The sequence below is a fragment of the Triturus cristatus genome, chromosome 2_2 (assembly GCF_964204655.1).
Source record: "Triturus cristatus chromosome 2_2, aTriCri1.1, whole genome shotgun sequence".
Lineage (NCBI taxonomy): Eukaryota > Metazoa > Chordata > Amphibia > Caudata > Salamandridae > Triturus > Triturus cristatus.
The window spans coordinates 1,197,196,414-1,197,268,502 of record NC_140582.1 but is presented as its reverse complement, the minus strand read 5'-3'; the positions used below and the strand labels follow the sequence as shown (position 1 = coordinate 1,197,268,502).

The window sequence follows — 72,089 nt, the reverse complement described above, 5'->3', positions numbered from 1 at the left end:
AGAACCCATTTGCTTATTCTAGGTGACATGTTCTGTGCTTGTCTCGATGAAAATATGAAAGTAAGAGGCTTATGGTCCGTGTGTATGGTGAACTTGCTACCCCACAAAAAGAATTTAAAATGGTGTACTGCCCAAAAGCACGCCAACGCCTCCCTCTCAATGACAGAGTAATTGCGTTCCGCCTCACACAGCGTGCGTGATGCAAACGCTATCACCCTTTCTCCTCCTTCCCCTTTTTGGGACAGCATGGCACCCAATCCTTTGCTAGAAGCATCAGTGGTTAGAATGGTTCTCTTTTTGGGATCAAAAGATCCCAGTGCTGGAGAATCTAGTATGCGCTCTTTTATTATTTCCACCATGTCGCTGTGTTCCTGCTTCCACTCAAAAGCAGAATTCTTCTTTAGGAGTTCCCGCAGGCCTACACACAAATCCGCAAAATTTTTTACAAATTTAGCCATGTACTCCACCAACCCCAAGAATGATTTGAGCTCCTCTTTGCTCGTTGGATGTGGGGCATCACTTACGGCCTGGACTAAACTGTGCTTGGGTCTGAATCCCTCTTTGGTGATGGTGTGCCCTAAATAGTCCACAGACGTCACTTTAATTTTGCACTTGTCTAGTTGTACTGTAAGCCCTGCATCTGCTAGTCTGCGACATACTGTGTGGAGGGTGGTGTCATGTTCCACTTCCGTTCTCCCATACATCAAAATGTCGTCTTGAAAACAGAGAGTGTTTTCGACACCTTCTAATATCTGCTGCATTATTTTCTGAAAAACAGAGGCTGCCGAGGCGAGACCAAATGGCATTCTCACAAACATGAACGCCCCAAAAGGTGAGGTGAAAGCTGTCAGTGGTCTCGACTCGGGATGCAGCTCAACTTGGTGGTACGCTCTAGATAAATCAATTACTGAAAAATAACAAGCCTCGCCCATAGTGCTTATCATCTCATTGATGTTGGGTAGAGGAAACCTCTCTACCCAAATGTTCTCATTTAAAGAGCGTAAGTCTACACATAGGCGAATGCCCTTCCCATTGCCCCTGGCTGCTAAAACCAAGGGAGCTAGCCACTCAGTAGCCTCAATAGGTTGTATGACACCTATTTCACATAGCTTATCAAGCTCCATCTTGAGCGTCTCCCTCAAATGAAAAGGTACTGACCTGGTTTTGTGGACTACTGGTTTGGCTCCCGATCTAAGTTTAATTTTGTGTTGGAAATCCCGTAGTTTACCCAATTCCTCGTTAAACAATGTGGGGAACACGGATTGTAGATCTACCTCCTTGTTAACTCTGTCAATCAAGATCACCTGATTCTCTTTGCTGGGATCAAGTATAATACCTAATTCCCTTTGGTGTTGCCACCCCAGGAGGTTTGCTCCATGTTCTACAATGTACACATTTCCTTTCGTAGTTCTCCCATTAAAATCTATGTGGCTGTATAGCATGCCTACCAGAGGAATGGGATCTCTAGTGTACCCTTCGGGTGTGATATCTGGAGTTTGTAACACACCTCTTGAACCACCTAGCAATTCTTCATAATCTTGTACATTAATTAGCGTGAACGGGGAACAGGAATCTGCAAACACTTCTAGTGGTCTGTTATCGAACAACACAATACATTTGGGATAGTTCTGTCTCCCTCCCACTGCCGTGCTTTTCACTTGGAAAACATATTTTGCACGAGATTCGTCACCACTACTCACCACACTTACAGTGTTACTTATTCCCTCTTTGCACACCCTCGCCAGATGTCCCCTTCTGTTGCATTTTTTGCACAAGACACTTCTGGCTGTACATACCGGGTTATTAGCAAGGTGGTTACTGCTCCCACATCTATAACATTTTAAACTATGAACATCTTTGTTAACTCTAGGGGTTTGAGCCTCTTTAGTGCTCCATTTCTCAGCTACTTTTAGCACCTCTTTACTTTGCTCCTCGACCTGCACAGATGCGACAACCTCCTCCTTAACTTTCATTTCTTTCACACACTTAGCGGTATGTTCCACAGACTGGGCAATCGCTACCGCATCTTTTAAGGTTGGATTCTTTGCCAACAGTTTCTCTTGAATCCTGCTATTATTAGTGCACCTGACTAACTGGTCACGTATAAGTGAGTCATTTAACTCTCCAAATTCACACAATTGCGTAAGCCCCCTTAAAGCTGCAATGTAATTAGAAATAGATTCACATTTCCCTTGTACTCTACTGAAAAATTTATGTCTCTCCAACACCACATTGACCTTATCTCCAAAATGCGCCTCCAGCTTCATTAAAGTCACATCAAAAACGTCATTGTCATCCTCATCCTCCAAATCTGGTTCAGGAAGAGTCTCGTAAACTTTGCGCCCATGCACGCCCAAGTTATGTAAAAGAATGTGCTGCTTCCTTAATGCTGAAAACTTTTCCCCTCCCATGGCAATTAAATAGGACTCAAACAGTTTTGTCCAGTCTTTCCAGTGGATTTCCGGATCCCCACAGTCATTTAGGAAAGATGGTGGCTGGCTCATGCCTGGTGTGCCCATAATGGAGTGAAAAGGAGGAGAGGGAGGGTGGTTTGGGAAACGCTACGTCCTACTTGAGTCAGTCCCTTGCTGCTGGACCCCAATACAGTGGCGAAGGAACCCAATAACTATTGGCTCTCCGTTGTGGATCCCGCAAAATCCCCCCCCCCCAGGATGAATTTACCTCAGGGAAGACTGTCCGGATGTTTCCCACAGCCAAGACAACGAGGAGGAGATGGAAGGATCCCACAAACTTCTGTGAAAAGGACGGCAACTACAGCTGAAGCGCCAGACGAAACTGACACTTCTTCGTTGAAGAAAGGCCCTCAGAAGCTGGTGCGCCGGTGCCTCAGGGAGGAGTTCCCAGACGACGCGAAGACTTCCGTCAAGGATGGCTCATAAGTAGCTGGAGCGCCGAACGAAACTGACGCTTGCTCAGTCAGGAAAGGCCCGCAGTAGCTGATGCGCCGGTGCCTCAGGGCGGAGCTCCCAGATAGTGCGAAGAGCTTCCGTCTCAGCGCGGCTCACTGGCAGCTGGAGCGCCGGGTGAAACTGACGCTTATCAGAGTGTGAGCACAGAGACAGGAAGCCAAATACAAGGGCCAGTCACGCTGAGGAAAACACGCAATCTCGTCCTTCCGAATGCAGTAAGGAGGAACAAACCTAAGTGCCATTCACCCCAAGGACTCCAGAGGCGAGGCAACGTCGAAAGCAGACGCTTACACTAGAGGCCGGTCACGAAACACGAGTGGGTGAAATGTCCAAAGATGATGCTGGAAAAGATCCGCAGCCGTTGGTTGAGAGGATAAACAAAGGGGAGATGGTCAGCTGTCCCCTACACAGTTCGTCGCCAGTGTTATATTGAAGAATCGAAGTACCACACAGAGGTAAGTCCGAGTAGATTTTATTATGACCATCCGCTCTCACAGGACTGATAGAGTTCACCTGAACATTCCAAGGTGAACTCCCTGGGGATATACCAAGTAACAGGGCAGGTAGGGGGGGATTGGAACATACCAAGTATAGTGAGATTATAACAGGAAACCTACCAAACCCAGGCATTTTTGAAAACTAGACACCCGGCGGCTTCCAGGGAGGTATGGCTTGCGTGGATCCCCCAACGTTTCCTTACCCAGAATCCCCTGCAAACCTCAATTTTTGCTCAAAAAATCACTTTTTTCACACATTTTGGGGTGGGAAAGTAGTGGCATCACCGGGCTCACACAAATTTACCACCACCCAGCGTTCCCCCAGGTCTCCCGGTAAAAATGGTGCCTCACTTGTGTGGGAGGCCCAAGTACCCGCGGCAGGCAAGGACAACAAACGTAGTGAGGCAACATCAACATTGCCTATCCCAAATGTCGCCTCACTACGTTTGTTGTCCTTGCCTGCCGCGGGTACTTGGGCCTCCCACACAAGTGAGGCACCATTTTTACCGGGAGACCTGGGGGAACGCTGGGTGGTGGTAAATTTGTGTGAGCCCGGTGATGCCACTACTTTCCCACCCCAAAATGTGTGAAAAAAGTGATTTTTTGAGCAAAAATTGAGGTTTGCAGGGGATTCTGGGTAAGGAAACGTTGGGGGATCCACGCAAGCCATACCTCCCTGGAAGCCGCCGGGTGTCTAGTTTTCAAAAATGCCTGGGTTTGGTAGGTTTCCCTAGATGGCCGCCGCGCACCGGGCCAAAAACCAAAGTGACCCCCCTTGCAAAACCAGGTGGTTTGGCGATAGGCCATCTTGAGGTCGCCTCACTACGTTTGGGGCCCTTGCCTGCCGCGGGTACTTGGGCCTCCCACACAAGTGAGGCACCATTTTTACCGGGAGACCTGGGGGAACGCTGGGTGGTGGTAAATTTGTGTGAGCCCGGTGATGCCACTACTTTCCCACCCCAAAATGTGTGAAAAAAGTGATTTTTTGAGCAAAAATTGAGGTTTGCAGGGGATTCTGGGTAAGGAAACGTTGGGGGATCCACGCAAGCCATACCTCCCTGGAAGCCGCCGGGTGTCTAGTTTTCAAAAATGCCTGGGTTTGGTAGGTTTCCCTAGATGGCCGCCGCGCACCGGGCCAAAAACCAAAGTGACCCCCCTTGCAAAACCAGGTGGTTTGGCGATAGGCCATCTTGAGGTCGCCTCACTACGTTTGGGGCCCTTGCCTGCCGCGGGTACTTGGGCCTCCCACACAAGTGAGGCACCATTTTTACCGGGAGACCTGGGGGAACGCTGGGTGGTGGTAAATTTGTGTGAGCCCGGTGATGCCACTACTTTCCCACCCCAAAATGTGTGAAAAAAGTGATTTTTTGAGCACAAATTGAGGTTTGCAGGGGATTCTGGGTAAGGAAACGTTGGGGGATCCACGCAAGCCATACCTCCCTGGAAGCCGCCGGGTGTCTAGTTTTCAAAAATGCCTGGGTTTGGTAGGTTTCCCTAGATGGCCGCCGCGCACCGGGCCAAAAACCAAAGTGACCCCCCTTGCAAAACCAGGTGGTTTGGCGATAGGCCATCTTGAGGTCGACTCACTACGTTTGGGGCCCTTGCCTGCCGCGGGTACTTGGGCCTCCCACACAAGTGAGGCACCATTTTTACCGGGAGACCTGGGGGAACGCTGGGTGGTGGTAAATTTGTGTGAGCCCGGTGATGCCACTACTTTCCCACCCCAAAATGTGTGAAAAAAGTGATTTTTTGAGCAAAAATTGAGGTTTGCAGGGGATTCTGGGTAAGGAAACGTTGGGGGATCCACGCAAGCCATACCTCCCTGGAAGCCGCCGGGTGTCTAGTTTTCAAAAATGCCTGGGTTTGGTAGGTTTCCCTAGATGGCCGCCGCGCACCGGGCCAAAAACCAAAGTGACCCCCCTTGCAAAACCAGGTGGTTTAGCGATAGGCCATCTTGAGGTCGGCTCACTACGTTTGGGGCCCTTGCCTGCCGCGGGTACTTGGGCCTCCCACACAAGTGAGGCACCATTTTTACCGGGAGACCTGGGGGAACGCTGGGTGGTGGTAAATTTGTGTGAGCCCGGTGATGCCACTACTTTCCCACCCCAAAATGTGTGAAAAAAGTGATTTTTTGAGCAAAAATTGAGGTTTGCAGGGGATTCTGGGTAAGGAAACGTTGGGGGATCCACGCAAGCCATACCTCCCTGGAAGCCGCCGGGTGTCTAGTTTTCAAAAATGCCTGGGTTTGGTAGGTTTCCCTAGATGGCCGCCACGCACCGGGCCAAAAACCAAAGTGACCCCCCTTGCAAAACCAGGTGGTTTGGCGATAGGCCATCTTGAGGTCGCCTCACTACGTTTGGGGCCCTTGCCTGCCGCGGGTACTTGGGCCTCCCACACAAGTGAGGCACCATTTTTACCGGGAGACCTGGGGGAACGCTGGGTGGTGGTAAATTTGTATGAGCCCGGTGATGCCACTACTTTCCCACCCCAAAATGTGTGAAAAAAGTGATTTTTTGGGCAAAATTTGAGGTTTGCAGGGGATTCTGGGTAAGGAAACGTTGGGGGATCCACGCAAGCCATACCTCCCTGGAAGCCGCCGGGTGTCTAGTTTTCAAAAATGCCTGGGTTTGGTAGGTTTCCCTAGATGGCCGCCGCGCACCGGGCCAAAAACCAAAGTGACCCCCCTTGCAAAACCAGGTGGTTTGGCGATAGGCCATCTTGAGGTCGCCTCACTACGTTTGGGGCCCTTGCCTGCCGCGGGTACTTGGGCCTCCCACACAAGTGAGGCACCATTTTTACCGGGAGACCTGGGGGAACGCTGGGTGGTGGTAAATTTGTATGAGCCCGGTGATGCCACTACTTTCCCACCCCAAAATGTGTGAAAAAAGTGATTTTTTGGGCAAAATTTGAGGTTTGCAGGGGATTCTGGGTAAGGAAACGTTGGGGGATCCACGCAAGCCATACCTCCCTGGAAGCCGCCGGGTGTCTAGTTTTCAAAAATGCCTGGGTTTGGTAGGTTTCCCTAGATGGCCGCCGCGCACCGGGCCAAAAACCAAAGTGACCCCCCTTGCAAAACCAGGTGGTTTGGCGATAGGCCATCTTGAGGTCGCCTCACTACGTTTGGGGCCCTTGCCTGCCGCGGGTACTTGGGCCTCCCACACAAGTGAGGCACCATTTTTACCGGGAGACCTGGGGGAACGCTGGGTGGTGGTAAATTTGTGTGAGCCCGGTGATGCCACTACTTTCCCACCCCAAAATGTGTGAAAAAAGTGATTTTTTGGGCTAAAATTGAGGTTTGCAGGGGATTCTAGGTAAGGAAACGTTGGGGGATCCACGCAAGCCATACCTCCCTGGAAGCCGCCGGGTGTCTACTTTTCAGAAATGCGTGGGTTGGAAAGGTTTCCCTAGATGGCCGCCGAGCCCTGGGCAAAAAACCAAAGTAACCCCCCTTGCAAAACCAGATTACCTATTGTTACTACAGCGTGAGAATTTAGGAATAATACTGCAAAGAAAATGTGGCAGACAATTTGAGGTTTACAGGACAATGGGGATAAAAAATATTTTTCAAATCACTAGAGAGACATCACCATGAACTCCCAAAGGTTTTCGACAATATCTACAGTTGGTGGGTTATTCTTACATGGAAAGTGTACCTTGGCAGAGAAACAAAAAACAAAGATTCCTGCACAACCATCTATTCCTCAAACACACACACATACTGGTTGGATTTGGCACGAGGGCAAGTCATGGTTCAGTGTATTAAATTTTATTAACAAGAGATTTCACAAAAATGAAATGCACTGTCAATAATTAAATTCACAAAAAACCAAACCAATGACTTGCAGCTCGTGAGCTGTAAAGCCACGTCAAGGCACCAACCGCTTTACAGGCCATTCACACACCTTTCATACGTGATACAAACAAGACCATTCGCACCACCAGGTACAAAAGCAACACAGTACAAAAATCACCAAAAAGGGACAAGGTACACCCTGCTTCAGAAAGACAAATATTACTGCACAGTCATCTAACCCGCAAGCACACACACATACTGGTTGGATTTGGCACGAGGGTGAGTGATGGTTCAGTAGATAAAATTGTATTACCAAGTGATTTCACAAAACATGAAATGCACTGGTAATAATTGAAAGGGCAAGAAACTGAACCATTGACTCACAGCTCGTGAGCTGTAAAGCCACGACAAGGCACCAACCTCTTTACAGGCCATTCATACACCTTTCATACGTGTGAGACATACAAAACCATTCACACCGCCAGCCGCGGGCCCATCACATAACAAAACTCACACCGGCACACAGCGCCATTCAAGGGCCCATCACTTTCACACGCCCACAATCCAGACACAGCAACTACACAGGCTGAAGGATTGCGTGGAGTGGCACTCAGCTAGCAGTGTGTGTAGTGACCAGCATAAAGTCACTACTCACACACAGCCAGCCAAGCACCGGTCGACACACACCGCTAGCCAAACGCCAGTCCACGCACACCGCTAGCCAAGCGCCAGTCCAGGCACACCGCCATCCAATCGCCAGTCCAGGCACACCGGCAGCCAATCGCCAATCCACCTACACCTCCAGCCAAGCTCCAGTCCACGGACACCACCAGACAAGCACCATTCCACGCACACCGCCAGCCAAGCTCCAGTCCACACACACCACCAGACAAGCTCCAGTCCACGGACACCACCAGCCAAGCTCCAGTCCACGGACACCACCAGCCAAACACCAGTCCGCACACACCACCAGTCCACACACACTGCCAGCCAAGTACCAGTCCACGCACAGCGCCAGCCAAGCACCATTCCACGCACACCACCAGCCAAGCACCATTCCACGCACACCGCCAGCCAAGCACCATTCCACGCACACCACCAGCCACGCACCAGTCCACGCACACCGCCAGCCAAGCACCATTCCACGCACACCACCAGCCACGCACCAGTCCACGCACACCGCCAGTCCATGCACACCGCCAGTCCACGCACACCGTCAGCCAAGCACCATTCCACGCACACCACCAACCAAGTGCCAGTCCACACACACCAACAGCCAAGCGCAAGCCTACACACACCGCCATCACATTTTGGATTTTTTTAGAAAAAAATAAAAACACAAACAAATTGCAAATAGATACAAATCTTCTAACAGAAAATCAGCAACTAAATACATTGCACTAACACCAACATTGAAACAGAATCAAATTATCCAAAGAATACAGACCAGGCAGTTCACTTTACCACTCAAGAATCCTCCCAAAAATTCTTTCGCGTGTGGTACGCTCTAAAACAAGCAGAGAGACACAGTGCAGGATGAGAGGGACAATCGGGGCAGTACATACGACTCTCCTTCCGCAAACCTCTTCGCCAACAGACTCTACATCTCCTACTGGGAAAATCTTTTGCGGGTGTGGGAGGAATGTGATCTGGAAAGTGGCGTTCTTTCAATCTAGCAACATCCTCCACCAGTCCAACTCTAGGAACACTTGCCTGTTCCACTACAACAAGGCTGCCTATTACAGACTCCTGAAACTTAACAAAAGTCATCTTTGACTCAGGGCAAGAATCCTGGAACACAACAAAAGCATTAAACATTGCCAAGTGGAAAAGATGGATAGCCAACTTCTTGTACCAAATGTAAGCCTTACGAAGAGCAGTGTAAGGTTCCAACCTCTGATCTACTCTGTCAACACCACCCATGTACCTATTATAGTCTAAAACACATACAGGTTTGCGCGCTTCAGCGACCTGACCCCAAACAGTCACAGGTGCAGTGCTTTCATCATGGATGGAAGTCAGCATGTAGACATCTCTCCTGTCTGTAAACTTCACAGCAAGAAGCTCCTGGCAACGCAACGCACTGCACTGTCCCCGCACAAGCTTTTGACAAACAAGTTCTTTCGGAAAACCTTTACGGTTACAGCGGACTGTGCCACAAGCAAAAGTGTCCACTTTGGCCAATTCCCTGAACAACCGTACACCAGTGTAGAAGTTATCTACATATAAATGGTGGCCTTTGTTAAAAAATCCTCTTCCAAGTTCCCAAACAATTTTCTCAGTCACTCCAAAAGTGGACGGACAACCAGGGAGGTTAAACCTAGATTCCTTACCGGTGTACACCCTGAAATTAGAGACATATCCAGTCCTACTGTCACACAGCATATACAGCTTTATTCCATAGCGTGCCCTCTTACTAGGAATGTATTGCCTAAAAACCAAGCGGCCCTTGAACAACACCAAAGACTCATCCACTGCAATTTCTCTACCAGGGGCATAAATCTCAGAAAATCGATTAACAAAGTGATCAAGGACAGGCCTAATCTTAAAAAGACGGTCACAATCAGGGTGATCTCGTGGCAACGCTAAACCATTATCTACAAAGTGCATCATCCGAAGCAGAAGCAAATACCTGTCACGACTCATGACTGCCGGAAAAATAGACGTTGCCATCAAGGGACTGCTAGACCAATATGAAGCCAATGATGGCTTCCTTAGCAAGCCCATCAAAAAAGTTAAACCCAAGAACTTCTTCATCTCTTCAACATTTGTGGGAGTCCACCGGGTAGCTCTAGAGTGTGGCTTAAGACTGGCACTGTTGTCCCTCAAAAACTGTTCGGCATACAAATTAGTCTGCTCAACAATCTCTGCCAAAAACACATCGTCCATAAACAACTGAAAAAAATTTACAGGCAAAAAGTTCTCGGTATTCACTCTAGACCCTGGAACACCAGTAAACTCAGGAAATTCCGGCTGCACCATGCCAGGGGCAACCCAGAGGTCATCACTTTCAACGGGAAGACTTGCAGCCCCAGCCTGCAGCCCAGATGTCTCTTGCCGCACTACACCAACGGAAAGGCTTGCAGCCCCAGCCTGCAGCCCAGATGCCTCTTGCCGCACTACACCAACGGGAAGCCTTGCAGTCCCAGCCTGCAGCCCAGATGTCTCTTGCCGCACTACACCAACGGGAAGCCTTGCAGCCGCAGGCTGCAGCCCAGATGCCTCTTGCCGCACTATCGGCACATCAGTCTCCTCCTCTAACACAGGCACTTCATCCGCACTAAGAGTATCTTCATCATCCGATGACCCCATACGGAGAGAAAACTCACTGCCAGAATCGTCCCCTGCCCCCTCTCCCTCAGAAGCAGAGTCAGTCTCTGACCCAATATCAGAGGAAGACTCAAACAGCAAACCAACAACCTGCTGAGCAGTCATCCTGCGGCTAGCCATTATACCTACTAAGATGGAAGACTGCACAAACAAGTCAACAACAACCAACAATGTGCAAACCAAGTAAGTAAAGAAATGTGTACCTTATATCAATAAGATCAATGTACTCAAAAACTATACAATCCAAAATCAAAAGAGACAGCTACACTCACCAGAAACAAACTCTGCAGTGACACAGCAAAGACCAACGATATCAAACTAGAAAGAAGAAAAAAAAACAAATTACTCACAAGACAACAAAATACACATCGTGCACCAATGCAAATAGTTTTTGAAACTCAAAAACCAAACATACTGCTATTATTACACCATTTGCAAAAAAAAACAGGCAGAGAAATCAAACACATTTGCATTGTACAAAAAAACAGTCTCTTACCAAACTACACAAACAGCAAAACCACCAGAACCAAAACGTCACCGTGAACAGAAGAAAAGCCTTCACCTAGAACAAAAAAGTAAACAAAAAAAACATTACAATTGGAAATCACAAAAAATATAACAATAAACATTATAACATGCCATGTCACTACCCAAATGGTCAATCGGTTTGTGTGCCAGGTCAGGCAGAAAACAGCAGGAAAAAAAAGGCTATTCAGTCCCGGGGCAGGTGAGCCAAATACATATAACAAATTGCACCCTGGAAGCGAGGGGTCACTTCTATTTCTAATTGAACTAATTCCCTGGTGTCTAGTGGGCTTTTCTGCCTCCAATGGGAGCAGAAACGGCAAAAAAATAAAACCGATCTGCCCACAGAGGGGGCAGAAAAGTCTTCAAAACATTTAGGGGCCCAAGGAAGCGACCCTTGCCCAAGGGGTCGCTTCCTACAATAATATTTATATCCCTGGTGTCTAGTGGGCTTTTCTGCCCCCCCCCAAGGAGCAGAAACGGACAGAAAGACAACCAATCTGCCCCCAGGGGGGGCAGAAAAGTATTCTAAATAATTAGGCCGCAAAGGAAGCGACCCTTGCCCAAGGGGTCGCTTCCTACATAAAGAAAAAGACATCCCTGGTGTCTACTGGGCTTTTCTGCCCCCCCTGGGGGCAGAAACGGGCAGAAAGACAACCGATCTGCCCCCAGGGGGGGCAGAAAAGTCTCCTAATCACTTTACCACCCTAGGAAGCGACCCTTGCCCAAGGGGTCGCTTCCTACATAACGAAATAGACATCCCTGGTGTCTAGTGGGCTTTTCTGCCCCCCCTAGGGGCAGAAACGGGCAGAAAGAAGACCGATCTGCCCCCAGGGGGGGCAGAAAAGTCTTCAAATTATTTGGCCCCCCAAGGAAGCGACCCTTGCCTAAGGGGTCGCTTCCTACATAGCATAAACAATATCCCTGGTGTCTAGTGGGCTTTTCTGCCCCCCCCTGGGGGCAGAAACGCGCAGAAAGCGGACCGATCTGCCCCCAGGGGGGGCAGAAAAGACTTCCACAAATTTTGCCCCCAAGGAAGCGACCCTTGCCCAAGGGGTCGCTTCCTACATAGTAAAAACAACATCCCTGGTGTCTAGTGGGCTTTTCTGCCCCCCCTGGGGGCAGAAACGTGCAGAAAGCGGGCCGATCTGCCCCCAGGGGGGGCAGAAAAGACTTTGCCAAATTTTCGTCCCCAAGGAAGCGACCCTTGCCTAAGGGGTCGCTTCCCAAACTCAAAATACAAAATCCCTGGTGTCTAGTGGGGCATCCCTACTCCACGATCGCGACGCTGTGCGCGATCGTGGAGCAGGAATGCCCTGTATTGAGACATCGGGGGAGAGGAAATACTCTTTCCTCTCCCCCGATGCCTCAATACTAGAGATTTCACCGCCGCGGCCCCCACCAGACGCCAAACACCTACCTCTGCTCCCCTTGGACGCGCTGGAAGAAATGGATTCCAGCGCGTCCAACGCTTCCTGATGACGCCGGCGCGCGCTGTGCGCGCTGACGTCATCAGAAAGCGTGGGGGGGCTCGGGGGGGGTCGGGGGTGGCAGCGGAAGCTCTTCCGCTGCCACCCCCGTAAAGGGGGGCAAGATCGAGGCACAAGGGGGGGAGCGCCAGCGCTTCCCCCGGGGGCTGTCCTCATGACGGAACGGTTCCGTCATGAGCACAGCCCAACCGATGCTCATGACGGAACCGTTCCGTCATGAGCATCGAAGGGGTTAAATGTTGTCTTTTGTGTTTGTGATTGTTACAGCCCTGATGAAGTTCCTGTACGGAACGAAACGCGTTGGCTGTACGTTGTTCGTGTTTGAATAATCAGAATAAAAAGAATAACAAGAATAAAAGGAAAGAAATACTATACTATTTGGACTATTTGATTTAATGTGTTCAAACACAATGAGTGCACCTTCCATCTTTGGATTTATGCTTTGATTCGTTTCACATCTTTGAATGACGGATGTAGGAAGTGTTTTTGCACCTATTTGATAGATTATTAATAATACCTGTGTATTGGTTGAGCTGGACCTCGGTCGGTCATTCTGGTTGCTTTTGTTTCTTGGACTTACAGAGGTGCTGAAGGCCTGGCCACTTGGGAATCAAGTGACCAGTTGTCTTTTTTGGGGGAAAGAACACTGGCACTGGGGACCTAGTTAGTAGGAACCCAGTGTGCTTCAGACAAAGTTGCATCAAAACCAGGCACAACGTAGGGGGACTACTGCAACAAAACCTAGTTTCCTACAAGGGTTCCCTCTGTGTCCCCTCCATGGGGCCTAGGTGATCAGGGTATCCCTACCTTGCCCCTTATATTTAAAAAAAAAAACTTGTTCAGGACAGGGGGCTGAATCCCAGAGTCCTGTAATGGCTGGCAGCCAATCAGAGCGCTAGCTCCCACAGTAGTCTGACTCCCGCGGGAACAAGATGGATGATTGGAAAGAAAGCTCCCTTGGCCTATCATAATGCTCTATTTTAAATTGCTGCTTCTGCAAGAATCGATCGACTCTCTCGCCGATCCAACCATCCAGATACACTTTAATCTTTTAACTTCAACTTCTCAAAAACTACTGGAAAGATTTACACCAAATCACAAATAGCACAATCTGTGGACCAAGATCCAGCTTCCTGACAAATTTGGTGTCATTCCGTTGAGCAGTTTTTGCTGTAGCTGTGTCTAAAAAAGTCTATGGAAAATGCATGGGAACTTTGCATTTTTGGAACCCCCTTTTTTCTCAACCTCCTCTTGATGGACCATCCCGAAACTTTCCATGCACAAACTAGTAAAAAAGTAGCACCATTTTGGAACGCTTTATGGAGATTCATCAAACGGAGCCAATTATTGGTACACAAAAAATGTTTTGCTGTAGAACAGCTGATCTACATATACGCCCCACCAATCAATTTCTCACAACATAAAAGAAATCGCAATGCACAGAATGCTTATGTTGTCTGTGGAACATGACAAGAGACTAGAGCACTTGACGTCATCTGGTGGTACTTGTCATGAAGTGCACAGAGTTATTAGAACATTAAAAGTTCTCATTATTGATAAACCTGATTGGCTGGCCACAACATGGAAACATGCTTTGGCATCCCTTACAGGACTCTGGGACATGAAACACAATGAAATGCATTGTAGTGTATGGCAGGTTTTAAATGTCACAAAAAGGAGCATGTTAAAATGGTGCTAATAGATTTTACTTACAATAAAAATCATTTGTTGGTGGTAGCATACTTATTTTAGTAATTGTGCTGTATTTCTAGGTGATTTTGCTCTGTGAAAAATGTTGATCTTCTGCTGGGATTTCATGAATGATATTTTTGTCATAGAGGTTCTGGAAGGTGCTCTAGAAGCAAAAATTAGAGCATATTTCTATAAATTCACACTATCTTCCTCAGCCATATGAGAATAATACCTGACATTCACGGCAAATCATGTATTCTATGTCAAGACTGGAGGCAAGGATTACGCATTACTTTCTTCAATCTTAAATCACAGGAAGTTCAAAGGTAAAAGTAAAAACACTGCAAAAATACTACAACTCCCATGAACCACAGGGAGTAACCATGGCTACTAATAGCTCAATCAAGTAATAGTCTGAGAGTCTTTATAATATAGATCATTCCATAGTCCTTCCTCTTTCTTCACTGCTCAACGTCAGTTAAGTCACCTTTTCATTGCTTCCTGACCGGATAGTTAGTGGGATCATTGGGCTTTCTGGTGTAGCATTGTTTAATTAAGTGTGTTTACAGCGAGTATTTGTTCTTTCTCTTAAGCGATACCTTGATAGCAAATTGGTTCATTCCCAGCGGCAGGCAAACTGGTGAGCGTGTCTCTTTTACCACGTCGGTGCGTTATGTGGTACTCTTTTGCACTTCTCAACGCATTCCTTTTGCAGCGGAGCAGCTCTGTCAACATTGCAGCGGCTGCGCAGCGCTGAGGGAGGTAGAACGGTCTTCCCGGTATCTGCTTTTTCCCTCCAGGCCTCGTCTGACACTGCAGAGGCAGTACGATTGAAGGGCTTAGTCTAAAAAGTTGATTTTCTGGTGGTGACACACCGCAAGTGCTGCACGAGTGGCAAGCTTGTCACCTTGAAGGTAAATAAGAACTCAACCACCACCTCAGAGCACCAGCCAGGGGGATGCCCTTATATAACATTTGCAGGGCATAGTGATGCTCTCACCCTTAAAGATGCAGTCCCAGAGGGACCACAACTATTCACCCTCATGTACCTCTGAGGAGGTTTGCCCCCCACCAGTGACGCCTTCCTGTAGAGGTGGACAAGCTCCTTATCCAGGCCATCTCTCAGGTGCTTGCTCCTCTGCAGGAGCGTGTCACCAAACTGTCGTCCCAAGTATACAAAGGCACAGGGATACTGGGGGACGGAGGGGCTGGGCCTAGTGGGATGACCTCGGTCCCCAAACGCAAGGCCGGCAAGCGTAACGCTGGGCACCTGGAGGACTTTAGACGACTGGCTAAAGTCTTCCATAAGAGTGCGCGCAAGCTGAAGGATGCAGCCTATCGAGAGGAAGAAAAACCCGGGGTATTGGGTGATGGTGCCGCAATGGATTTTGACCCCAAAGAGGGATTCCCTGATTTGGGGGAGGGTAACTTAGAGGATGATGACATTACCTCTGATGCGGCCCATGACTCGGGCAGATTCTGGCACTCACATTTGCCCAACTCAGATTCATTTGAGGGAGACCCTGCCCCTAGTAACATGTTTTATCCCAGAGAATATATCAACCGCGCCCTGCGGAGTCGGTCCCTGAGAGAAAAGTAGCGGAGTATGTGGCGTGCAAACTCTGCCAACCCATTAGTAAATATGTTAGGGCCCACCTACGGGCGGACTGCCCCAGACCATCCCTAAGTGATAAGGTCATAGCGACCAAGGATATTGACCCCAAATTAGGTACCTTCTTCGCCAAATACATGAGGGACCTCAAGAAGGGGATAGACAGGTCCTTGCGGTCATGCCCAGACAAACTTCTGGACGTAGTGGGGCCCTTTACCAAGATAATTGAACTGGTGGAACAGGCGAAACAGTCAGGGACACCTCTCCCACCAGACAACGTAGTGGGCTGGGTGGAGAGGGTGATCTGCCTTCTTGGCAATGCCAAAAGCGTCATCTCTGCTGAACATCGTCATTCCCTGCTGTTAAAAAATCGACCCCAAGCTTGGGGAACTTTTATCCTCGGATGCAGGTCCGGTAGCGAAGGGCACCCTATTTGGTGAACCTTCCGTCAAAGATCTGGGAAAGTTTGTCTCCACGTTCTCGGCCCTCGACAAGGCCCAGTCTTCAATGACAAATATCTTCCCGGAGAAGGTTTCTGGAGGAGCCAGAAGAGGCAGGGGCAGCTCCTCCGGCCGCCAGTCCTACAAAGGCGCTAACAGACGCAAGCGAAGAGGAACAATGGATGACACGATGGCCATCAGGGAACCTTCTATCCTTCCCATGGTGGTGGTAGAGGGATGCATAACCGAGCCAGAGGAGGAGTCAACAACAGCAATAGATACGATGGTAGGCCCCCTTTTGTCATCAAAACACACAAGATTATGGACGGAATGATGCACATTGGCAAAACAGTCACCCCCAGTCACAGATCTGGGGTTTAATCCAACGTTATTTTGCTCACCACGCCACCCCAGTTCAGACATGGCCATATGCAAATCAGTCTTGACCCTGTGCCTCATGGGAACAGTCCAGCCCGAACTGCCAAGCCATGTCTTCCCTGGACTGGAATCAAGCAGCCTAGGACCGGTTTCGGGGTTTTACCGCTCTTCAGCCAGGAACTTCTGTACTGGGGTGAATGTATGACATTGTTCTGCATTCTGTCCATCAACTGTTGTTTTTGCATTTGTCACCCCAAGTGGGAAGGGTATGCCCAGACGTGGGTCCCGTGCTCTCTATGCCACTGGAATCAAGCTATCCTGGCTGAAGAGGGGTGAAACCCCGAAACCGGTCCTAGGATGCTTGTTTCCAGTCTAGGGAGGACATGGCTTGGCAGTTCGGGCTGGACTGTTTCCATGAGGCACAGGGTCAAGACTGATTTGCATATGGCTGGGTTCAAACTGGAACGGCATGGTGAGCACCAAAACAATGCATTTAGGCCCAGATCTCTGTACTGGGGTGAATGTATGACATTGTTCTGCATTCTGTCCATCAACTGTTGTTTTCACATTTTGTCATCACCATTCAGCTTGGGTGGGGAGGTTACGCCTATTCGCACACAAATGAGAAGAGATAACAGCATATCAGTGGGTACTGGAGATCATCCAAGGGTGCCACATAGAGTTCTATGGAACTCCAGCTCAGACGGTGAAACCCAGCTTTCTAGCCATTACATCTCTGTCATATTCATTTAATGAGTGCGGTATCTTTCATCATCTGTCCCTGAGCATAAGACTTGATTGGTGCCCACAAGGTCTGAGTAGAAGCCACTGACCCCTCATTTAGAGTGAAAGAGGAAGAAGCAGAATTTCTCTATTACCCCTATTTATTTGCCATATTGTCAGTGGTGGAGTCAAAACCCCCATCATCTAATACATATCAAAGTGTGGTCCAAAATACTATTCAGTGAAATATATGTTGTCACGAATCATCTGGTGAGGGTCATGGAGTGAAGCATCTATAGTCCTAAACAGTCTGAGTCAATTTTCTGTGGCCCGTAGATGAACTCGCATCATAGGGCTGTAGACAAAGGCAACTTTGAGATAAAGAACAGGGGGGCTTATTTATGAGGCCCTTGCAACACTTTTGCGCTGCATTTGCTTCACTTGTTGTGACACAGCGGCGGTGTAAACAAAGCATCACATTGCAGCATATTTACAAGGTGAAGCATCTGGGCAAATGCATCGCCTTGTAAAGCCCTGCGCCACAATATACCTGTGTCAGGTATAATGTATGGAGGGTTGACGTTCCCACGCAACAAAGACTCATAAGAGTGGTGCTGTGAAATCTATGAGATATCACTGCGACCCTTCTAGAATGCCATTCCATCAAAACCTTGTGCCTGCTTCTTGGAAGGCGTAAAAGTCATGCATTACATTAAAGATAGGCCTCCCCCATGCATTGCTGAAGTTGTGTCACACTTCTGACACAACTCTAGTAATGCGTCAGTTTTGAGCCGACAGATACGTCAGAAATACTGACGTATTTGTAACCCCTTGCGACATGATGCACCGCACATTAAATATGGCGCATCCATAGTGTCGCAAGGAGGGTGCAGTGAAAACTCTTGTATTGCTATTTTCATGCAGCAATGCAACAGTTTTCATGGCTGCAAAGAGCCTGGCCAAGAATGTCAAAATTAGACACTACCAGAACCTAGGAATAAAGATTGGGGCTACCCACAATGACCAGCACACTTGGAGAAGGTGGAGGGCTTGGTTAGGGCCACCTGATTCATTACTTCGCTCCCTTGGGTGTAATTGTGCTCAAAAAGGGCTTTTAATGAGCAGGTGATGGCGGAGTGTTGAGTACTCCCTTAGGTCCCAGGTAATTTTGCCACTCTGAAGTATATGAACCTACAGATTGAGTGAAAAACAAAGAAATGTCGTGACAACCTTTGACCTGGCATGTGACCAGCCCTGAAACTGAATCCCTGAAAGATTTACAAATATTTAACATTTCAGTAATTTCTTTGGAAATATATTACTTAAATCATTAAATATGTCAAGTCACTGCCAGTTGCCATTAAAAATGACTCACAAACTACCCTTCATACAATTCACAGAGATTTATGAAGAAATGCCTCTGGCCTGCCCTGTACTTGAGAATGAATATAAAGTGTTTAACAAATATGTAACAGCCGACAAAGTTCTCTGGAAGCCTCTCTGTTAAATCATTAAACATGTCTGTTGGTCATACACAGCTATAGCAGTTTTTATAGTAATTTCTCAGTTAAACCATACCTGTCTGTGATATTCCTACCAAGCAGTGTCCATAAAATGATGTGCAAACTGCATGTTATGAAAGGTCCAGATGCTTCTGCAGAAAGGCCCAGGACCTGCTGTGTCTCTTTACCTTTTGGGGATCAGATGTCCTGCTGCTCTAATTGCTGTAGTTGGAAGGAGGACCCCAGGTTTGGTGCTGCTGGGCTGCAAGGCCGTCCCTTACAGAAGAAATTTGTTCACCAAGAGTGCTAATGACCATTGTCGACAGAGCACAGCACTCTCCTGCTTTCTAGAAGGCGCAAGGAAGGGGCAGCAGCAGATCTTTGGGCAGTGAAACTGGTCATATAAAGATGAGCACCCTAAGGAGGTACAGGAGTTTTGTGGTGCAATTGTCAAGGACAGCTGACAGGCCTGCTGGGTTGGTGTCAAGTCAGTTGTTGATCTTCTGTTCTTGCGACTCTTGATGTCTGTATTCTTCTTTTAGGTCAGAAGGTTCTGCATTTCTGGTGCCAGGAGCTCCGCTAAATAAAAGATTTAGCAGTGTTAGGGGAGCGTAGGGTAGTAGCCAATAGGCTACTTAACCCTGGGGTCACTAATACCCCTTTATGATCACTTCCTTTGGGAAGTGGGCATGACCCTGTCCCAGAGTTCCTAGGTTTGCCATATCAAAATTGTATCCACTGCAGGTAGCCCACCTTAGGTGTGGCACTAGCCTGAGGGTGAACACACCTGTCTGACAACTAATTTTCCCTACCGTCCAGGTGCCAAAAGGGCTCCGGTCAGAGGGCTCTGCTTTTTTTCCTGTGAGGGAGGTCAGATTCGTTTACCAAAAGCGGTGGGCTCTTTGAAGCTCCACACCTTGTAATGCTAATTTGCAGCTACTGTGCCAGAGTATTCTTTGTTCCTGACCTCCTGAGAGCAAAGGTCCTCACCCCGGGGAAGGAGGGGGGGAGGCGGGGGGCGGTCAGAAACTCCACTGTGGGGGCAGGCTCACTATAAGGTGTCCCCTGGGTGCATGTATTAATAAATCAGTCAGTAGAATCAGCGTAGGTTTATTAATATGACATTTATTATGCCTGGTTTCAGTGAAGACATCGTTTAGATGGGGAACACGTTTTTAATAGTGACCCGCATATGTTTTAAATGGCTTCCCTGATCACTTGTATTGGAAGTAATGGAACTGACCAGCACAGGGGCATACCTGCTCATGCAGATATGTGCTCACATGTAATGTAAGAGTAGTTATACAAACAGTGGGGTAACCCAGTATCCCTCAGAACCTGGGCAGTATAATGTAAAGAAAACAGTGGTTCTGTTGGGTGAAAGAATTTCTTTGTGCATGAAGCATAAGTCATACGCTGTCTGAACAATATGCAATGTTTAGTTATAAGCAACACACCAAACGGTTTGTATGTTAATCTGATTTTTTATATAGATTACGTCATTCATATATGCATCTATATTATCCACAAATATTTTGGAGAGGCCGTCAACAAACAATGTATTTTCATGGGATGTTAATCTGGGGTATGGCCGTCTCTATTCCGGGCGCTTCTATCTCATTTAGAAGTGCGGGCGGAAGGCAAAAATCCTTGCTCCTCATATGAAGTTAATCTGGGGTAGGGCCGTCTCTATTCCGGGCGCTCCTATCTCATTCAGAAGTGCGGGCGGCAGGCAAAAGTCCTTGCTCGTCTGGTAGGACGCAAGGAGCAAGGATTTTTGCCTGCCGCCCACACTTCTAAATGAGATAGAAGCGTCGCACTGACCTTACAGTAGTGCAGCTCCAGGGTTGAAACGTCGACTTTATCGCCTGGACCAGTATATAGAACCTGCGTTAAAACGAATTTAGTTATTCCGCAGCTTTACTATAAATATTTGACCTTCTGGCCATTTTGAAATCTTCAATCTTTTAAATCATTGTGTATATATCACGCACATTGTCACTGAGCACCACTTGTCACTTTGTCACTATTTTTTATCACATTGTTTGTTGACGGCCTCTCCAAAATATTTGTGGATAATATAGATGCATATATGAATGACGTAATCTATATAAAAAATCAGATTAACATACAAACCGTTTGGTGTGTTGCTTATAACTAAACATTGCATATTGTTCAGACAGCGTATGACTTATGCTTCATGCACAAAGAAATTCTTTCACCCAACAGAACCACTGTTTTCTTTACACATGTAATGTAAGGCACCCTGCCTTAGGGATGTTATTCCTGTTGTAGAGGTGACATAAATATTACATGCAGTGTTATGGGACATGGTACACAAAAGTGTGATATGATATGTTTTCACTTTCTAGTGCACCTTGTCACACAGCATCCAGTGGCAGTCTGTGAGAGTTTTGTGCTGGCTCCCTTACAGTACAAAAAGAATAAATGAGGGATGGAATGCTGAACAATGTCAAACACTCAACCCCTAGTACAGAGTCTGTGCCTAAATCCATTGTTTTTTTGCCTTTCACACAATTCCAGTTTGCCAGACCAGGGCCTCCCTGGATCGGAAACAAGCACCTTGGACCTGTTTTAGGGTATCACCCCAATCAGCCAGGATAGCTTGACTCCAGTGGCATGGTGAGCATGGGACCCACATCTCTTCATACCTGTCCCACTTAAGATGTCAAACTCAAAAAGAACAAAAGATGGACGGAATGCTGAACAATGTCAAATACTCACCTCCACTACAGAGATCTGGGCTTAAGTCCATTGTTTTCTTGCTCACCACACAATTCCTGTTTGGAACCAGCCATATGCAAATCAGTCATGACCCTGCTCCCCATGGGAACAGTCCAGCCCGAACTTCCGGACCTGATCCTCCCTGCACCGGAAGTAAGCAGAACTAGGACCGGTTTTGGGGTATCACCTCTCATCAGCCAGAATAGCCTGACTCCGTTGGCACTGTGAGCAGGGGACCCACATCTGTGCATGCCTGTCCACTTAGGGTGACAAATTAAAAAAAAAAATGATGGAAGGAATGCTGAAAAAAGTACAAATATTCACCCCAGTAGAAAGATATGGGCCTAAATCCACTGTTGCTCTTTTGCTTGCCAGTCCATTCCAGTTTGGAACCAGCCGTATGTAAATCAGTTTTGACACTGCTCTTCATGGAAACAGTTGAGGCTGATCTGCCAGGCCATGTCCTCCCTGCACTGGAAACAAGCATCCTAGGACCGGTTTCAAGGTATCAAACCTCATCAGACAGGTTAGCTTGACTTCGGTGGCATGGTGAGCACAGGACTCACATCTGGGATTACCCGTCCCACTTATGGTGACAACTGCAAAAAGGAACAAATGTTGAACGGATTGCTGAACAACCTCAAAACACTCACCTCCAGTACAGAGATCTAGGCCTAAATCCATCCTTTGTTTGCTTACCATTCCATGACAGTTTGGACCTAGCCATATGCAAATCAGTCTTGACCTTGCTCCCTATGGGGTACCTTAGCGTTGCACAAGATATGCTGCACATTTTAGGGACCCTCTTTAGTACCTATGCCCTAGATACCAGAGGTAGTACTTACTAGGGACTTACAGAGGTGCTGAAGGCCTGGCCACTTGGGAATCAAGTGAGCAGTTGTCTTTTTTGGGGGAAAGAACACTGGCACTGGGGACCTAGTTAGTAGGAACCCAGTGTGCTTCAGAAAAAGTTGCATCAAAACCAGGCAAACCATAGGGGGACTACTGCAACAAAACCTAGTTTCCTACAAGGGTTCCCTCTGTGTCCCCTCCATGGGGCCTAGGTGATCAGGGTATCCCTACCTTGCCCCTCATATTTAAAAAAAAAACTTGTTCAGGACAGGGGGCTGAATCCCAGAGTCCTGTAATGGCTGGCAGCCAATCAGAGCGCTAGCTCCCACAGTAGTCTGACTCCCGCGGGAGCAAGAAGGATGATGGGAAAGAGAGCTCCCTTGGCCTATCATAATGCTCTATTTTAAATTGCTGCTTCTGCAAGAATCGATCGACACTCTCGCAGATCCAACCATCAAGATACACATTAATCTTTTAACCTTAAGTTCTCAAAAACTACTGAAAAGATTTACACCAAATCACAAATAGCACAATCTGTGAACCAAGATCCAGCTTCCTGACAAATTTGGTGTCATTCCGTTGAGCAGTTTTTGCTGTAGCTGTGTCTAAAGAAGTCTATGGAAAATGCATGGGAACTTTGCATTTTTGGAACCTCCTCTTGATGGACCATCCCGAAACTTTCCATGCACAAACTAGTAAAAAAGTAGCACCATTTTGGAATGCTTCATGGAGATTCATCAAACGGAGCCAATTATTGGTACACAAAAAATGTTTTGCTGTAGAACAGCTGATCTACATATACGCCCCACCAATCCATTTCTCACAACATAAAAGAAATCGCAATGCACAGAATGCTTATGTTGTCTGTGGAACATGACAAGAGACTAGAGCACTTGACGTCATCTGGTGGTACTTGTCATGAAGTGCACAGAGTTATTAGAACATTAAAAGTTCTCATTATTGATAAACCTGATTGGCTGGCCACAACATGGAAACATGCTGTGGCATCGCTTACAGGACTCTGGAACATGGACCCCAATGAAATGCATTGTAGTGAATGGCAGGTTTTGAATGTCACAAAAAGGAGCATGTTAAACTGGTGATAATAGATTTTACTTACAATAAAAATCATTTGTTGGTGGTAGCATACTTATTTTAGTAATTGTGCTGTATTTCTAGGTGATTTTGCTCTGTGAAAAATGTTGATCTTCTGCTGGGATTTCATGAATGATGTTTTTGTCATAGAGGTTCTGGAAGGTGCTCTAGAAGCAAAAATGAGAGCATATTTCTATAAATTCACACTATCTTCCTCAGCCATATGAGAATAATACCTGACATTCACGGTAAATCATGTATTCTATGTCAAGACTGGAGGCAAGGATTACGCATTACTTTCTTCAATCTTAAATCACAGGAAGTTCAAAGGTAAAAGTAAAAACACTGCAAAAATACTACAACTCCCATGAACCACAGGGAGCAACCATGGCAACTAATAGCTCAATCAAGTAATAGTCTGAGAGTCTTTATAATATAGATCATTCCATAGTCCTTCGTCTTTCTTCACTGCTCAACGTCAGTTAAGTCACCTTTTCATTGCTTCCTGACCGTATAGTTAGTGGGATCATTGGGCTTTCTGGTGTAGCATTGTTTAATTAAGTGTGTTTACAGCGAGCATTTGTTCTTTATCTTAAGCGATACCTTGATAGCAAATTGGTTCATTCCCAGCGGCAGGCAAACTGATGAGCGTGTCTCTTTTACCATGTCGGTGCGTTATGTGGTGCTCTTTTGCACTTCTCAACGCATTCCTTTTGCAGCGGAGCAGCTCTGTCAACATTGCAGCGGCTGCGCAGCGCTGAGGGAGGTAGAACGGTCTTCCCGGTTTCTGCTTTTTCCCTCCAGGCCTCGTCTGACACTGCAGAGGCAGTACGATTGAAGGGCTTAGTCTAAAAAGTTGATTTTCTGGTGGTGACACACCGCGAGTGCGGCACGAGTGGCAAGCTTGTCACCTTGAAGGTAAATAAGAACTCAACCACCACCTCAGAGCACCAGCCAGGGGGATGCCCTTATATAACATTTGCAGGGCATAGTGATGCTCTCACCCTTAAAGATGCAGTCCCAGAGGGACCACAACTATTCACCCTCATGTACCTCTGAGGAGGTTTGCCCCCCACCAGTGACGCCTTCCTGTAGAGGTGGACAAGCTCCTTATCCAGGCCATCTCTCAGGTGCTTGCTCCTCTGCAGTAGCGTGTCACCAAACTGTCGTCCCAAGTATACAAAGGCACAAGGATACTGGGGGACGGAGGGGCTGGGCCTAGTGGGATGACCTCGGTCCCCAAACGCAAGGCCGGCAAGCGTAACGCTGGGCACCTGGAGGACTTTAGATGACTGGCTAAAGTCTTCCATAAGAGTGCGCGCACGCTGAAGGATGCAGCCTATCGAGAGGAAGAAAAACCCGGGGTATTGGGTGATGGTGCCGCAATGGATTTTGACCCCAAAGAAGGATTCCCTGATTTGGGGGAGGGTAACTTAGTGGATGATGACATTACCTCTGATGCGGCCCATGACTCGGGCAGATTCTGGCACCCACATTTGCCCAACTCAGATTCATTTCAGGGAGACCCTGCCCCTAGTGACATGTTTTATCCCAGAGAATATATCAACCGCGCCCTGCGGAGTCAGTCCCTGAGAGAAAAGTAGCGGAGTATGTGGCGTGCAAACTCTGCCAACCCATTAGTAAATATGTTAGGGCCCACCTATGGGCGGACTGCCCCAGACCATCCCTAAGCGATAAGGTCACAGCGACCCAGGATATTGACCCCAAATTAGGCACCTTCTTCGCCAAATACATGAGGGACCTCAAAAAGGGGATAGACAGGTCCTTGCGGTCATGCCCAGACAAACTTCTGGACGTAATGGGGCCCTTAACCAAGATAACTGAACTGGTGGAACAGGCGAAACAGTCAGGGACACCTCTCCCACCAGACAACGTAGTGGGCTGGGTGGAGAGGGTGATCTGCCTTCTTGGCAATGCCAACTGCGTCATCTCTGCTGAACATCGTCGTTCCCTGCTGTTCAAAAATTGACCCCAAGCTGGGGGAACTTTTATCCTCGGATGCAGGTCCGGTAGCGAAGGGCACCCTATTTGGTGAACCTTCCGTCAAAGAACTGGGAAAGTTTGTCTCCACGTTCTCGGCCCTCGACAAGGCCCAGTCTTCAATGACAAAGATCTTCCCGGAGAAGGTTTCTGGAGGAGCCAGAAGAGGCAGGGGCAGCTCCTCCGGCCGCCAGTCCTACAAAGGCCCTAACAGACGCAAGCGAAGAGGAACAACGGATGACACGATGGCCATCAGGGAACCTTCTATCCTTCCCATGGTGGTGGTAGAGGGAAGCATAACCGAGCCAGAGGAGTCAACAACAGCAATAGATACGATGGTAGGCCCCCTTTTGTCATCAAAACACACAAGATTATGGACGGAATGATACACATTGGCAAAATATTCACCCACAGTCACAGATCTGGGTTTAATCCAACGTTATTTTGCTCACCACGCCACCCCAGTTCAGACATGGCCATATGCAAATCAGTCTTGACCCTGTGCCTCATGGGAACAGTCCAGCCCGAACTGCCAAGCCATGTCTTCCCTGGACCGGAATCAAGCATCCTAGGACCGGTTTCGGGGTTTCACCCCTCTTCAGCCAGGATAGCTTGACTCCAGTGGCGTAGTGAGCATGGGACCCACGTCTGGGCATACCCTTCCCACATAGGGCGAACAGCAAAACACACAAGATGATGGACGGAATGTTGCACATTGGCAAAACCTTCACCCTCAGTCACAGATCTGGGTTTAATCCATCGTTATTTTGCTCACCACGCCACCCCAGTTCAGACATGGCCATATGCAAATCAGTCTTGACCCTGTGCCTCATGGGAACACTCCAGCCCGAACTGCCAAGTCATGTCTTCCCTGGACCAGAATCAAGCATCCTAGGACCGGTTTCGGGATTTCACCCCTCTTCAGGCAGGATAGCTTGACTCCAGTAGCGTAGTGAGCACGGGACCCATGTCTGGGCATTCCCCTCCCACATAGGGCGGACAGCAAAATACACAAGATGATGGACAGAATGTTGCACATTGGCAAAACCTTCACCCCTAGTCACAGATCTGGGTTTAATCCATCGTTATTTTGCTCACCACGCCACCCCAGTTCAGACATGGCCATATGCAAATCAGTCTTGACCCTGTGCCTCATGGGAACAGTCCAGCCCGAACTGCCAAGCCATGTCTTCTTCCCTGGACTGGAATCAAGCATCCTAGGACCAGTTTCGGGGTTTCACCCCTATTCAGCCAGGATATCTTGACTCCAGTGGCGTAGTGAGCACGGGAACCACGTCTGGGCATACCCTTCCCTCATAGGGCGAACAGCAAAACACACAAGAGGATGGACGGAATGTTGCACATTGGCAAAACATTCACCCCCAGTCACAGATCTGGGTTTAATCCATCGTTATTTTGCTCACCACGCCACCCCAGTTCAGACATGGCCATATGCAAATCAGTCTTGACCCTGTGCCTCATGGGAACAGTCCAGCCCGAACTGCCAAGCCATGTCTTCCCTGGACCGGAATCAAGCAGCCTAGGACCGGTTTCGGGGTTTTACCCCTCTTCAGCCAGGAACTTCTGTACTGGGGTGAATGTATGACATTGTTCTGCATTCTGTCCATCAACTGTTGTTTTTGCATTTGTCACCCCAAGTGGGAAGGGTGTGCCCAGACGTGGGTCCCGTGCTCTCCATGCCACGGGAATCAAGCTATCCTGGCTGAAGAGGGGTGAAACCCCGAAACCGGTCCTAGGATGCTTGTTTCCAGTCTAGGGAGGACCTGGCTTGGCAGTTCGGGCTGGACTGTTTCCATGAGGCACAGGGTCAAGACTGATTTGCATATGGCTGGGTTCAAACTGGAAAGGCATGGTGAGCAAAAAAACAATGCATTTACGCCCAGATCTCTGTACTGGGGTGAATGTATGACATTGTTCTGCATTCTGTCCATCAACTGTTGTTTTCACATTTTGTCATCACCATTCAGCTTGGGTGGGGAGGTTATGCCTATTCGCACACAAATGAGAAGAGATAACAGCATATCAGTGGGTACTGGAGAACGTCCAAGGGTGCCACATAGAGTTCTATGGAACTCCAGCTCAGACGGTGAAACCCAGCTTTCTAGCCATTGCATATCTGTCATTTTCATTTAATGAGTGCGGTATCTTTCATCATCTGTCCCTGAGCATAAGACTTGATTGGTGCCCACAAGGTCTGAGTAGAAGCCACTGACCCCTCATTTACAGTGAAAGAGGAAGAAGCAGAATTTCTCTATTACCCCTATTTATTTGCCATATTGTCAGTGGTGGAGTCAAAACCCCCATCATCTAATACATATCAAAGTGTGATCCAAAATACTATTCAGTGAAATATATGTTGTCACTAATCATCTGGTGAGGGTCATTGAGTGAAGCATCTATAGTCCTAAACAGTCTGAGTCAATTTTCTGTGGCCCTTAGATGAACTCCCATCATAGGGCTGTAGACAAAGGCAACTTTGAGATAAAGAACAGGGGGGCTTATTTATGAGGCCCTTGCAACACTTTTGCGCCGCATTTGCTTCACTTGTGACACAGCGGCGGTGTAAACAAAGCATCACATTGCAGCATATTTACAAGGTGAAGCATCTAGGCAAATGCATCGCCTTGTAAAGCCCTGTGCCACAATATACCTGTGTCAGGTATAATGTATGGAGGGTGGACGTTCCCACGCAACAAAGACTCATAAGAGTGGTGCAGTGAAATCTATGAGATATCACTGCGACACTTCTAGAATGCCATTCCATCAAAACCTTGTGCCTGCTTCTTGGAAGGCGTTAAAGTGATGCAGTACATTAAAGATAGGCCTCCCCCATGCATTGCTGAAGTTGTGTCACAATTCTAAGACAACTCTAGTAATGCGTCAGTTTTGAGCCGACAGATACGTCAGAAATACTGGCGTTTTTGTAACCCCTTGCGACATGATGCACCGCACATTAAATATGGCGCATCCATAGTGTCGCAAGGAGGGTGCAGTGAAAACTCTTGTATTGCTATTTTCATGCAGCAATGCAACAGTTTTCATGGCTGCAAAGAGCCTGGCCAAGAATGTCAAAATTAGACTCTACCAGAACCTAGGACTAAAGATCGGGGCTACCCACAATGACTAGCACACTTGGAGAAGGTGGAGGGCTTGGTTAGGGCCACCTGATTCATTACTTCGCTCCCTTGGGTGTAATTGTGCTCAAAAAGGGCTTTTAATGAGCAGGTGATGGCGGAGTGTTGAGTACTCCCTTAGGTCGCAGGTAATTTTGCAACTCTGAAATATATGAACCTACAGATTGAGTGAAAAACAAAGAAATGTCGTGACAACCTTTGACCTGGCATGTGACCAGCCCTGAAACTGAATCCCTGAAAGATTTACAAATATTTAACATTTCAGTAAGTTCTTTGGAAATATCTTACCTAAATCATTAAATATGTCAAGTCACTGCCAGTTGCCAGTAAAAATGACTCACAAACTACCTTTCATACAATTCACAGAGATTTATGAAGAAATGCCTCTGGCCAGCCCTGTACTTGAGAATGAATATAAAGTGTTTAACAAATATGTAACAGCCGACAAAGTTCTCTGGAAGCCTCTCTGTTAAATCATTAAACATGTCTGTTAGTCATACACAGCTATAGCAGTTTTTATAGTAATTTCTCAGTTAAACCATACCTGTCTGTGATATTCCTACCAAGCAGTGTCCATAAAATGATGTGCAAACTGCATGTTATGAAAGGTCCAGATGCTTCTGCAGAAATGCCCAGGACCTGCTGTGTCTCTTTACCTTTTGGGGATCAGATGTCCTGCTGCTCTAATTGCTGTAGTTGGAAGGAGGACCCCAGGGTTGGTGCTGCTGTGCTGCAAGGCCGTCCCTTACAGAAGAAAGTTGTTCACCAAGAGTGCTAATGACCATTGTCGACAGAGCACAGCACTCTCCTGCTTTCTAGAAGGCACAAGGAAGGGGCAGCAGCAGATCTTTGGGCAGTGAAACTGGTCATATAAGGATGAGCACCCTAAGGGGGTACAGGAGTTTTGTGGTGCAATTGTCAAGGACAGCTGACAGGCCTGCAGGGTTGGTGTCAAGTCAGTTGCTGATCTTCTGTTCTTGCGACTCTTGATGTCTGTATTCTTCTTTTAGGTCAGAAGGTTCTGCATTTCTGGTGCCAGGAGCTCCGCTAAATAAGAGATTTAGCAGTGTTAGGGGAGCGTAGGGTAGTAGCCAATAGGCTACTTAACCCTGGGGTCACTAATACCCCTTTATGATCACTTTCTTTGGGAAGTGGGCATGACCCTGTCCCAGAGTTCCTAGGTTTGCCATATCAAAATTGTATCCACTGCAGGTAGCCCACCTTAGGTGTGGCACTAGCCTGAGGGTGAACACACCTGTCTGACAACTAATTTTCCCTACCGTCCAGGTGCCAAAAGGGCTCCGGTCAGAGGGCTCTGCTTTTTCTCCTGTGAGGGAGGTCAGATTCGTTTACCAAAAGCGGTGGGCTCTTTGAAGCTCCACACCTTGTAATGCTAATTTGCAGCTACTCTGCCAGAGTATTCTTTGTTCCTGACCTCCTGAGAGCAAAGGTCCTCACCCCGGGGAAGGAGGGGGGGGCGGTCAGAAACTCCACTGTGGGGGCAGGCTCACTATAAGGTGTCCCCTGGGTGCATGTATTAATAAATCAGTCAGTAGAATCAGCGTAGGTTTATTAATATGACATTTATTATGCCTGGTTTCAGTGAAGACATCGTTTAGATGGGGAACACGTTTTTAATAGTGACCCGCATATGTTTTAAATGGCTTCCCTGATCACTTGTATTGGAAGTAATGGAACTGACCAGCACAGGGGCATACCTGCTCATGCAGATATGTGCTCACATGTAATGTAAGAGTAGTTATACAAACAGTGGGGTAACCCAGTATCCCTCAGAACCTGGGCAGTATAATGTAAAGAAAACAGTGGTTCTGTTGGGTGAAAGAATTTCTTTGTGCATGAAGCATAAGTCATACGCTGTCTGAACAATATGCAATGTTTAGTTATAAGCAACACACCAAACGGTTTGTATGTTAATCTGATTTTTTATATAGATTACGTCATTCATATATGCATCTATATTATCCACAAATATTTTGGAGAGGCCGTCAACAAACAATGTATTTTCATGGGATGTTAATCTGGGGTAAGGCCGTCTCTATTCCGGGCGCTTCTATCTCATTTAGAAGTGCGGGCGGAAGGCAAAAATCCTTGCTCCTCATATGAAGTTAATCTGGGGTAGGGCCGTCTCTATTCCGGGCGCTCCTATCGCATTCAGAAGTGCGGGCGGCAGGCAAAAGTCCTTGCTCGTCTGGTAGGACGCAAGGAGCAAGGATTTTTGCCTGCCGCCCGCACTTCTAAATGAGATAGAAGCGCCGCACTGACCTTACAGTAGTGCAGCACCAGGGTTGAAACGTCGACTTTATCGCCTGGACCAGTATATAGAACCTGCGTTAAAACGAATTTAGTTATTCTGCAGCTTTACTATAAATATTTGACCTTCTGGCCATTTTGAAATCTTCAATCATTTAAATCATTGTGTATATATCACGCACATTGTCACTGAGCACCACTTGTCACTATTTTTTATCACATTGTTTGTTGACGGCCTCTCCAAAATATTTGTGGATAATATAGATGCATATATGAATGACGTAATCTATATAAAAAATCAGATTAACATACAAACCGTTTGGTGTGTTGCTTATAACTAAACATTGCATATTGTTCAGACAGCGTATGACTTATGCTTCATGCACAAAGAAATTCTTTCACCCAACAGAACCACTGTTTTCTTTACACATGTAATGTAAGCCACCCTGCCTTAGGGATGTAAGGCCTGTTGTAGGGGTGACATAAATATTACATGCAGTGTTATGGGACATGGTACACAAAAGTGTGATATGATATGTTTTCACTTTCTAGTGCACCTTGTCACACAGCATCCAGTGGCAGTCTGTGAGAGTTTTGTGCTGGCTCCCTTACAGTGCAAAAAGAATAAATGAGTGATGGAATGCTGAACAATGTCAAACACTCAACCCCTAGTACAGAGTCTGTGCCTAAATCCATTGTTATTTTGCCTTTCACACAATTCCAGTTTGCCAGACCAGGGCCTCCCTGGATCGGAAACAAGCACCTTGGACCTGTTTTAGGGTATCACCCCAATCAGCCAGGATAGCTTGACTCCAGTGGCATGGTGAGCATGGGACCCACATCTCTTCATACCTGTCCCACTTAAGATGTCAAACTCAAAAAGAACAAAAGATGGACGGAATGCTGAACAATGTCAAATACTCACCTCCACTACAGAGATCTGGGCTTAAGTCCATTGTTTTCTTGCTCACCACACAATTCCTGTTTGGAACCAGCCATATGCAAATCAGTCATGACCCTGCTCCCCATGGGAACAGTCCAGCCTGAACTTCCGGACCTGATCCTCCCTGCACCGGAAGTAAGCAGAACTAGGACCAGTTTTGGGGTATCACCTCTCATCAGCCAGAATAGCCTGACTCCGGTGGCACTGTGAGCAGGGGACCCACATCTGTGCATGCCTGTCCACTTAGGGTGACAAATAAAAAAAAAAAATGATGGAAGGAATGCTGAAAAAAGTACAAATATTCACCCCAGTAGAAAGATATGGGCCTAAATCCACTGTTGCTCATTTGCTTGCCAGTCCATTCCAGTTTGGAACCAGCCGTATGTAAATCAGTTTTGACACTGCTCTTCATGGAAACAGTTGAGGCTGATCTGCCAGGTCATGTCCTCCCTGCACTGGAAACAAGCATCCTAGGACCGGTTTCAAGGAACAAACCTCATCAGACAGGTTAGCTTGACTTCGGTGGCATGGTGAGCACAGGACTCACATCTGGGATTACCCGTCCCACTTATGGTGACAACTGCAAAAAGGAACAAATGTTGAACGGATTGCTGAACAATCTCAAAGCACTCACCCCCAGTACAGAGATCTAGGCCTAAATCCATCATTTGTTTGCTCACCATTCCATGACAGTTTGGACCTAGCCATATGCAAATCAGTCTTGACCCTGCTCCCTATGGGGTACCTTAGCGTTGCACAAGATATGCTGCACATTTTAGGGACCCTCTTTAGTACCTATGCCCTAGATACCAGAGGTAGTACTTACTAGGGACTTACAGAGGTTATAAATCCAAAGATGGAAGGTGCACTCATTGTGTTTGGACACATTAAATCAAATAGTCCAAATAGTATAGTATTTCTTTCCTTTTATTCTTGTTATTCTTTTTATTCTGATGATTCAAACACGAACAACGCACAGCCAACGCGTTTCGTTCCGTACAGGAACTTCATCAGGGCTGTAATAATCACAAACACAAAAGACAACATTTAAAAGAACATCTATATGTGATAATCATAAAAGCAAACATGTAATACATAACTACTCAATCTTTAGAAGAAATGGCACATAAAAAACACATACATATAAAAACTCCTAGACATGTGGATATGTACATATACATAATTATAACAAAAAAGAAAAGAAGTCATTACAAAGACACATACTTTAACATATAATTCAAACGACTGGACAGTACTCCATATTAACAAACGAATTGTGTACGGATGATACAGGGATCATATATAGCTAACATAAGGTATAAAGAAGAGAGAAAAGCAAAAAGAAGGGAAGAGAAGCAAAAGAAAATGTACAATTTAAAGTGAACGAGAAAGGTAAGAAAATATATAGGTGAGAATAGAATCTAAGAAATCAAAAAATACAATGTGCAAAGATATCTATATAGAAAGAGATAAATATATATAAATAATATAACCAAATCATTAATATCGTTTGTTATTGTCACCCTCATCCACAGACCATGAGTAGTGCAATGTCTCAAGTATTTAAAACAATGATTAGTTATTATTATTCAAAGCTTTATTCGAGGAATATACTCATAAAAGTACAAACATACATTTAAAATACATCACATTAAAATTTTTCCTATTTATACATACTTTTAAAACAATTGTGCGTACATAAACAATAAAAATCTTTGGTGTACATTTACACAGAAATCACTTAATACCCCAGTTATATTACATTAATAGAAATTGCCCTCCGTCTAATGGACTATGCCCACCCCAGATACTTTGCTGTTCCTAGAACAATAGGCATATCAGTGGCGGTGCAAATAATTTGTAGCGCCTCAACACCCCTGGATGTCCCTAGATTACTACAAACAGGAGCTAACCAAACTCTTCTCGGGGTGGCATAAGCTTTACACAAGAATAGAAAGTGACCTATATTTTCCTCAGTTGCACCACAAACAGGGCAGCACGAGGTGGTTGAACTCCTCCACCTACCCGTCAGTGATCTCAGAGGAAGGGCACCTAATCTTAACTGGAAGAAAAGCTTCCTATCCCCTGGATTAGTAATACTGTCCCAGTATAGTTCCAATGCAGGACACAGTTTGATTTCTAAGAAACGCCCCGCCATTGTATCTGATCTCGTTCTACTCCAGAGTCTGCCATCTATCCAATCTCAATATAATCTTTTAATTATATTTTTGTTTGGAAAGGGTTCCCCAGATGGATTATCCCATAAATTGGAAAGGCCGAGGTCACCTAAAGCAGTCCTAAGATTTTTTAACCAAACTATTTTATGAAAGGTGTCAGCTTTAATTATGGCAAGTAACCCCTCTGCATAATGCCGTATCTCTGGGGTAGTCCAGAGGCGTCTCCAATAGAGAATCGGGCGCAATCGCGCTCGGTCACTAACTGATCTTCTCCCTAAATCAAGACCAAGCGGGATTAGTGGTGTACTCTGAGGGAGACCCGTGATTCCCCTGAGAAACCAATTCTCCGATATTTGCAAGGGGAGAAGCCTCTCGAAACCCCACAGCTCAGCCCCATATAGGGCAGACCCAATAGCCTTGGCATCATATACTGCCAGGACTGGTTTTATAGGCTTTGATTTAGACTTTTTGTGTTCCACCCGAAGTGCCCCCGAAATCTGTTGATGCCTCAAGATCGCCTTTTCTATATGTTGGGACCATTTTAGATTGTTTGCTATCTGCACCCCAAGATAGGTAAATACAGTAACCACCTCAAGCTCACAATTGTTCAAAAGTATTTTAGGCCGGGGTCTACGTTTCGGTGAGAAGGCCATCAGCTTGGTCTTACCCACATTAACTTCCAGGCCATGTTCCCCACAGAAAAGATCGAAGATGTTTAAAGCTCGCTGCAAGCCAGCCGGTGTTTTGGATAAAATCAACGTATCGTCGGCGAACATCAGGATCGGAACCCTGAGGCCCGCCAACGAAGGTGCATCGACACTGGTATCCAGCATCCGAGCCACAATTCCGTTAATAAATAGGGAAAAAAGCAGGGGGGCCATAGCACACCCCTGTCGTACTCCGCGTTCAATCGGAAAGTCGGCAGATGATTCACCATTCATACCCCACTGAACTTTGGCGAAGTTACACTCATGCAGCCTCATTATCAAGGTGAGTAACTCAGCCGGAAGGCCTATTTTGCTCAGAACTGCCCAGAGCTTTCTCCTTGGGACCAGGTCGAAGGCAGCCCGCAAGTCGACAAAGGCAACATACAGGCTGCCCTCGCCGAGCACCACCGTCCCCCACTGCAGCAGAGCAAAGCGAAACACCTGATCGACTGTGCTTGTAGCCCGCCGAAAACCTGCCTGATAAGGGGACAGGGCGTTGTTCTCGTCTACCCAATCCATTAATAGGTCTACCACCATTCTCCCTACCACTTTTTGGATAGTGGCAATCAAACTTATCGGCCTATAATTGGCCGGGAGGGACCGATCCCCTTTTTTGAATATGGGTATAATATTTGCTCCCTTCCATAGCTCTGGGACTGCCGTTCCCTTCGCAATAGCGTTTCCCAAAAGGAATACATACCTAACCCACCTCACCTTATCGTTTATGAAAACATCAGAGGGTATCCCATCTAGACCCGGGGCCCTTCCCCCATGGGCAGTGCATATTGCAACTTCAGTTTCTTTAGGGGAAAATAAATTCCCAGTGGGGAATCAAGCTGAAATTACTTCCACATCCTTAAACTCGGTAGTCTCAGCATGTTGGGGTTTGAAATAATCCACCCAGGCACCCTCAGCGACATTATTGTCGGGTTTATTTGGAGTTCCACCTCTACCCCACTTGACAATATTCCAGAATAACCTGGAATCCTTAGCCCCCGAGGCCTCCTTTAGTTCTGCCCAATACTTTTCATCCCATGTTTTTTTTGCTAGCGATACGCTAACCTTGTAGTGCTTCCTAGCCTCGCTAAGCGCTGCCATGTCCCTATTCCTGATTGCTCTTCCCAAGCTTAACCTGGCTTCCCTGCACTGATGATTAAACCACCTAGCTGGTTTAGGTGGTTGTTTCCTATTTATCTTGCGGGACCTCAAGAAATGCGGCTTTAAAAGGGAAAAGAGCTTGTTGTGTATGTCCGTTATTTCCCTAGAACCTGGGATTACGGGGTTTGCAGCCTCCATAGCAGCGATTGCAGCATCCACCTCGGAATTTATAAAGTCCATAGATTCTGCATTCGCCAATACACTCGGCCAGTTAAGTCTGCGCATGTCATTGGCCATGGTAGACATTGGGCCGTCACTTAATTGAGGGTTCCCTGATATGGCCATCCACCAGTTATGGGTCACACAGAGGGGATTGTGGTCACTTTCCAGTCTACCCTCGATTTTCATGTCGCATACCAACTGCCACAAATTGAGGCTGCAAAGGACATAGTCTATCCGACTTTGGTTATGACCATTGTCGAATGTACAGGCACCTTCCCTATCGCCCTTCGTCCTCCCATTTAGGGCTCTCAACCCATATTCCAGGCAAATGGCATTCATTTGTAATATATCTTTCGTCCACCGCTTAACAGGAGCCAGATTTAAAGTCGGAACACCCCATTGCGTATCCTCCTCTTGCCCTAGGGGATCATCCGAACTATCCAATGGTTCGAAAGTCCTATTTAGGTCACCAGCTACTACAACTTTGTTACCCAGGGACTGCGATTCCAAAAAAGTGGACAAAGCCTCTAGAATGGGTGAACTCCCAGTGGTACTGCCCCTGGCGTAGATGTTGTATATATCTATCCCTCCCCACTTTTCTGAGGCTATTCTTAGCATTTGGATGTCCTTACAACCCAGATCCACCACTTTGATTGTTATTTGAAGACATTGCCTTACCCAGATTGTAAGGCCTCCCATCGGTCGGCCCCTAGCGCCTCTACTGGCCGGGATTGAAAAATTTAAGTAGCCAGGAAGAAATATAGGGTCGCAAGCCCATGTCTCCTGGAATAAACAAACTTCAAAGCCATTGACGAAATCCATCCAGTTTTGGGACATCAGCTTGCTACTCAGCCCCGCAATGTTCCATGAAAAAAACTTCCCTAAACTGGGGCCGTCCATGGGTACTGCTCCTACACAGGACATCCCAAAGTCGTTTGTTAAGATTCCGTCGTACCCCTCCCTCTCTCGGTTGGTATCCTCAGTGTTGTGATCAACCTCTTGGGTGCCAACAGTGCTAAGTGTAATTAGTTCCTCATTTCCAGAGTCCCCAGAAATTGGAATACACTCCCCACATGTTTCCTCCAAAATCACAGTCTCCCAACCAGTTCTCATTTCATTTAATTCCACGTTTTTAGTCAAAACAGTTAACACAGGCTTCCCACATATATCCCAACGGGTCATACCTTCCCTACTGTTTGTGGAATAATCGGAATTTGGTCAATGAACCCACCCCGGATCTTTCATCACTTCAAAACGATTGTACGTTGGTCCATTGTAAAAGTTACCCCGTTGTAAGGGTATAGTGAAAGGAACAAACCCTGGGGAGGGGAGATTGTTATAGCAACCTAATTCACTGGTCATACCAAATTGAACACCTGTTGGTCTTGGATAAAAAAATGTGAGATCAACAACACCAATTCCACCACTGCTTGTGCCCCAATTTTGCTTCGTAATCAGACGTGCCACCCTAGGATCTTGGAAGTTAACAACTATACACTCCCCCCCTAAGTGCTTAGGAGTACAACCTATCCAGTCTGTCCTTCTTACTCCAATAATCAGCCCGTCCACTTCCCCGGGCAGTGGTCTATTTGCCTTTAACCAGTGCATTACCTTGTTTTTTAGCATCTGGAAGGATTCTCTTTGCCCGGCCAACAAAGGTGGTACATTAGTGAGGACAACCACGAAAGGATAAGAATCTGGGGTAAGATTCATAGGAGGTATCCTACGAGGTGCCTTCATCGGGAAGGTGTTAGGCAGGCTAATGACAGGAGCAGCAGGACGGGATGTTGGAATACTTGGTAGTGGTTGGGAACTATTCAATACAGTGTTATTAGTTTTGGAACTGTCTTTGTTACCCCTAACAGGAACGCCAGGACGGGGTATTGAAATGCTTGGTGAGGGTTGGGAACCATTAGATACAGGATTGCCACTTTTGGAGCTATCTTTATTACCCATAACCACAGTATAAGGCAACTTGTTTTTTTTAGTGGTATTACTACTTGGACGGTCCGACAAATCTAAATTAGTCATGGGGATTTGCCCCTTCGACTGAGGCCTACTTGCAATGCTGACTACGGGGGGAGGAGGCTCAGCGATGGACACATCATTTGCCTGGCCATTTGGTTTCAGAAGATTGATGCTATCCCCCGTCCTAGGGTGGGACTTGATTAGGGATTTGGTGGAAAAAAGTTATCTAGAGTAGCCTGCTCGAAATGATCTAACCGATCAGCTCATTTTTTAACTCGTTCCTCAATAGGAGTCAGGAGAGACCTCATCAGCCTCTCCAACTCGAAAAACAGGGGTGGAGCAGAAGATAAGGTCTCAGCCTATACCATCGCTGAGGGGTCATTCATGTTAGATAAGGGACTAGCCGGAACAACTCCGTCCATGACAATCTTAACCCCACCAGAGCCAGCCCAAATAGGCTCGCAAGAAGGGCGCAGGCATATTCCAACCTTCCTTACTTTTTTTTTTTCGATGTTTGGGAAGATAGCACTTCTTCGGGGCAGCACTTCTTTTGTTACTTGGTTTAGTTTTAACCATGTGAGTTGACACACTCGGTTGGGCAGTGGTCACCTGCCCTGTAGGTAAGCAAGTTGGTGTAGTGGACGAGGTAGAAGGCAAAATGGGCACGTCGTGACCCACAGACGAGCCTGCCAACAGCTCTAGTGAAGGGGGAAAAGCATAAGGCGTTTCCAGTACAGCTGGCAGGGTTAGGGATGACAGGGGAGGAACCAATGCCGGGAAACCCTGAGGTGGCCGTTTCTCCAAAGGAATTTTAAGGAGTTCAATAGATAACCTACGCTCGGCGCGCCTTTCCGCCAAAGCGATCTCTTTGTCAATATCTTGGGTTACCCGACTAAAGTATTTGTCTAGAGGACCCAAGATGGCTGACCCCACCTCGGCCTGAGTAGAGATCTGGGCAGTGGTATTTGAAGGAGAAGACATACTTTGCAGCCAACGAGCTTTAAAAAACAAACAATACTATATAAGCAAACACCAGAGATCTCTAGATACAGGGAACGTACTGTAACAAGTAGTCAGGAGGCGCAATGTCAAGGAGCGGGCCCAGCCCAGCCTCCTTCGGCCCCTGACGGCCCGAGACAGTCCCGCCCTTGTCCCGGGCTTCTCCCGGGATGCTCCCGCGCAGCGGAAGTAAGCACCACTGTTATAGGTCAGATGTGACACGCAGGGGGCGGGGCTGACAGGGAGAGCGGGCCAGGTGTTCTCAATCGGCCAGGCAGGGACTCCTGGGAAACGGAGTCCCGGCAGAAACACTCGAAGCCCTGCCCAAAAGCCCCAGCACAACACAGACTGCACAGCCTCTCCACAGGTTCCCCAGCCGCAATTCCGGTGAAGCGGGACCCGCGAAGCGGGTCCGGCGAACAGTGGGCTTAGAGACAGTACAACAGCCCAAGGCCAAGAGTCCAGGAGCAAGGGTCCGTCAGACGCACTTTCTAATCAACATTGGATCCCGCAGGTAAGAGGCAGGCAGGCTCTTTAAGACACTCTGTGCGCAGGGGGCGAGGCTGACAGGGAGAGCGGGCCAGGTGTTCTCAATCGGCCAGGCAGGGACTCCTGGGAAACGGAGTCCCGGCAGAAACGCTCGAAGCCCTGCCCAAAAGCCCCAGCACAACACAGACTGCACAGCCTCTCCACAGATTCCCCAGCGGCAATTCCGGTGAAGCGGGACCCGCGAAGCGGGTCCGGCGAACAGTGGGCTTAGAGACAGTACAACAGCCCAAGGCCAAGAGTCCAGGAGCAAGGGTCCGTCAGACGCACTTTCTAATCAACATTGGATCCCGCAGGTAAGAGGCAGGCAGGCTCTTTAAGACACTCTGTGCGCAGGGGGCGAGGCTGACAGGGAGAGCGGGCCAGGTGTTCTCAATCGGCCAGGCAGGGACTCCTGGGAAACGGAGTCCCTGCTGAAACGCTCGCAGCCCTGCCCAAAAGCCCCAGCACAACACAGACTGCACAGCCTCTCCACAGATTCCCCAGCGGCAATTCCGGTGAAGCGGGACCCGCGAAGCGGGTCCGGCGAACAGTGGGCTTAGAGACAGTACAACAGCCCAAGGCCAAGAGTCCAGGAGCAAGGGTCCGTCAGACGCACTTTCTAATCAACATTAGATCCTGTCTTGAGACAGGATTATATTTAACATCCTCTGTCAATATTGCCAAATCTCTAAATACTTTCGGGGGTCATGATCCCGTTTGTGGTGTTTCTCTGGGGGTCCATGTATTACGTGTAAAAGACCTCTAATTGTAATTATGAATTTCTACCATTGATATTACCTCTCGTGTTTACACAGGCTTACACTGCACGTCCTTTAGGAATATCGCTATCTTCAATGCATCTCATCATTTGGATCGTATGAGGGTCTATTTTGTGTACTAATTGACATATGAGATGACAACACGCAAGGTGAGCGTATTGGTTCATTCGTGCGTCTGAATATATATTTTTATCTATGCATTTACGTACCATGGTGACTGTATTGGTTTATGTCTCACCATATTGATAGGCTCCTGTTGGTATGATAAGACTAATATATTGGGTTGGACATTATTGGTCATCACAAGCAGCCTTTGGGTTATCATTGGTCATCTTTATTATATTTAAACACTTGAGGTGGATTTTTTATTGATCTTTTATTGTTTGTGACTTAACATCTCTCTTTTTACCATTCAGGGATATTTTTCGCCCAGAAACTCTTTATACTCTATTGATAATGTGTTTTATTCTCATATAGGAATGTAATATTTTTCCTATGGCTTATTGATTCTGTTTGAGACGAAACGAGTCTTAAAGGAGCATATATACCGTCTTTGGAGTACTTTACTTATAATCTACTCTCCTTGAAGAGGTGAGATGCTAGTGGGTTTTCCGCGGATTGGTTTTTATACTAATCATTGTTTTAAATACTTGAGACATTGCACTACTCATCGTCTGTGGATGAGGGTGACAACAACGAACAATATTAATGATTTGGTTATATTATTTATATATATCTATCTCTTTCTATATAGATATCTTTGCCCATTGTATTTTTTGATTTCTTAGATTCTATTCTCACCTATATATTTTCTTACCTTTCTTGTTCACTTTAAATTGTACATTTTCTTTTGCTTCTCTTCCCTTCTTCCTGCTTTTCTCTCTTCTTTATACCTTATGTTAGCTATATATGATCCTTGTATCATCCGTACACAATTCGTTTGTTAATATGAAGTACTGTCCAGTCGTTTGAATTATATGTTAAAGTATGTATCTTTGTAATGACTTTTTTTCTTTTTTGTTATAATTATGTATATGTACATATCCACATGTCTAGGAGTTTTTATATGTATGTGTTTTTTATGTGCCATTTCTTCTAAAGATTGAGTAGTTATGTATTACATGTTTGTTTTTATGATTATCACATATATATGTTCTTTTAAATGTTGTCTTTTGTGTTTGTGATTATTACAGCCCTGATGAAGTTCCTGTACGGAACGAAACGCGTTGGCTGTGCGTTGTTCGTGTTTGAATAATAAGAATAAAAAGAATAACAAGAATAAAAGGAAAGAAATACTATACTATTTGGACTATTTGATTTAATGTGTTCAAACACAATGAGTGCACCTTCCATCTTTGGATTTATGCTTTGATTCGTTTCACATCTTTGAATGACGGATGTAGGAAGTGTTTTTGCACCTATTTGATAGATTATTAATAATACCTGTGTATTGGTTGAGCTGGACCTCGGTCGGTCATTCTGGTTGCTTTTGTTTCTTGGACTTACAGAGGTGCTGAAGGCCTGGCCACTTGGGAATCAAGTGACCAGTTGTCTTTTTTGGGGGAAAGAACACTGGCACTGGGGACCTAGTTAGTAGGAACCCAGTGTGCTTCAGACAAAGTTGCATCAAAACCAGGCAAAACGTAGGGGGACTACTGCAACAAAACCTAGTTTCCTACAAGGGTTCCCTCTGTGTCCCCTCCATGGGGCCTAGGTGATCAGGGTATCCCTACCTTGCCCCTTATATTTAAAAAAAAAGCTTGTTCAGGACAGGGGGCTGAATCCCAGAGTCCTGTAATGGCTGGCAGCCAATCAGAGCGCTAGCTCCGACAGTAGTCTGACTCCCGCGGGAACAAGATGGATGATGGGAAAGAAAGCTCCCTTGGCCTATCATAATGCTCTATTTTAAATTGCTGCTTCTGCAAGAATCGATCGACTCTCTCGCCGATCCAACCATCCAGATACACATTAATCTTTTAACTTTAACTTCTCAAAAACTACTGAAAAGATTTACACCAAATCACAAATAGCACAATCTGTGGACCAAGATCCAGCTACCTGACAAATTTGGTGTCATTCCGTCGAGCAGTTTTTGCTGTAGCTGTGTCTAAAGAAGTCTATGGAAAATGCATGGGAACTTTGCATTTTTAGAACCCCCTTTTTTCTCAACCTCCTCTTGATGGACCATACCGAAACTTTCCATGCACAAACTAGTAAAAAAGTAGCACCATTTTGGAACGCTTCATGGAGATTCATCAAACGGAGCCAATTATTGGTACACAAAAAATGTTTTGCTGTAGAACAGCTGATCTACATATACGCCCCACCAATCAATTTCTCACAACATAAAAGAAATCGCAATGCACAGAATGCTTATGTTGTCTGTGGAACATGACAAGAGACTCGAGCACTTGATGTCATCTGGTGGTACTTGTCATGAAGTGCACAGAGTTATTAGAACATTAAAAGTTCTCATTATTGATAAACCTGATTGGCTGGCCACAACATGGAAACATGCTTTGGCATCCCTTACAGGACTCTGGGACATGAAACACAATGAAATGCATTGTAGTGAATGGCAGGTTTTAAATGTCACAAAAAGGAGCATGTTAAACTGGTGCTAATAGATTTTACTTACAATAAAAATCATTTGTTGGTGGTAGCATACTTATTTTAGTAATTGTGCTGTATTTCTAGGTGATTTTGCTCTGTGAAAAATGTTGATCTTCTGCTGGGATTTCATGAATGATGTTTTTGTCATAGAGGTTCTGGAAGGTGCTCTAGAAGCAAAAATTAGAGCATATTTCTATAAATTCACACTATCTTCCTCAGCCATATGAGAATAATACCTGACATTCACGGCAAATCATGTATTCTATGTCAAGACTGGAGGCAAGGATTACGCATTACTTTCTTCAATCTTAAATCACAGGAAGTTCAAAGGTAAAAGTAAAAACACTGCAAAAATACTACAACTCCCATGAACCACAGGGAGTAACCATGGCAACTAATAGCTCAATCAAGTAATAGTCTGAGAGTCTTTATAATATAGATCATTCCATAGTCCTTCCTCTTTCTTCACTGCTCAACGTCAGTTAAGTCACCTTTTCATTGCTTCCTGACCGGATAGTTAGTGGGATCATTGGGCTTTCTGGTGTAGCATTGTTTAATTAAGTGTGTTTACAGCGAGTATTTGTTCTTTATCTTAAGCAATACCTTGATAGCAAATTGGTTCATTCCCAGCGCCAGGCAAACTGATGAGCGTGTCTCTTTTACCACGTCGGTGCGTTATGTGGTACTCTTTTGCACTTCTCATCGAATTCCTTTTGCAGCGGAGCAGCTCTGTCAACATTGCAGCGGCTGCGCAGCGCTGAGGGAGGTAGAACGGTCTTCCCGGTATCTGCTTTTTCCCTCCAGGCCTCGTCTGACACTGCAGAGGCAGTACGATTGAAGGGCTTAGTCTAAAAAGTTGATTTTCTGGTGGTGACACACCGCGAGTGCTGTACGAGTGGCAAGCTTGTCACCTTGAAGGTAAATAAGAACTCAACCACCACCTCAGAGCACCAGCCAGGGGGATGCCCTTATATAACATTTGCAGGGCATAGTGATGCTCTCACCCTTAAAGATGCAGTCCCAGAGGGACCACAACTATTCACCCTCATGTACCTCTGAGGAGGTTTGCCCCCCACCAGTGACGCCTTCCTGTAGAGGTGGACAAGCTCCTTATCCAGGCCATCTCTCAGGTGCTTGCTCCTCTGCAGGAGCGTGTCACCAAACTGTCGTCCCAAGTATACAAAGGCACAGGAAAACTGGGGGACGGAGGGGCTGGGCCTAGTGGGATGACCTCGGTCCCCAAACGCAAGGCCGGCAAGCGTAACGCTGGGCACCTGGAGGACTTTAGACGACTGGCTAAAGTCTTCCATAAGAGTGCGCGCAAGCTGAAGGATGCAGCCTATCGAGAGGAAGAAAAACCCAGGGTATTGGGTGATGGTGCCGCAATGGATTTTGACCCCAAAGAGGGATTCCCTGATTTGGGGGAAGGTAACTTAGAGGATGATGACATTACCTCTGATGCGGCCCATGACTCGGGCAGATTCTGGCACCCACATTTGCCCAACTCAGATTCATTTGAGGGAGACCCTGCCCCTAGTGACATGTTTTATCCCAGGGAATATATCAACCGCGCCCTGCGGAGTCGGTCCCTGAGAGAAAAGTAGCGGAGTATGTGGCGTGCAAACTCTGCCAACCCATTAGTAAATATGTTAGGGCCCACCTACGGGCGGACTGCCCCAGACCATCCCTAAGTGATAAGGTCACAGCGACCCAGGATATTGACCCCAAATTAGGCACCTTCTTCGCCAAATACATGAGGGACCTCAAGAAGGGGATAGACAGGTCCTTGCGGTCATGCCCAGACAAACTTCTGGACGTAGTGGGGCCCTTAACCAAGATAATTGAACTGGTGGAACAGGCGAAACAGTCAGGGACACCTCTCCCACCAGACAACGTAGTGGGCTGGGTGGAGAGGGTGATCTGCCTTCTTGGCAATGCCAACTGCGTCATCTCTGCTGAACATCGTCATTCCCTGCTGTTCAAAAATCGACCCCAAGCTTGGGGAACTTTTATCCTCGGATGCAGGTCCGGTAGCGAAGGGCACCCTATTTGGTGAACCTTCCGTCAAAGATCTGGGAAAGTTTGTCTCCACGTTCTCGGCCCTCGACAAGGCCCAGTCTTCAATGACAAAGATCTTCCCGGAGAAGGTTTCTGGAGGAGCCAGAAGAGGCAGGGGCAGCTCCTCCGGCCGCCAGTCCTACAAAGGCCCTAACAGACGCAAGCGAAGAGGAACAACGGATGACACGATGGCCATCAGGGAACCTTCTATCCTTCCCATGGTGATGGTAGAGGGACGCATAACCGAGCCAGAGGAGGAGTCAACAACAGCAATAGATACGATGGTAGGACCCCTTTTGCATCAAAACACACAAGATTATGGACGGAATGATGCACATTGGCAAAACATTCACCCCCAGTCACAGATCTGGGGTTTAATCCAACGTTATTTTGCTCACCACGCCACCCCAGTTCAGACATGGCCATATGCAAATCAGTCTTGACCCTGTGCCTCATGGGAACAGTCCAGCCCGAACTGCCAAGCCATGTCTTCCCTGGACCGGAATCAAGCATCCTAGGACCGGTTTCGGGGTTTCACCCCTCTTCAACCAGGATAGCTTGACTCCAGTGGCGTAGTGAGCGCGGGACCCACGTCTGGGCATACCCTTCCCACATATGGCGAACAGCAAAACACACAAGATGATGGATGGAATGTTGCACATTGGCAAAACCTTCACCCCCAGTCACAGATCTGGGTTTAATCCATCGTTATTTTGCTCACCACGCCACCCCAGTTCAGACATGGCCATATGCAAATCAGTCTTGACCCTGTGCCTCATGGGAACAGTCCAGCCCGAACTGCCAAGTCATGTCTTCCCTGGACCAGAATCAAGCATCCTATGACCGGTTTCAGGATTTCACCCCTCTTCAGCCAGGATAGCTTGACTCCAGTGGCGTAGTGAGCACGGGACCCATGTCTGGGCATTCCCCTCTCACATAGGGCGGACAGCAAAACACACAAGATGATGGACAGAATGTTGCACATTGGCAAAACCTTCACCCCCAGTCACAGATCTGGGTTTAATCCATCGTTATTTTGCTCACCATGCCACCCCAGTTCAGACATGGCCATATGCAAATCAGTCTTGACCCTGTGCCTCATGGGAACAGTCCAGCCCGAACTGCCAAGCCATGTCTTCTTCCCTGGACTGGAATCAAGCATCCTAGGACCAGTTTCGGGGTTTCACCCCTATTCAGCCAGGATAGCTTGACTCCAGTGGCGTAGTGAGCACAAGAACCACGTCTGGGCATACCCTTCCCTCATAGGGCAAACAGCAAAACACACAAGATGATGGACGGAATGTTGCACATTGGCAAAACATTCACCCCCAGTCACAGATCTGGGTTTATTCCATTGTTTTTTTGCTCACCATGCCACCCCAGTTCAGACATGGCCATATGCAAATCAGTCTTGACCCTGTGCCTCATGGGAACAGTCCAGCCCGAACTGCAAAGCCATGTCTTCCCTGGACTGGAATTCAGCAGCCTAGGACCGGTTTCGGGGTTTTACCCCTCTTCAGCCAGGAACTTCTGTACTGGGGTGAATGTATGACATTGTTCTGCATTCTGTCCATCAACTGTTGTTTTTGCATTTGTCACCCCAAGTGGGAAGGGTATTCCCAGACGTGGGTCCCGTGCTCTCTATGCCACTGGAATCAAGCTATCCTGGCTGAAGAGGAGTGAAACCCCGAAACCGGTCCTAGGATGCTTGTTTCCAGTCTAGGGAGGACCTGGCTTGGCAGTTCGGGCTGGACTGTTTCCATGAGGCACAGGGTCAAGACTGATTTGCATATGGCTGGGTTCAAACTGGAACGGCATGGTGAGCACTAAAACAATGCATTTAGGCCCAGATCTCTGTACTGGGGTGAATTTATGACATTGTTCTGCATTCTGTCCATCAACTGTTGTTTTCACATTTTGTCATCACCATTCAGCTTGGGTGGGGAGGTTACGCCTATTCGCACACAAATGAGAAGAGATAACCGCATATCAGTGGGTACTGGAGAACGTCCAAGGGTGCCACATAGAGTTCTATGGAACTCCAGCTCAGACGGTGAAACCCAGCTTTCTAGCCATTGCATCTCTGTCATATTCATTTAATGAGTGCGATATCTTTCATCATCTGTCCCTGAGCATAAGACTTGATTGGTGCCCACAAGGTCTGAGTAGAAGCCACTGACCCCTCATTTAGAGTGAAAGAGGAAGAAGCAGAATTTCTTTATTACCCCTATTTATTTGCCATATTGTCAGTGGTGGAGTCAAAACCCCCATCATCTAATACATATCAAAGTGTGGTCCAAAATACTATTCAGTGAAATATATGTTGTCACGAATCATCTGGTGAGGGTCATGGAGTGAAGCATCTATAGTCCTAAACAGTCTGAGTCAATTTTCTGTGGCCATAGATGAACTCGCATCATAGGGCTGTAGACAAAGGCAACTTTGAGATAAAGAACAGGGGGGCTTATTTATGAGGCCCTTGCAACACTTTTGCGCTGCATTTGCTTCACTTGTTGTGACACAGCGGCGGTGTAAACAAAGCATCACATTGCAGCATATTTACAAGGTGAAGCATCTAGGCAAATGCATCGCCTTGTAAAGCCCTGCGCCACAATATACCTGTGTCAGGTATAATGTATGGAGGGTGGACGTTCCCACGCAACAAAGACTCATAAGAGTGGTGCAGTGAAATCTATGAGATATCACTGCGACACTTCTAGAATGCCATTCCATCAAAACCTTGTGCCTGCTTCTTGGAAGGCGTAAAAGTGATGCATTACATTAAAGATAGGCCTCCCCCATGCATTGCTGAAGTTGTGTCACACTTCTGACACAACTCTAGTAATGCGTCAGTTTTGAGCCGACAGATAGGTTAGAAATACTGACGTATTTGTAACCCCTTGCGACATGATGCACCGCACATTAAATATGGCGCATCCATAGTGTCGCAAGGAGGGTGCAGTGAAAACTCTTGTATTGCTATTTTCATGCAGCAATGCAACAGTTTTCATGGCTGCAAAGAGCCTGGCCAAGAATGTCAAAATTAGACTCTACCAGAACCTAGGAATAAAGATTGGGGCTACCCACACTGACCAGCACACTTGGAGAAGGTGGAGGGCTTGGTTAGGGCCACCTGATTCTTTACTTCGCTCCCTTGGGTGTAATTGTGCTCAAAAAGGGCTTTTAATGAGCAGGTGATGGCGGAGTGTTGAGTACTCCCTTAGGTCCCAGGTAATTTTGCCACTCTGAAGTATATGAACCTACAGATTGAGTGAAAAACAAAGAAATGTCGTGACAACCTTTGACCTGGCATGTGACCAGCCCTGAAACTGAATCCCTGAAAGATTTACAAATATTTAACATTTCAGTAATTTCTTTGGAAATATCTTACTTAAATCATTAAATATGTCAAGTCACTGCCAGTTGCCATTAAAAATGACTCACAAACTACCTTTCATACAATTCACAGAGATTTATGAAGAAATGCCTCTGGCCAGCCCTGTACTTGAGAATGAATATAAAGTGTTTAACAAATATGTAACAGCCGACAAAGTTCTCTGGAAGCCTCTCTGTTAAATCATTAAACATGTCTGTTGGTCATACACAGCTATAGCAGTTTTTATAGTAATTTCTCAGTTAAACCATACCTGTCTGTGATATTCCTACAAAGCAGTGTCCATAAAATGATGTGCAAACTGCATGTTATGAAAGGTCCAGATGCTTCTGCAGAAAGGCCCAGGACCTGCTGTGTCTCTTTACCTTTTGGGGATCAGATGTCCTGCTGCTCTAATTGCTGTAGTTGGAAGGAGGACCCCAGGTTTGGTGCTGCTGGGCTGCAAGGCCGTCCCTTACAGAAGAAAGTTGTTCATCAAGAGTGCTAATTACCATTGTCGACAGAGCACAGCACTCTCCTGCTTTCTAGAAGGCGCAAGGAAGGGGCAGCAGCAGATCTTTGGGCAGTGAAACTGGTCATATAAGGATGAGCACCCTAAGGGGGTACAGGAGTTTTGTGGTGCAATTGTCAAGGACAGCTGACAGGCCTGCAGGGTTGGTGTCAAGTCAGTTGCTGATCTTCTGTTCTTGCGACTCTTGATGTCTGTATTCTTCTTTTAGGTCAGAAGGTTCTGCATTTCTGGTGCCAGGAGCTCTGCTAAATAAGAGATTTAGCAGTGTTAGGGGAGCGTAGGGTAGTAGCCAATAGGCTACTTAACCCTGGGGTCACTAATACCCCTTTATGATCACTTCCTTTGGGAAGTGGGCATGACCCTGTCCCAGAGTTCCTAGGTTTGCCATATCAAAATTGTATCCACTGCAGGTAGCCCACCTTAGGTGTGGCACTAGCCTGAGGGTGAACACACCTGCCTGACAACTAATTTTCCCTACCGTCCAGGTGCCAAAAGGGCTCCGGTCAGAGGGCTCTGCTTTTTCTCCTGTGAGGGAGGTCAGATTCGTTTACCAAAAGCGGTGGGCTCTTTGAAGCTCCACACCTTGTAATGCTAATTTGCAGCTACTCTGCCAGAGTATTCTTTGTTCCTGACCTCCTGAGAGCAAAGGTCCTCACCCCGGGGAAGGAGGGGGGGAGGGGAGGGGGGGGCGGTCAGAAACTCCACTGTGGGGGCAGGCTCACTATAAGGTGTCCCCTGGGTGCATGTATTAATAAATCAGTCAGTAGAATCAGCGTAGGTTTATTAATATGACATTTATTATGCCTGGTTTCAGTGAAGACATCGTTTAGATGGGGAACACGTTTTTAATAGTGACCCGCATATGTTTTAAATGGCTTCCCTGATCACTTGTATTGGAAGTAATGGAACTGACCAGCACAGGGGCATACCTGCTCATGCAGATATGTGCTCACATGTAATGTAAGAGTAGTTATACAAACAGTGGGGTAACCCAGTATCCCTCAGAACCTGGGCAGTATAATGTAAAGAAAACAGTGGTTCTGTTGGGTGAAAGAATTTCTTTGTGCATGAAGCATAAGTCATACGCTGTCTGAACAATATGCAATGTTTAGTTATAAGCAACACACCAAACGGTTTGTATGTTAATCTGATTTTTTATATAGATTACGTCATTCATATATGCATCTATATTATCCACAAATATATTGCTTATAACTAAACATTGCATATTGTTCAGACAGCGTATGACTTATGCTTCATGCACAAAGAAATTCTTTCACCCAACAGAACCACTGCTTTCTTTACACATGTAATGTAAGGCACCCTGCCTTAAGGATGTAAGGCCTGTTGTAGAGGTGACATAAATATTACATGCAGTGTTATGGGACATGGTACACAAAAGTGTGATATGATATGTTTTCACTTTCTAGTGCACCTTGTCACACAGCATCCAGTGGCAGTCTGTGAGAGTTTTGTGCTGGCTCCCTTACAGTGCAAAAAGAATAAATGAGTGATGGAATGCTGAACAATGTCAAACACTCAACCCCTAGTACAGAGTCTGTGCCTAAATCCATTGTTATTTTGCCTTTCACACAATTCCAGTTTGCCAGACCAGGGCCTCCCTGGATCGGAAACAAGCACCTTGGACCTGTTTTAGGGTATCACCCCAATCAGCCAGGATAGCTTGACTCCAGTGGCATGGTGAGCATGGGACCCACATCTCTTCATACCTGTCCCACTTAAGATGTCAAACTCAAAAAGAACAAAAGATGGACGGAATGCTGAACAATGTCAAATACTCACCTCCACTACAGAGATCTGGGCTTAAGTCCATTGTTTTCTTGCTCACCACACAATTCCTGTTTGGAACCAGCCATATGCAAATCAGTCATGACCCTGCTCCCCATGGGAACAGTCCAGCCCGACCTTCCGGACCTGATCCTCCCTGCACCGGAAGTAAGCAGAACTAGGACCGGTTTTGGGGTATCACCTCTCATCAGCCAGAATAGCCTGACTCTGGTGGCACTGTGAGCAGGGGACCCACATCTGTGCATGCCTGTCCACTTAGGGTGACAAATAAAAAAAAAAAAATGATGGAAGGAATGCTGAAAAAAGTACAAATATTCACCCCAGTAGAAAGATATGGGCCTAAATCCACTGTTGCTCATTTGCTTGCCAGTCCATTCCAGTTTGGAACCAGCCGTATGTAAATCAGTTTTGACACTGCTCTTCATGGAAACAGTTGAGGCTGATCTGCCAGGCCATGTCCTCCCTGCACTGGAAACAAGCATCCTAGGACCGGTTTCAAGGTATCAAACCTCATCAGACAGGTTAGCTTGACTTCGGTGGCATGGTGAGCACAGGACTCACATCTGGGATTACCCGTCCCACTTATGGTGACAACTGCAAAAAGGAACAAATGTTGAACGGATTGCTGAACAATCTCAAAACACTCACCCCCAGTACAGAGATCTAGGCCTAAATCCATCATTTGTTTGCTCACCATTCCATGACAGTTTGGACCTAGCCATATGCAAATCAGTCTTGACCCTGCTCCCTATGGGGTACCTTAGCGTTGCACAAGATATGCTGCACATTTTAGGGACCCTCTTTAGTACCTATTCCCTAGATACCAGAGGTAGCACTTACTAGGGACTTACAGAGGTTATAAATCCAAAGATGGAAGGTGCACTCATTGTGTTTGGACACATTAAATCAAATAGTCCAAATAGTATAGTATTTCTTTCCTTTTATTCTTGTTATTCTTTTTATTCTGATGATTCAAACACGAACAACGCACAGCCAACGCGTTTCGTTCCGTACAGGAACTTCATCAGGGCTGTAATAATCACAAACACAAAAGACAACATTTAAAAGAACATCTATATGTGATAATCATAAAAGCAAACATGTAATACATAACTACTCAATCTTTAGAAGAAATGGCACATAAAAAACACATACATATAAAAACTCCTAGACATGTGGATATGTACATATACATAATTATAACAAAAAAGAAAAGAAGTCATTACAAAGACACATACTTTAACATATAATTCAAACGACTGGACAGTACTCCATATTAACAAACGAATTGTGTACGGATGATACAGGGATCATATATAGCTAACATAAGGTATAAAGAAGAGAGAAAAGCAAAAAGAAGGGAAGAGAATCAAAAGAAAATGTACAATTTAAAGTGAACGAGAAAGGTAAGAAAATATATAGGTGAGAATAGAATCTAAGAAATCAAAAAATACAATGTGCAAAGATATCTATATAGAAAGAGATAAATATATATAAATAATATAACCAAATCATTAAAATCGTTTGTTATTGTCACCCTCATCCACAGACCATGAGTAGTGCAATGTCTCAAGTATTTAAAACAATGATTAGTTATTATTATTCAAAGCTTTATTCGAGGAATATACTCATAAAAGTACAAACATACATTTAAAGTACATCACATTAAAATTTTTCCTATTTATACATACTTTTAAAACAGTTGTGCGTACATAAACAATAAAAATCTTTGGTGTACATTTACACAGAAATCACTTAATACCCCAGTTATATTACATTAATAGAAATTGCCCTCCGTCTAATGGACCATGCCCACCCCAGATACTTTGCTGTTCCTAGAACAATAGGCATATCAGTGACGGTGCAAATATTTCGTAGCGCCTCAACACCCCTGGATGTCCCTAGATTTCTACAAACAGGAGCTAACCAAACTCTTCTCGGGGTGGCATAAGCTTTACACAAGAATAGAAAGTGACCTATATTTTCCTCAGTTGCACCACACACAGGGCAGCACGAGGTGGTTGAACTCCTCCACCTACCCGTCAGTGATCTCAGAGGAAGGGCACCTAATCTTAACTGGAAGAAAAGCTTCCTATCCCCTGGATTAGTAATACTGTCCCAGTATAGTTCCAATGCAGGACACAGTTTGATTTCTAAGAAACGCCCCGCCATTGTATCTGATCTCGTTCTACTCCAGAGTCTGCCATCTATCCAATCCCAATATAAGCTTTTAATTATATTTTTGTTTGGAAAGGGTTCCCCAGATGGATTATCCCATAAATTGGAGAGGCTGAGGTCACCTAAAGCAGTCCTAAGATTTTTTAACCAAACTATTTCATGAAAGGTGTCAGCTTTAATTATGGCAAGGAACCCCTCTGCATAATGCCGTATCTCTGTGGTAGTCCAGAGGCGTCTCCAATAGAGAATCGGGCGCAATCGCGCTCGGTCACGAACTGATCTTCTCCCTAAATCAAGACCAAGCGGGATTAGTGGTGTACTCTGAGGGAGACCCGTGATTCCCCTGAGATACCTATTCTCCGATATTTGCAAGGGGAGAAGCCTCTCGAAACCCCACAGCTCAGCCCCATATAGGGCAGAGCCAATAGCCTTGGCATCATACACTGCCAGGACTGGTTTTATAGGCTTTGATTTAGACTTTTTGTGTTCCACCCGAAGTGCCCCCGAAATCTGTTGATGCCTCAAGACCGTCTTTTCTATATGTTGGGACCATTTTAGATTGTTTGCTATCTGCACCCCAAGATAGGTAAATACAGTAACCACCTCAAGCTCACAATTGTTCAAAAGTATTTTAAGGCCGGGGTCCACGTTTCGGTGAGAAGGCCATCAGCTTGGTCTTACCCACTGTTTTGAATGTAGCTTCTCACCAATAAACCACACCCAATCCCTGCACTCCCACCTGGGAGGCAAATAACAAAATGCAAAGACTCTATCACTTTTAGAATAAGGCTTGGGGTTTATTACATAATACTCTCTAAACAAAGGCTATCTCAGATACCAAATGCATAAGATTCAAATAAATGTAGCAAACTTATAATCTAAAGGCATGAATCAATAACTGAGCAAACTATAATACTGATGAATAAACAAGCAATAACTGATACAAGATAAGGTACACTGGACGTCCTGCAAGAGATCAGAAAGATATACATATATATAGAGCAGAGGAGTACTCTGGATGTGCACCTCTCACACCACAAAGAAAACACCTCCAATGATCAAAGAAACACACAACTCAATACATCACCTGGTGCATACACTGCCCACTTCTGACTGGGGGAATTACAGCCGGGGATCAGAGCTCAGCAAGCCAGGGTTCAATCCGAGATAGACACGTCTGCCCTCGCTCGGAATCCAAACTCCCAGTTTCTCAGCCTGCAACCCTCAGCTATAAACACACTAGAAGATTCGTGAAAGACCTCCTCCCACCGCCAGAGGAATTTTACCAGAACTGGCCAAGTTCCAAGCAAGCATCTCCATGGCAGTAAGGAGCTCTCAAGTCTCTTCCTCCATTCGCACTTCTTCCAGCCTCTGTCTTGACGAAGCTCTCACAAGGCCTTCCACAGTACACTAAACAAAAACAATCACTCAGGAAAACACCAAGACCTTGAATGTGAATAACCCAAACAACTTGCAAGCACGGCCGTGCACGCAGCAGCAAGGCAGAGTCAGACATGAGGCCCTGTCAAAGGCAATAGTCTGCACCTATAATTCTCATCCACACAACTTACGAGCACCACTGTGCACACAGAAAAGTTTGAAGCAAGGTAAAGTCAGAAGGCAGAATGACATTAGACTACGTCAAAGCCAATAGGTCAAAGTCATAATTCACCTAACCCAAATAACATTATACACTTAATCCCTCAGTATACAACATTGAGCACATGTGTGCACCACCACCCACAAGACTGCACCTCAACATCCCATACCTTCTATTCTTGGAAAGACTATTCCACTAAAAGACAGAAGAAAAGCAGGCATATGCACACCCATCCTACATTAAGGCTAAGGTAACATAACATACTTAAGTCAGTACAGAATGGTGGTGGTTGAGGGTCATCATAGGGTGTCAGACCACAAAAGTGGCTGATTCACTACATTGCACCCCATGACCCTTGATCATCACCATTCACATATGTCAAAAACAAAATCTAATGAAGCACTGCATCTCTTAACTGCAAAACTGAAATCATTGCAAAGCATATAGCAACTGTATATCATAACGAAAAAACAAAACTATCATTGAAGCACTGCATATCTCAACTGAAAGCAAAATCATTTAAGACCACATTTCTGAATTGAAAGGCACAACTACTAAAAAGCACATGTTGAAACAGCAACTCATGTGTTGAAGTGGCTACACAAAAATACATAATTCAAAACAAATCATGACTAAAAAACAACTATTATCGAAATGCTCCATTCCAAATCTGAAAAATTCATCAAAAGTATATGCTAATCACTTTAGAGCAAATAAAGTCTGCATTCTCTAAATACATGCAGAAGCAATAACTCAGGTGCATCTAGAAATAGCTCATAGATATCTGGATACACCTTTAAATGAAGACACAAAATAAATGAATCAAGCTTTTGAATGCTCCTAATGCCTCTAATGGTTAAACTGGAAACTCCACTGCCAAACTCATATATTGTAGCAACAGCTACAGGTTATTACTGTTCACTAACTTAGAAAATATCTACTCTGATCGCTGCAAAGCGTCTCTATTGGTCTCCATCCCTAAAAACAAAAACAGTCCTTCTGTGTGAAAAAACACACAGCCATCTTCCATCGCATCTGAACTTCACGTTGATAAAACAGTTCTGGCAAAGCACATCCTGTAGTTCCCTCTTCTTCACTTTTATATAAGGAGTCACCCTGTGTGAAAGATGCACAGCCTCCATGCATGTAAAGTTAGCCTCACGTGAAGGAAACAGTTCCACACTTCGCTGATCCCTTTTTGCTTGGGAAGAAGCAGTCCATCATGCTCTCTGGTATATATCAGCAGCTGTATCTCCTTGACAAGGGAGGACCCCATCCAGTCTGGATAGCCACAGGCATCAGCTGCCACCGTCTGGTCTGGCGATCACTCCAGGCTTGGGGGGGGGGAAGGGGAGGGAAGGGACGGGGGAGGGGAGGGGAGAGGGAGGGCCCCACTCACACGGGAGAAGGGAGTCCCACTCACACGCGGAGAACTGGGCGAATCTGAAAAAGAAACAAGCATCACTCTTCTTGCAAAAAACATTTTTCAAAAGTACACTTCTTCCGTCTTGCAGTTCTAAAAATACAATATTTTAATTTCTGTCTACACAGGTCTCCTCCAGCTCTGGGGAATTGTCTAAGAATACTACCAACGCTTTAGCCTGTGAATTCTTGGTAAAATCTCTCTTTTTCTTTACACAGCAAGAAGGGCTGGGGCAGTCTCCTTCTCTCACTTCTCTCACTGCACCCCTCACAGGTGCTGCCCCCCTTCACAAATCTCTGCGGACACCAAATGGCCCCTCGCCAAACATAACAAGCAGGGACGTCTCTGCTGTCTCTAGCTTGCACCTTATCTCCTTCAAGGTCGAAGTGATCTGCACTCTTGCCAACTTTGGTCTGCTCTGCGACTCTCCTCATGGGAAAAAAAAACTAAACTGCTCTTGACATATCAAAAAGAAAAAAGCATTGGCAATATCAAAAGTCACATATCAAGTCCCATGCTACTTCTGTAACAATATCTGGGACAGCATCAGTCAAAGAAGGTATATTTGCACACATGCTACACAATTAGGGTCACCACCTCAATCTGTCAAGCCCTGAATGATCTCACTGATCCCTTCACGCCCATCTGGCATTCTGTACTGTTTCAAATTAATTTCCTTTATAACATAGGGCACCTTCACTGGGAAATCTTGTGTTTCAAACTCCACTTCAGGACTTTCTATTAAATCCTGTGCAAACTGTTTTTCTGTCTGTACATGCCACTTAACAACCATTGCAATCTCCCATAGGCAAACCACATTTTCTGTAACGCTGTTCTGTCCACAATCTTTTGGTGCCAGAAAGCACAGAATCATCTGCATTTGTCCAGCATCTGAATTTAAAAGTAACCTTTCATTTCCCTGCACTTTCCTGTAATCATTGTACACAATCTGCTGTTCACATCCAAAATCATATTGTTGCATTTCTCTTTCGAAGCAAAATGCATCATTCACTGTCATGTCTAATTCATGTCCGCAACCGGTGATCGTTAAGCCTAAAACATTAGTCTGTTTACTTTCTTGCACATTCCTTTGTGGCTGAAAAAGCTCCTCAGAAGAATTAATTAAAACCGTCTGTGTATCTCGTAGTCTGACTGCATTCTCTGTTACATTTATCATATCTGAATCATTTTGGCTGGTCAAAGTAAACGGCTTCAGAGCCTGGTACACGTTTAATTCTGTCTTCAAAGATATATTGTCAAACTGGGCATCAACTAGCTCTGTTTTCAACTCACTACGTTCTTTTTGCAAATGCCCACATGTTTGATGCATATTAACCAACACATTTAAAATAACACCGCTGTCTCTGTCTAAAATGTCATTAATCTCCTGCTGATTAACACCCTTCATTGCAACTCTGGAGTCTGTAATCTCAAGGGAGTCCCACGCATCAGGAGTATGCTCTGACATCTTACATTCACTTTGCAACTGAAAACATTTTATATGCATTCCTTAACAAACACTTGAAAGGGATCCAGCCCTTTCTGCCTCACGTAGCAAGCTATTTATAAGCACTTTTTACAAAACACACTTAAACACACACACACACCAATTCTAACTCAGCACAATTAGCTCACTTCACGAGCCAGCACATCATATGGGCTACCCCCATGCAAATAAATCAATTGATATCTAAGAGTCTGCTTTCAATTTCTAAAAACAACCGAAAAAAAAACCGTATTTCTTCCCCTTTTAAATCAATGTTCAGATCCTGCAACCGACTACGCCAAAATGTTTTGAATGTAGCTTCTCACCAATAAGCCACACCCAATCCCTGCACTCCCACCTGGGAGGCAAATAACAAAATGCAAAGACTCTATCACTTTTAGAATAAGGCTTGGGGTTTATTACATAATACTCTCTAAACAAAGGCTATCTCAGATACCAAATGCATAAGATTCAAATATATGTAGCAAACTTATAATCTAAAGGCATGAATCAATAACTGAGCAAACTATAATACTGATGAATAAACAAGCAATAACTGATATAAGATAAGGTACACTGGACGTCCTGCAAGAGATCAGAAAGATATACATATATATAGAGCAGAGGAGTACTCTGGATGTGCACCTCCCACACCACAAAGAAAACACCTCCAATGATCAAAGAACCACACAACTCAATACATCACCTGGTGCATACACTGCCCACTTCTGACTGGGGGAATTACAGCCGGAGATCAGAGCTCAGCAAGCCAGGGTTCAATCCGAGATAGACACGTCTGCCCTTGCTCGGAATCCAAACTCCCAGTTTCTCAGCCTGCAACCCTCAGCTATAAACACACTAGAAGATTCGTGAAAGACCTCCTCCCACCGCCAGAGGAATTTTACCAGAACTGGCCAAGTTCCAAGCAAGCATCTCCATGGCAGTAAGGAGCTCTCAAGTCTCTTCCTCCATTCGCACTTCTTCCAGCCTCTGTCTTGACGAAGCTCTCACAAGGCCTTCCACAGTACACTAAACAAAAACAATCGCTCAGGAAAACACCAAGACCTTGAATGTGAATAACCCAAACAACTTGCAAGCACAGCTGTGCACGCAGCAGCAAGGCAGAGTCAGACATGAGGCCCTGTCAAAGGCAATAGTCTGCACCTATAATTCTCATCCACACAACGTACGAGCACCACTGTGCACACAGAAAAGTTTGAAGCAAGGTAAAGTCAGAAGGCAGAATGACATTAGACTACGTCAAAGCCAATAGGTCAAAGTCATAATTCACCTAACCCAAATAACATTATACACTTAATCCCTCAGTATACAACATTGAGCACATGTGTGCACCACCACCCACAAGACTGCACCTCAACATCCCATACCTTCTATTCTTGGAAAGACTATTCCACTAAAAGACAGAAGAAAAGCAGGCATATGCACACCCATCCTACATTAAGGCTAAGGTAACATAACACACTTAAGTCAGTACAGAATGGTGGTGGTTGAGGATCATCATAGGGTGTCAGACCACAAAGGTGGCTGATTCACTACACCCACATTAACTTCCAGGCCATGTTCCCCACAGAAAAGATCGAAGATGTTTAAAGCTCGCTGCAAGCCAGCCGGTGTTTTGGATAAAATCAACGTATCGTCGGCGAACATCAGGATCGGAACCCTGAGGCCCGCCAACGAAGGTGCATCGACACTGGCATCCAGCATCCGAGCCACAATTCCGTTAATAAATAGGGAAAAAAGCAGGGGGGCCATAGCACACCCCTGTCGTACTCCGCGTTCAATCGGAAAGTCGGCAGATGATTGACCATTCATACCCCACTGAACTTTGGCGAAGTTACACTCATGCAGCCTCATTATCAAGGTGAGTAACTCAGCCGGAAGACCTATTTCGCTCAGAACTGCCCAGAGCTTTCTCCTTGGGACCAGGTCGAAGGCAGCCCGCAAGTCGACAAAGGCAACATACAGGCTGCCCTCGCCGAGCACCACCGTCCCCCACTGCAGCAGAGCAAAGCGAAACACCTGATCGACTGTGCTTGTAGCCCGCCGAAAACCTGCCTGATAAGGGGACAGGGCGTTGTTCTCGTCTACCCAATCCATTAATAGGTTTACCACCATTCTCCCTACCATTTTTTGGATAGTGGCAATCAAACTTATCGGCCTATAATTGGCCGGGAGGGACCGATCCCCTTTTTTGTATATGGGTATAATATTTGCTCCCTTCCATAGCTCTGGGACTGCCGTTCCCTTCGCAATAGCGTTTCCCAAAAGGAATACATACCTAACCCACCTCACCTTTTCGTTTATGAAAACATCAGAGGGTATCCCATCTAGACCCGGGGCCCTTCCCCCTTGGGCAGTGCATATTGCAACTTCAGTTTCTTTAGGGGAAAATAAATTCCCAGTGGGGAATACAGCTGAAATTACTTCCACATCCTTAAACTCGGTAGTCTCAGCATATTGGGGTTTGAAATAATCCACCCAGGCACCCTCAGCGACATTATTGTCGGGTTTATTTGGAGTTCCACCTCTACCCCACTTGACAATATTCCAGAATAACCTGGAATCCTTAGCCCCCGAGGCCTCCTTTAGTTCTGCCCAATACTTTTCATCCCATGTTTTTTTTGCTAGCGATACGCTAACCTTGTAGTGCTTCCTAGCCTCGCTAATCGCTGCCCTGTCCCTATTCCTGATTGCTCTTCCCAAGCTTAACCTGGCTTCCCTGCACTGATGATTAAACCACCTAGCTGGTTTAGGTGGTTGTTTCCTATTTATCTAGCGGGACCTCAAGAAATGCGGCTTTAAAAGGGAAAAGAGCTTGTTGTGTATGTCTGTTATTTCCCTAGAACCTGGGAATACGGGGTTTGCAGCCTCCATAGCAGCGATTGCAGCATCCACCTCGGAATTTATAAAGTCCATAGATTCTGCATTCGCCAATACACTCGGCCAGTTAAGTCTGCGCATGTCATTGGCCATGGTAGACATTGGGCCGTCACTTAATTGAGGGTTCCCTGATATGGCCATCCACCAGTTATGGGTCACACAGAGGGGATTGTGGTCACTTTCCAGTCTACCCTCGATTTTCATGTCGCATACCAACTGCCACAAATTGAGGCTGGAAAGGACATAGTCTAGCCAACTTTGGTTATGACCATTGTCGAATGTACAGGCACCTTCCCTATCGCCCTTCGTCCTCCCATTTAGGGCTCTCAACCCATGTTCCAGGCAAATGGCATTCAGTTGTAATATATCTTTCGTCCACCGCTTAACAGGAGCCAGATTTAAAGTCGGAACACCCCATTGCGTATCCTCCTCTTGCCCTAGGGGATCATCCGAACTATCCAATGGTTCGAAAGTCCTATTTAGGTCACCAGCTACTACAACTTTGTTACCCAGGGACTGCGATTCCAAACAAGTGGACAAAGCCTCTAGAATGGGTGAACTCCCAGTGGTACTGCCCCTGGCGTAGATGTTGTATATATCTATCCCTCCCCACTTTTCTGAGGCTATTCTTAGCATTTGGATGTCCTTACAACCCAGATCCATCACTTTGATTGTTATTTGAAGACATTGCCTTACCCAGATTGTAAGGCCTCCCATCGGTCGGCCCCTAGCGCCTCTACTGGCCGGGATTGAAAAATTTAAGTAGCCAGGAAGAAATATAGGGTCGCAAGCCCATGTCTCCTGGAATAAACAAACTTCAAAGCCATTGACGAAATCCATCCAGTTTTGGGACATCAGCTTGCTACTCAGCCCCGCAATGTTCCATGAAAAAAACTTACCTAAATTGGGGCCGTCCATGGGTACTGCTCCTACACAGGACATCCCAAAGTCGTTTGTTAAGATTCCGTCGTACCCCTCCCTCTCTCGGTTGGTATCCTCAGTGTTGTGATCAACCTCTTGGGTGCCAACAGTGCTAAGTGTAATTAGTTCCTCATTTCCAGAGTCCCCAGAAATTGGAATACACTCCCCACATGTTTCCTCCAAAATCACAGTCTCCCAACCAGTTCTCATTTCATTTAATTCCACGTTTTTAGTCAAAACAGTTAACACAGGCTTCCCACATATATCCCAACGGGTCATACCTTCCCTACTGTTCGTGGAATAATCGGAATTTGGTCAATGAACCCACCCCAGATCTTTCATCACTTCAAAACGATTGTACGTTGGTCCATTGTAAAAGTTACCCCGTTGTAAGGGTATAGTGAAAGGAACAAACCCTAGGGAGGGGAGATTGTTATAGCAACCTAATTCACTGGTCATACCAAATTGAACACCTGTTGGTCTTGGATAAGAAAATGTGAGATCAACAACACCAATTCTACCACTGCTTGTGCCCCAATTTTGCTTCGTAATCAGACGTGCCACCCTAGGATCTTGGAAGTTAACAACTATACACTCCCCCCCCCAAGTGCTTAGGAGTACAACCTATCCAGTCTGTCCTTCTTACTCCAATAATCAGCCCGTCCACTTCCCCGGGCAGTGGTCTATTTGCCTTTAACCAGTGCATTACCTTGTTTTTTAGCATCTGGAAGGATTCTCTTTGCCCGGCCAACAAAGGTGGTACATTAGTGAGGACAACCACAAAAGGATAAGAATCTGGGGTAAGATTCATAGGAGGTATCCTACGAGGTGCCTTCATCGGGAAGGTGTTAGGCAGGCTAATGACAGGAGCAGCAGGACGGGATGTTGGAATACTTGGTAGTGGTTGGGAACTATTCAATACAGTGTTATTAGTTTTGGAACTGTCTTTGTTACCCCTAACAGGAACGCCAGGACGGGGTATTGAAATGCTTGGTGAGGGTTGGGAACCATTAGATACAGGATTGCCACTTTTGGAGCTATCTTTATTACCCATAACCACAGTATCAGGCAACTTGTTTTTTTTAGTGGTATTACTACTTGGACGGTCCGACAAATCTAAATTAGTCATGGGGATTTGTCCTTTCGACTGAGGCCTACTTGCAATGCTGACTACGAGGGGAGGAGGCTCAGCGATGGACACACCATTTGCCTGGCCATTTGGTTTCAGAAGATTGATGCTATCCCCCGTCCTAGGGTGGGACTTGATTAGGGATTTGGTGGAAAAAAAGTTATCTAGAGTAGCCTGCTCGAACTGATCTAACCGATCAGCTAATTTTTTAACTCGTTCCTCAATAGGAGTCAGGAGAGACCTCATCAGCCTCTCCAACTCGAAAAACAGGGATGGAGCAGAAGATAAGGTCTAAGCCAATACCATCGCTGAGGGGTCATTCATGTTAGATACGGGACTAGCCGGAACAACTCCGTCCATGACAATCTTAACCCCACCAGAGCCAGCCCCAATAGGCTCGCAAGAAGGGCGCAAGCATATTCCAACCTTCCTTATTTTTTTTTCCGGATGTTTGGGAAGATATCACTGCTTCGGGGCAGCACTTCTTTTGTTACTTGGTTTAGTTTTAACCATGTGAGTTGACACACTCGGTTGGGCAGTGGTCACCTGCTCTGTAGGTAAGCAAGTTGGTGTAGTGGACGAGGAAGAAGGCAAAATGGGCACGTCGTGACCCACAGACGAGCCTGCCAACAGCTCTAGTGAAGGGGGAAAAGCATAAGGCGTTTCCAGTACAGCTGGCAGGGTTAGGGATGACAGGGGAGGAACCAATGCCGGGAAACCCTGAGGTGGCCATTTCTCCAAAGGAATTTTAAGGAGTTCAATAGATAACCTACGCTCGGGGCGCCTCTCCGCCAAAGCGATCTCTTTGTCAATATCTTGGGTTACCCGACTAAAGTATTTGTCTAGAGGACCCAAGATGGCTGACCCCACCTCGGCCTGAGTAGAGATCTGGGCAGTGGTATTTGAAGGAGAAGACATACTTTGCAGCCAACGAGCTTTAAAAAAAACAATACTATATAAGCAAACACCAGAGATCTCTAGATACAGGGAACGTACTGTAACAAGTAGTCAGGAGGCGCAATGTCAAGGAGCGGGCCCAGCCCAGCCTCCTTCGGCCCCTGACGGCCACAGACGGTCCCGCCCTTGTCCAGGACTTCTCCCGGGACGCTCCCGTGCAGCGGAAGTAAGCACCACTCTTATAGGTCAGACGTGACACGCAGGGGGCGGGGCTGACAGGGAGAGCGGGCCAGGTGTTCTCAATCGGCCAGGCAGGGACACCTGGGAAACGGAGTCCCAGCAGAAACGCTCGCAGCCCTGCCCAAAAGCCCCAGCACAACACAGACTGCACAGCCTCTCCACAGATTCCCCAGCGGCAATTCCGGTGAAGCGGGACCCGCGAAGCGGGTCCGGCGAACAGTGGGCTTAGAGACAGTACAACAGCCCAAGGCCAAGAGTCCAGGAGCAAGGGTCCGTCAGACGCACTTTCTAATCAACGTTGGATCCCGCAGGTAAGAGGCAGGCAGGCTCTTTAAGACACTCTGTGTGCAGGGGGCGGGGCTGACAGGGAGAGCGGGCCAGGTGTTCTCAATCGGCCAGGCAGGGACTCCTGGGAAATGGAGTCCCTGCAGAAACGCTCGCAGCCCTGCCCAAAAGCCCCAGCACAACACAGACTGCACAGCCTCTCCACAGATTCCCCAGCGGCAATTCCGGTGAAGCGGGACCCGCGAAGTGGGTCCGGCGAACAGTGGGCTTAGAGACAGTACAACAGCGCAAGGCCAAGAGTCCAGGAGCAAGGGTCCGTCAGACGCACTTTCTAATCAACATTGGATCCCGCAGGTAAGAGGCAGGCAGGTTCTTTAAGAAACTCTGTGCGCAGGGGGCGGGGCTGACAGGGAGAGCGGGCCAGGTGTTCTCAATCGGCCAGGCAGGGACTCCTGGGAAACTGAGTCCCTGCAGAAACGCTCGCAGCCCTGCCCAAAAGCCACAGCACAACACAGAGTGCACAGCCTCTCCACAGATTCCCCAGCGGCAACTCCGGTGAAGCGGGACCCGCGAAGCGGGTCCGGCGAACAGTGGGCTTAGAGACAGTACAACAGCCCAAGGCCAAGAGTCCAGGAGCAAGGGTCCGTCAGACGCACTTTCTAATCAACATTGGATCCCGCAGGTAAGAGGCAGGCAGGCTCTTTAAGACACTCTGTGCGCAGGGGGCGGGGCTGACAGGGAGAGCGGGCCAGGTGTTCTCAATCGGCCAGGCAGGGACTCCTGGGAAACGGAGTCCCTGCAGAAACGCTTGCAGCCCTGCCCAAAAGCCCCAGCACAACACAGACTGCACAGCCTCTCCACAGATTCCCCAGTGGCAATTCCGGTGAAGCGGGACCCGCGAAGCGGGTCCGGCGAACAGTGGGCTTAGAGACAGTACAACAGCCCAAGGCCAAGAGTCCAGGAGCAAGGGTCCGTCAGACGCACTTTCTAATCAACATTGGATCCTGTCTTGAGACAGGATTATATTTAACATCCTCTGTCAGTATTGCCAAATCTCTAAATACTTTCGGGGGTCATGATCCCGTTTGTGGTGTTTCTCTGGGGGTCCATGTATTACGTGTAAAAGACCTCTAACTGTAATTATGAATTTCTACCATTGATATTACCTATCGTGTTTACACAGGCTTACACTGCACGTCCTTTAGGAATATCGCTATCTTCAATGCATCTCATCATTTGGATCATATGAGGGTCTATTTTGTGTACTAATTGACATATGAGATGACAACACGCAAGGTGAGCGTATTGGTTCATTCGTGCGTCTGAATATATATTTTTATCTATGCATTTATGTACCATGGTGACTGTATTGGTTTATGTCTCACCATATTGATAGGCTCCTGTTGGTATGATGAGACTAATATATTGGGTTGGACATTATTGGTCATCACAACCAGCCTTTGGGTTATCATTGGTCATCTTTATTATATTTAAACACTTGAGGTGGATTTTTTATTGATCTTTTATTGTTTGTGACTTAACATCTCTCTTTTTACCATTCAGGGATATTTTTCACCCAGAAACTCTTTATACTCTATTGATAATGTGTTTTATTCTCATATAGGAATGTAATATTTTTCCTATGGCTTATTGATTCTGTTTGAGACGAAATGAGTCTTAAAGGAGCATATATACCGTCTTTGGAGTACTTTACTTATAATCTACTCTCCTTGAAGAGGTGAGATGCTAGTGGGTTTTCCGCAGATTGGTTTTTATACTAATCATTGTTTTAAATACTTGAGACATTGCACTACTCATCGTCTGTGGATGAGGGTGACAATAACAAACGATATTAATGATTTGGTTATATTATTTATATATATTTATCTCTTTCTATATAGATATCTTTGCACATTGTATTTTTTGATTTCTTAGATTCTATTCTCACCTATATATTTTCTTACCTTTCTTGTTCACTTTAAATTGTACATTTTATTTTGCTTCTCTTCCCTTCTTCCTGCTTATCTCTCTTCTTTATACCTTATGTTAGCTATATATGATCCCTGTATCATCCGTACACAATTTGTTTGTTAATATGAAGTACTGTCCAGTCGTTTGAATTATATGTTAAAGTATGTGTCTTTGTAATGACTTTTTTTATTTTTTGTTATAATTATGTATATGTACATATCCACATGTCTAGGAGTTTTTATATGTATGTGTTTTTTATGTGCCATTTCTTCTAAAGATTGAGTAGTTATGTATTACATGTTTGTTTTTATGATTATCACATATATATGTTCTTTTAAATGTTATCTTTTGTGTTTGTGATTATTACAGCCCTGATGAAGTTCCTGTACGGAACGAAACGCGTTGGCTGTGCGTTGTTCGTGTTTGAATAATCAGAATAAAAAGAATAACAAGAATAAAAGGAAAGAAATACTATACTATTTGGACTATTTGATTTAATGTGTTCAAACACAATGAGTGCACCTTCCATCTTTGGATTTATGCTTTGATTCGTTTCACATCTTTGAATGACGGATGTAGGAAGTGTTTTTGCACCTATTTGATAGATTATTAATAATACCTGTGTATTGGTTGAGCTGGACCTCGGTCGGTCATTCTGGTTGCTTTTGTTTCTTGGACTTACAGAGGTGCTGAAGGCCTGGCCACTTGGGAATCAAGTGACCAGTTGTCTTTTTTGGGGGAAAGAACACTGGCACTGGGGACCTAGTTAGTAGGAACCCAGTGTGCTTCAGACAAAGTTGCATCAAAACCAGGCAAAACGTAGGGGGACTACTGCAACAAAACCTAGTTTCCTACAAGGGTTCCCTCTGTGTCCCCTCCATGGGGCCTAGGTGATCAGGGTAGCCCTACCTTGCCCCTTATATTTAAAAAAAATAACTTGTTCAGGACAGGGGGCTGAATCCCAGAGTCCTGTAATGGCTGGCAGCCAATCAGAGCGCTAGCTCCCACAGTAGTCTGACTCCCGCGGGAACAAGATGGCTGATGGGAAAGAAAGCTACCTTGGCCTATCATAATGCTCTATTTTAAATTGCTGCTTCTGCAAGAATCGATCGACACTCTCGCCGATCCAACCATCCAGATACACATTAATCTTTTAACTTTAACTTCTCAAAAACTAATGAAAAGATTTACACCAAATCACAAATAGCACAATCTGTGGACCAAGATCCAGCTTCCTGACAAATTTGGTGTCATTCCGTTGAGCAGTTTTTGCTGTAGCTGTGTCTAAAGAAGTCTATGGAAAATGCATGGGAACTTTGCATTTTTGGAACCCCCTTTTTTCTCAACCTCCTCTTGATGGACCATCCCGAAACTTTCCATGCACAAACTAGTAAAAAAGTAGCACCATTTTGGAACGCTTCATGGAGATTCATCAAACGGAGCCAATTATTGGTACATGTTGGACAGGCCTCACAGACGGCTTGCTCCCTCCCCGCTCGACAGGGCCCGAACCCCGGCCCACCTGGTATATCCCCGCAACAAGCACCTGTACTCCGTCCCCCGACGGACCCTCTGCCCTCGGACCTCTACTCATCACGGGGTCCAGCCCCACCGGCTTCCCCGGCCGGGTCAAGCCGCCATCTTGGGCCCTGCACCACGCGGCCGCATGGCCTTCCCTCGACCCTAACCCCGGGCCTGGCCGGCCCCGACATCCCGGCACCACCATCCACCCAGGAGGTGAGCGGACCACTTGGCAGATCAATGGGAGAACGAAGTGTCAAGGGCTCTCCCCCGCCAGGTGCCGATCGCCCCCAGCTCCCCCAGGCACTGGCTCCACCCCCTGCTGGGTGTCTGAACACCTTCATCCCGGACCCTCCGACCTCCAAGTGCGAGGGTCCGGACATCAAAGGGCACCAGCCCTATAACTGAGGCAGCTCCGGAGCAGGAAGGCAGTTGTATCCTGGAGTCGAGAGACACCGAGTGAACTCAGCCTTGACGGTCTACTGGCGCTGCCGTAGCCCGCTCTTGTGAACCATCGTCCTGCCTGCTGGCGCTGCCGCGGCCTTCTGCAACCTTCATCTTCCTGGGACCTGCTGGCGCTGCCGCGGCCCGTTGTAACGACCATCATCACCGGGACCTGCTGGCGCTGCCGCGGCCTTCTGCAACAGTCATTTTCCTGGGACCTGCTGGCGCTGCCGCGGCCCGTTGTAACGACCATCCTCACCGGGACCTGCTGGCGCTGCCGCGGACCGTATATCTTCCGGGGACCTGCTGGCGCTGCCGCGGCCCGTTGTATCGACCATCCACACCGGGACCTGCTGGCGCTGCCGCGGCCCGTACCACCTAACCACCAAGCTCGAGGATTGTGAGCTCATCATCATCTCATCCGAACTACCTGATTGGTAAATAGACTGTCCCGCTACCCCCTTCCCTACCTTGCGAGACTCTAATCGAGGGGACCCCTGAGTCCAGACCTCCTTGTACCACTCAACCGTACCTTAAATAAGTGCTTATAAAGAACATTGAACCTTATCCGTGTGTGATATCTGTCTGTGGGGGGGAAGTTACTTGTCTGTACGATCGCTGGAGACGGCTCTCCCCGGAGACCTCTCCTCCTGACCCCGGCTGACCCTCCCGGTCCGTCTACCTTTTCTAACATTGGTGGCCAGCGGCGCGATCCGAATCAACGCGTAATCGTACAGAGAGTAGCTCACCCCACGACAAAGCACGATGTCGACCAAAGATAGCAGCTCCACCGAGAAGTTCCAAATGGAGAAATTAGAAGAATACAACCACCGCGAACTGAGACAATTTTGCATAGAACTTGGCATTGCTACCACCGGCCTGAGTACCAAGGATGATCTAAAGCGCGCTCTTGAGTCATGGACAGAAACTGGGGTCGCAGGACCCTCCGACCAAAGCAGCGTCACACCAGACCAAAACAGCATCACACCAGAGGGGAACGCCACGGCTCCCGAGGAGCGGGGAACGGGCCTCTCGCAGGAGGAGATACGAGAAAGAGACAGAGTCAGATTACACGAATTAGAGATGGCACGACTCAAGATGGATGGGGAACTCAAGTTAGCTGAACAGAAACTCAACCTCGAGCATATGCGACTTCGAGAGGAACGAGAAGAAAAGCAGAGACAGAGAGAGCTGGAAGAGAAAAAAATAACGCTCGAGCACGAGCGCCGACTGGCGGAAATAGAACTGCGCAAACAGAATAAGGAACTGGGGGTGCCTGAACGACCACACACCCCGGGGCCGATTGAGAAAAAAGTTCACATCCCCAAGGATGTGGTCCGCGAGTATGTCCGAGAAGACGACATACAGCAGTGGTTTAAAGCCTATGAGATCGCAATGACCTCCCACCGGATCGACCGGAGTGATTGGGGAGCCGGGCTTTGGGGGAGATTTATCAACGAGGGTCGCGATGCCCTGCTGCAGCTCCCCGATCACCAAATGTCGTCCTACGACCACATGAAGGCTGCCCTCCTCACCCGCTACGGCCTCACGCCCGAGATGTACCGCCAGAGGTTCCGAGATTGCACCCGGATCCCAGGTACAACTTGGGTAGAATACGTGAACTATTTCAGCCGGGCCTTCGAGGGTTGGATCAAGGGAAGTCAGGTCACCACCTACGAACAACTCTTCAACCTTATGGTATGGGAGCACCTGTCAAACAACTGTTTCATCGAGCTCAGGCAGCACCTACTCGACAGTAAGCTGACTGACCCCCGGCAGCTCGCCGCCGAAGCTGACAGGTGGGAAAGCACCCGAGTGGGCCGGAAAGGGCCACACGACCGGAACAGAAGCAACCAAGGCCAGCACCGTCCTCGGGGAGGAGGAGGGGGCCAGGGGCGAGGGAGAGACGCCTTACCAGCAACACCCGTGGCCAGCACCCCGCCCCCGGCCGGCCGGGGCAACCCCCCGTTGCGGCCTGGGTACCGAGCCAATGTCACGTGCCACCGGTGCCAGCGACTAGGCCACTACGCCAATGATCCGAACTGCCCGCTAAACCAAACGCCCAAGCCCCGCCAGGTAGCTGCCGCTGCCCTAGGGGAAGAGCCATCATCGGAGGGACCCGAGGAGTATGAGCCGGCCCAGCAAGGGTGGGAACCGGCCGCCATGGTCCTGGCATGCTTAGGGGGAAGAGACATGGTTCCGCGGGCTCCCCTACCCGCCAACACCAGAAAATACGGTCAGTGGGTGACCATTAATGGACAGAGAGCCGAGGCCTTGCGTGACACCGGCGCCAGCGTGACGGCCGTCCGCTGTCACCTGGTGAAGCCCGAGCAGATCCTACCGAACATTCTCTGCCCCGTCCGCTCGGCAGACAACTCTGAGAGCATGTGTAAGATGGCCTGCGTCCCGTTTGAATGGGGAGGGGTCTCCGGCCTACTGAAGGTGACGGTCCGGGACGATGCCCCCGTGGACTGCCTCCTGGGGAATGACCTCGAGAGTTCCCCGTGGGCCACCGTCGAGAGAAGAGAGCACTTGGGGATGCTGGGCCTCCCAGACTGGGCCTGCATAACCACCCGATCCATGGCCGCCCGTGCCGCCCCCCGATCAGAAGAAACCGAATGGCCAGCACCTCCGCCCCCGGTTGCCCCCGTAGAGGACAACGGCGAGTCCGACCTCCCGGACCCGACTACCGAAGGAAACGCGCCACACCAGGACCTTCCGGATCTGGCTCAGTGGCGGCAAGAAGGGGGGCCCACACAAGAACAGTTCCGCCAGGAACAAAAGACCTGTCCTTCCCTCGAGGGACTCCGCCAACAAGCCAGCACCCAAAACGCCGGGGACACCACCGGAAGCCACTGGGTCTACTGGGATAACGACCTACTCTACAGCGAGCAAAGAATCGCCGAGCTGGGGGCCGGTCGAGTTCTGGTGGTACCGCTCCGCTTCCGAGACTTTCTGCTCAACCTGGCCCACGATGTCCCCCTGGCTGGACACCTGGGCCAGGACAAAACGTACAGTCGCCTGGTGACCCACTTTTTCTGGCCGAAAATGAGGAATGACGTCCTGAACCACTGCCGATCTTGCCCCACATGCCAAGCCAGCGGGAAGAGTGGCCGGAAGCTGAAGGCCCCCCTACAACCCTTCCCTGTGGTCACCACCCCGTTCGAGAGGGTGGGGATAGACATTGTGGGACCTCTGGACCCCCGCACGGCACAAGGACACAGGTTCATCTTGGTACTAGTGGACCATGCCACCCGCTACCCCGAGGCGGTGCCCCTACGGACAGTGACCGCTCCGGTGGTTGGCCGGGCCCTGATGGGGATCTTCTCCCGGGTAGGCTTCCCCCGAGAAGTCGTCAGCGACCGAGGCACGAATTTCATATCTAAATACATGAAGTCCCTCTGGCAACAATGCGGGGTCACCTACAGATTCACGACCCCCTATCACCCCCAAGGGAACGGACTAGTGGAGCGTTTTAACCGCACTCTCAAAGGGATGATTGGGGGATTGGAAGAGCCTCTCCGTCGCCAGTGGGATGTACTGCTCCCGTGCCTCCTCTTCGCCTACCGGGAAGTTCCCCAGAAGTCCCTCGGTTTTAGCCCCTTCGAACTCCTATATGGGCACCCTGTGCGAGGGCCCCTCAGCCTAGTCAAGGAAGGTTGGGAGATGGCCCCCCTAACGACCCCTCCAGACGTCTTCAAATACATCCTGGCCTTGCGAAACCAGACCCGGCGTTTCAGGGAGATGGCCAAGGCGAACCTCGAGGCCAGCCAGGAGGACATGAAGAGGTGGTATGACCACAATGCCTCCTCCATTGAATTCGAGCCTGGGCAGCAAGTATGGGTGATGTCCCCCACCGAACCATGTGCCCTGCAAGATAAGTGGACAGGGCCCTTCAAGGTGGTCGAGCGCAAAAGCCCCGTCACTTACCTCATCGACATGGGGTCCTCCCGGAACCCCCTTCGGGTCCTCCACACCAACCGGCTCAAACCACACTTTGTGCGCTCCGAACTAAGCCTCTTGATGGCTACAGACAGTGGCACAGAGGAAGACTCCGAGCCCCTCCCGGATCTCCTGAAGACTCAGGAGAAGGACGGCTCCGTGGACGGGGTCCGGCTCTCTGACGCCCTCACTTCGGAGCAACGCCAGGACTGCCGGGACCTCCTGCTGCAGTTCGCTGCCCTGTTCTCCCTCACCCCCGGGGTCACCCCCTGGTGTTTGCACGACGTAGACACCGGGGACAGTCCCCCTGTCCG

At 47.1% G+C, this 72,089-nt stretch overlaps 1 long non-coding RNA gene across 1 annotated transcript; it reads right to left on the bottom strand.

Annotated features, from left to right (window-relative positions):
- Positions 1-52,433: 52,433 nt before the first annotated feature.
- On the bottom strand, positions 52,434-58,500 carry LOC146863379 (uncharacterized). Its single transcript, XR_014978248.1, has 2 exons — positions 58,231-58,500; positions 52,434-56,058 (listed from the first exon to the last, which is right to left on the bottom strand). It is a non-coding gene; the product is annotated as an uncharacterized LOC146863379 (long non-coding RNA).
- Positions 58,501-72,089: the final 13,589 nt, after the last annotated feature.